The sequence below is a fragment of the Triticum urartu genome, chromosome 2 (genome assembly GCF_003073215.2).
Source record: "Triticum urartu cultivar G1812 chromosome 2, Tu2.1, whole genome shotgun sequence".
In the NCBI taxonomy this organism is placed as follows: Eukaryota; Viridiplantae; Streptophyta; class Magnoliopsida; order Poales; family Poaceae; genus Triticum; species Triticum urartu.
This window is the reverse complement of record NC_053023.1, coordinates 339,197,218-339,269,306: the sequence shown is the minus strand read 5'-3', so window position 1 is coordinate 339,269,306 and position 72,089 is coordinate 339,197,218. Positions and strand designations below refer to the sequence as shown.

General features: G+C 44.7%; 1 protein-coding gene and 2 long non-coding RNA genes across 5 annotated transcripts; 1 reads left to right on the top strand and 2 right to left on the bottom strand.

The window, feature by feature from the left end:
- The first annotated feature begins 3,236 nt into the window (after positions 1-3,236).
- On the top strand, positions 3,237-14,669 carry LOC125537237 (ADP-ribosylation factor 1). 3 transcript variants are annotated; one of them, XM_048700542.1, is made up of 7 exons: positions 3,237-3,391; positions 3,723-3,895; positions 12,821-12,891; positions 13,005-13,124; positions 13,505-13,623; positions 14,264-14,345; positions 14,446-14,669. In XM_048700542.1, the coding sequence occupies exons 2-7, from the start codon at positions 3,748-3,750 to the stop codon at positions 14,449-14,451; spliced, it is 546 nt and encodes a 181-aa protein (XP_048556499.1). In that variant the 5' UTR covers positions 3,237-3,391; positions 3,723-3,747; the 3' UTR covers positions 14,452-14,669. The 3 variants fall into 3 exon arrangements, with proteins under 3 accessions (XP_048556499.1, XP_048556498.1, XP_048556500.1); XM_048700541.1 differs by having other exon boundaries at positions 3,335-3,626; XM_048700543.1 differs by having other exon boundaries at positions 3,381-3,564.
- A 39,734-nt stretch (positions 14,670-54,403) lies between these two features.
- On the bottom strand, positions 54,404-55,129 carry LOC125541528. The gene is made up of 2 exons (XR_007297568.1): positions 54,854-55,129; positions 54,404-54,756 (listed from the first exon to the last, which is right to left on the bottom strand). It is a non-coding gene; the product is annotated as an uncharacterized LOC125541528 (long non-coding RNA).
- A 13,446-nt stretch (positions 55,130-68,575) lies between these two features.
- On the bottom strand, positions 68,576-70,513 carry LOC125537235. Its single transcript, XR_007295710.1, has 4 exons — positions 70,244-70,513; positions 69,944-70,003; positions 69,650-69,733; positions 68,576-68,967 (listed from the first exon to the last, which is right to left on the bottom strand). It is a non-coding gene; the product is annotated as an uncharacterized LOC125537235 (long non-coding RNA).
- Positions 70,514-72,089: the final 1,576 nt, after the last annotated feature.

The window sequence follows — 72,089 nt, the reverse complement described above, 5'->3', positions numbered from 1 at the left end:
CACGGGAGGGTAGGACAAAAGATGTCATGCAAGTTCTTTTCCATAAGCACGTATGACTATATTCGGAATACATGCCTACATTATATTGATGATCTGGAACTAGTTCTGTGTCACCTTATGTTATAACTGTTGCATGAGGAATCACATCCGACATAATTATTCATCACTAATCCAATGCCTACGAGCTTTTCACGTATTGATCTGCTTAGTTACTTTTCCGTTGCCACTGTTACAATCACTACAAAACTACTACTGTTACTTTTGCCACCGTTACCGTTACTTCCATATTACTTTGCTACTAAATACTTTGCTGCAGATATTAAGTTTTTCAGGTGCGGTTGAATTGACAACTCAACTGTTAATACTTGAGAATATTCTTTGGTTCCCCTTGTGTCGAATCAATAAATTTGGGTTGAATACTCTACCCTCGAAAACTGTTGCAATCACCTATACTTGTGGGTTATCACTTATGTTTTTGGGCCATCGAGACCCTGGCTTGTAATATAAAGTTTTATGTTTATCCTTTGTGTCGTAGAGTTGTGTTGTGATATTAACGTGAGTCACCGTTCGTGATCGTGCTTGATACATGTATGATTAGTGCATGATTATAAACGGAGGTGTCACAACACCACTCTTCTTCGGTCTCGGGGTCGTGGCAGGGTCTGGTCACATCGCCCATCCCCTCAATCATCGTGAAGATGGCCTCTCGTCATTGGCTTGCACCAGGTTTGGTCAGATAGTCTGACAAGATATTAAATGCCCTGTCAATGGAGTGCTCCGCAAGGGCCGCCCGCCCTTGTGACGCGTGTCCTGGATGCTTAGGACTCCAACCCCTGATTTCATCACCGCTGGCTGGCGTCATCTGCGGATCTGCCTCCTTGGTGATTTCTTGTGGCCTATGTGGTCATGGTAGCCATGTATCTGTGTGTATCTCGGTGTGTCAAACTGCAGTTAGTGGTAAATAAATCTTTTTCAAGTTTTAGGCTGATAAGGTATTTCCAACGAGACCCATTTACTGAGGATTTTTTTTAATGTTGACAGAAGAACTGCCAAATTCATTGATCAGAAGAAGGTGTAACAAGATTCCTTAGAGGAGGAAAGCACCGCAAAGGCAGCGCAAAAAGAAAAGAAAGAAAAGGACCCGTCGGCAACACCACAAACCCAAGCTCTACCATCAAACGCGAACACCATCAGAACCCCTCGGCGGGATCACCAAGGTGACACCTCCAAAGAGGAAAACGAAGCTGAGGACTCCATCGTCACCCGATCTGGCACTACCTGATCTTAGGTTTTCACCCGGAGATCTCACGCTATTGGGAAGGAAGGGAACGGCTCCACAACGATACCTCCAAGGAGGAAGACGACATCCGTACACGCCATTACCGTCGGCAAAGACAGAGTCGATGCATGATTTTCATCCGGAGCCGAGTCTTCCACCAACAATCCAAGGATCCGAGGCCACCAGCGCCACAGTGCAACATGAGCCCAAAGCAAACACTACTAGAGACGAATTGGTCAAGCCGCTCGCAGGAACTCGGCGAGCACACGCCAACCCCGACCGACCCGCACCGCCGCTCGCAGGCCCTCGGCGATCCAAGCCAGATCTGGCCATCCTCTACCTCCGTGCGTAGACCTAGGCGATCCTTCGCACCGCAGCGCCCAGGAAAGGTCAAGGGAGAAACCAAACATAGCCGATCCGCACCACCGCGCGCAGGACTTGGCAGGATCCAGGCCAGACTGTGTGGCTCGCACCGCCGCGCGCAAGAACAGGACTATCCATGCTAGATCTGGCCTGCCCGAACCTTCTGTAGCACAAGACAAACTGAATGGCGCCACAGCTCCAGGAGCCAGGCGTGGACGCGCTTGAAGGAGAGACAACCACCAGCCATTCCCGACACCACCGCTGCAGCCACCACACATCGCCGGACTAGGCGAAATGCAGCCACTCTCCAACGACGCCTGGTGCCTCCTCGAGCCAGCCCTCCAGCCATAGGTTGCTAGAGGCCAGATCTGGCCAAAGCCGACCGCAACGCCCCCGCACCCCCACGGCACCCGAGCGGGCGGCGCCCGCCCGCCGCGCACGCCACCGCCTGCACTCCACGCCCGCCGTGCGCATCGCAGCCTGCTCGCTGCGCCTGCCTAGCGTCCCGACGCCGCGCGCGCCGCGCCGACCACGCCTGCTCCTCGCGTGCGCCACGCCCCCGCGCCTCTCCTTGGCCAAGCGGCCCCGCACCGCCATAGCCTCGCGAGAGGGAAGAAAAGGAAGGCCCCCCGCCGCCGACGTCGCGCGAGCTTTGCCCGACGGCGCTTGCCGGCGGCGGCGAGGGGAGGTGGGCGGATCTGGAGGAGGCTGGTGCGGCGGCTAGGTTTCGCCCGGATCGCCCGCGGGGTGGGGCGACACGAGCGACTTAATAGCACCACATACTAATTAACATTTACTGAGGATTAGAGTACCTCATTTCGAGTACTCCGTCAACGACGCTACTCATCGTCTTTAAGCCCGTTAATAGCAGATCATCATCAACAACATCGCTCTCAACGAACATTACGTCCTTCCTAATCTGTTCATTCTCTATTTATAATTGTTGTTACATGCATGATGCCGCTGTGCATATTTTTCTGTTCATCTAATATGCTTCTTGCATGTTAGTTTTTGTTCTAGTTATGAATTATTTACTGAAATTAATCATGAATTTACCTAATATTCTAATAATATCGTATTGTTTTTATCGTCCGTGGCAACGCACATATATTTTTTGAACATCAGTACAGACACAAACACTCATATACATGCGCATACACTCATTCATATGAACGCACACACGCATACCCTACCCTTATGAGCATCTTCGAAAGACTGAGCCGACATATTTTTTTAAAATTTACGAAGTTACCGAAGGCATCTCATCATCGACGGGAACGTCTTCTCCCACTGAATGCGCATCGCCGGAAATCCTGAAATAAATCCAAAAATAAATGCGAGCACCAGAATTTAAACCCTGATGAACCGAGGATACCACAGTCCCCTAATCATCCAACCACAGATTGGTTCGCGCAACGCACATATATTTGTGTGACTTATGAGTAAATAAAGTTAGACGTGACCTTTCAATTTGGAAAAATAATGTCGTGGGGATGAAGGAGCCTCACTAATCCGGATCCGACTTGCCTGCTCTCTTCTTGTGTTCCCATCTGTGCTCCCACTTCATCCTACGGCTATTTTTTTTTCTTTCTGATCTAATTATCTCCCTTCTGATTTTAAAAGAATGGGGCCGGGTCTTATTTTGTTTTAATCAAATCAAGACACCTAGACGGGAGCAGGCAAGTCTCGTCCCACTAACCCACCCCATTCCATTCCTCTGTCTCCCCACCATTCGAAATTTCTTCGCAGGTGAACCCCCTCATGATCTCTCTGTCTGCTCCCGTCGTCGCAGAGGAATCGATCATCGGTTTTCTGCCGATACCACCGATCCAAAGATTGAATCTGACGTTCGAATTGCGTGGTCCTCGGCGGCGCTAGATCTGCGACCGTTCCGTCACGTCGCGGATCTCGAATTTATTTGGGCGCGTGTAGTTTGTGATTCTACTATCCATACGACTTTCGTGTGATATATCCGATTCGTGGGGTTAGATTTGTGCATGAGGATGTGTATTGAGCCGTTTGTTTTTTTGGGTTGGATCCCGTAATGGAGATCTGAGCGAGTAATGGTCGCGAATTGCAGGCGTTCGGAAGAGGGGTAGGGCGAGATGGGGCTCGCGTTCGGGAAGCTCTTCAGCCGGCTTTTCGCCAAGAAGGAGATGCGGATCCTCATGGTCGGTCTTGATGCTGCCGGAAAGACCACCATCCTCTACAAGCTGAAGCTCGGCGAGATCGTTACCACTATCCCAACCATAGGTAAGATGTGCTTCTGTCTTGTTTACATGCTAATCTTTCAGAACTATTTTTGGTGCAAAATTTTGGCCAATAAGGTCAAGGTATCTCTAGCCAATATTTTGGCTAACCAATAGCTGGGAAAAAACGAAAAAAATGTTAGGGCATGCCATGTAATTAATCAACCAACCAAAGAAAAGAGTTGATGTACCCCCTAAACTTTCACGCTTTGATTGCATCACCACCTTAACTCTAAAATTGGTTATATAATCACCTCAAGTTTCCAAAACCGGGCAACACACCTGATCGCAGACCTCCAAGTTCGTTTTGAAGATGCTTTTTTGTGTGTGGAAGTTTTATGGTTTGACCCGCATAGCATGCGGACTAGGATTTATTGTTTAACTTATATTGGCACATCATCCTGGGAACCATATGGAGCTTGCTCTGCCTCATCCATTATAGCAGTGCCTTCCTGGAAAAGCTGCCTCACAGTCCCCGCACATGTCAGGCGCAACATCTCTGCGGTGTAGTCTAGACGCTAAAGCTGGCACCCACACCATGCTGTTGGGAAGAGGATCTCGGTTGTTGAGTAGGAGCAGTCTGTGCTATGAGGAGGAGAAGATGCTATGCAGGGGAGGAGCGTTATGAGATGATCCACTCGAAGAACGCGTACGTCAGCACCAGTGTGACCCGTTTGCTCTTCATCATTCTGTTGGTGTGCACCCACTTCTTGTTGTCCTTGTTTGCAATTGTGCACCTACCTGCTTGCATCGGAGCAAGCTATGCTGCGCTAAGATCTCTTGCAGACAACGACACCACTACAAAGGGCTCACCTCCTGCGGACCACGACACCGCTACTCGTAGCACCGGCTTGCCCTTCGTCGACTCAAACCCCTTCTCCCGCGTTGTTTTGGTGCCAGCGTGATTTGACTTACCTAGACTGGTACAATGATTTGAGTGTGTGTGCTGGTGGCTCCTCTCACTTGCGTGCTTCGTTGACATTATTCAGCTTGATAGGGTGTCAGCTGATATGGGAGTTGGGGTACTGGGTTTTGCCGAGCGCGGTGGCTGGCGGCTGTGTGATGAAGGGAAATGTCTTGGCAGTGTCAAGATGTAGTGGTTTGTCTTGGCAGTGAGCGATGCCGAAGGGCCTCTTGCCTCCTCTTCATATGTTTGGTTAGCAACGTTGGCCGCTAGTATTGTGACACATAACTAGCTTAGCTAAGTAGCCATGGCTTCTCATCGTGAGGACGCATAAGAAGCCAACACTGACATTGGGGGCCATGATGCTCTTGCCATACCCGAGCCAGTGCCACGTCCACCCAATGTTGTTTCTCGTCGCAAGTATGCATAAGAAGTCGGTTGCGTTGTTTCTCAATGCAAGGATGCATAAGGAGTCATTGTCGGCAGCAGGGCACATTCTGCTCCTGCCATACCTGAGCCAGTGCCATGTCCACCAAATGTTGCAGTTCGCCAAGGGCTTTGTGTACCACTGCGATGGCCCCACGTCGCCGTTCGCCTCAATGTACGTAAAGAGCTTGAGCGGAGCTTTGTTAGTGCTGATGGCGCGGCGGGTGCGCCTCGACCGTGGTGGATGCTATGCTATGGTCAGCAAGGTCATGGTGCAGCACGATGGTGGTGTGACACCAAGATCGACAAGAGCATCTCTAGACAATCCCCTATTTTTTAATTCCCCATCCTTTAATTCCTCATTTTTTAGGGAATTGAACTTTTGTCTGTCTAGCCCCACCCTCAAGACTTGACCCCGCAAATGCATGCGAATTTTTCAAACACAAATTTGAACTACTTCATTGCATAGTTAAACAACAGTACCACATCAACATCATGCATAGCATAGTTAAACAGTCATTACCTACTACACCACTACGTTGACATCAAACTAACCAACTAACTAACTAACTAACTAACTAACGGTGGCGCTAAACTAAGTGGGAGCGTAAAACGCTTATTCTGCGCTCCGCCTGTGTCGCACGCACCGTTCGGCTTAATCGGCATTATTCTTCCACCTGCTAGTAAAATCTGTGGAACATATAGTAATAGAATTAATTCGGTTACCATCTGCATGCATCGGTCCCGCCACCATTTCTTTTTTTATATGCATGGCTGTAACAACACATCGTAAACAACCATAAGAAATATAGTAACCCAATAAATTCAGTTACTATCTGCACCCACTAGTTCACGCACTGCCACCATTTGTCTTTTTTACATCCATGCTCATAATGATACACAATAATCAACCATGAAAAAAGTAGTAACATATTTAACAGGTGCATGGTCCCATCGCCATTTTTTCTTTCTATATGCCTGCTTGGAATGGCATATAGTAATCAACCATGAGAATTATAGTAACTTAGTAATCGTTCATGAAAAACTTGGTAATAGAACAAATTGGGTTACTGCATGTCTGCATCCTACATCTTATGGACTCTTGTTTCACATGGTAGTAAAAAGCATGGTAGGAATGGTAACCGAATTAAAACAGTTATCATCCGCATGCATTGGTCCCGTCCTTTATTCTTGTTTCCCATGCTAGTAAAAAACCATGCTAAATATAGTAACAGGATTAAATGAATTACAGCCAACCTGCAATGTACTCCGTCTGGCATCCTCGACTCGCATGCTAGTAAAACGCCGGCCAAACATAGTAAATGAATTAAGTTATTTACCATATGCATGCATGTGGCTGCGCTAATTAAAGAATGACGTAACTGATTAGCAGACAAGGTGCGCTCCATGGGTCGGAGCGTAGAATAAGCACAATGCGCTCGGGCTCACTTTAGCGCACCTATATATATATATATAATTTTATCTACCACCGGTGGTAATTACCACCACTTGAGTTCTAAGTAGTATTTATCAAATCAGAGAGTATGTACGCGTAGTATGTAGTATATAAGAATATTTAGGTAGTATACTAGCACATATGCCCATGCGTTGCAACGGGAGAGATATTTCTTTGCCGGAAGCAATGGGAGAGATAATTGATGTGTCCACCAAAAAGATCACCATAACATGTCAAAGAAAAACGATCAGCATAGCGATGTGATAGAGAGAGGTGTTGTGGACTTCTCGCGGGTCATGTTTGTCCTGTGAGATCTTGATAGTGGTGGGATTAGTCGGTGTGCCGGCAACCATCTAACTTGTGCCTTTTTTTCTCCGGGTCCGCCTCTGTGTCGGGGTTGTGTCTACCTCATTTGGTAGCTACGCGGCGACCTTTGGGGCACGGTAGTTTCGACCATTCTCTCTTATGATTGCGTAACAGGATGAATTACTAATTGTAGCGCATAAATCATGTTTCATTAGCATATTTAGCACATCACCAGACACCAATGTCCCTTCTATGTGAAAACATGAACCTTTTAAAATAACTTGAAAACTTTTTGAATTTGTGATTGGTTTTTAAAAAGGAAACCCATTTTGAACATTCAGATTTTTTTAAATGTATTTCTTTAAACTCGGTCATTATTCTGAATTTGCGAACATTGCACCAAAACAAGAATATTTTTCATATTTCAAACATTTTTAAAATGATTTTTTTGGAAAATCTCAAATAACTTTGGAAAACACAAGAAAAAAATGGAACGTGTATAAAAATATATACCAATTTTGGAATGAGAACATTTTTTGTATTTCAAACATTTTTCAAAACATAATATATTTTCAAATTTTCGACATTTTTAAAAAAATTCCAATTTTCCTAATAATCTTAACTTTTTTGAAAATTTTGAATTTATGAGAAAAGGAGAAAGAAAAACAAATTTGAAAGGAAAAAGACAAAAGAAACGGAAAAAAAAGAAAAATACAAACATAACACAGACCAAAAGGAAGAAAACGGTTCACGCAAGCTTGGGCGCCCTATGCGGATTTGTGACTATTTTAGAATGAGAGCAAAGATTTAATGTTCCGAATTTTTTTCAAAATGAAATATATTTCAGAATTTTCAAATCGGAATATATTTCAAAATTCGAATTTTTTTGGTATTATGAACTTTTTTGAAAATTTTAAATTTACAAAAAAAGGGAGAAAGAAAAATAAGCTTGAAAGAAAGAAAGAGAAAAGAAACAGGAAAGAAAAAGATATAGAAACGGAAAAAAGTTTTTAAATATATACAACAAAATTTGAATCGTTCGAAATTCACAATTTAATTTAAAAACATGAACCTTTTAAAATAACAAGAACATTTTTCGAATTTGTGATTGCTTTTGAAAAAGGAAAAACATTTTGAACACTCAGAACAATTTTTTAAAATGTTTTTCTTTAACCTCGGACATTATCCTGAATTTGTGAATATTTCACCAAAAAGAGAATATTGTTCATATTTGGAACATTTTTTAAATGCTTTTTTTTGGAAAACCCGAAAAACTTTGGAAAGACAAAGAAAAATGGAACATTTAAAAAACATCTGTACCACTTTTGGAATGAGAACAAAATTTTAATATTTTGAACATTTTTCAAAAAAAATATTTTGAAACTTTGGATCTTTTTAAAAAATCAAGTTTTTCTAATAATATGAACTGTTCCGATTTTTTTTTGAATTTATGAAAAAGGGAGAAAGAAAAATAAACTTGAAAGGAAATAAGACAAAAGAAACGGGAAAGAAAGAAAAGAAAGAAATGGAAAAAGAAAAATAGAAACATAACACGGAACCAGAAAAAACAGTTCAGCCCAGCTAGGGGGCCCTGTGCGAATTTGTAAATATTTGACGCTCAGTGCGATTAATAGGAGTTTTCCAGTTGCATGGGCACAAAATTAATAGAGTTTGCTGCTATTTGATGCTCACTGCAATATAACAAAGAAAAAGAGAACGGGTCAGCCCAGCTTGGTGGCCATGTGCGAATTTGCTGCTATTTGACGCTCATTACAATAAATAGAGTTTTGCTACTTACGTGGGCACGAAAATAAACGGGCTGGCTTTGCTGGGCCACACTATTGGCGGCCCATGTATGAAATTCGGGCGTTTTTCCTTTTCTAATAGAGAACGAACAAAAAATTAGTACCACCTCGAATAGAAAAAACTTTTCGATGGTGAACGGATGAAAAAATTGGAGAAACGCACCTTGCTTTATTAGTAGGTATATAGATATAGATATACTACTTTTTAGGTAGCATGCATTGTATTTTGAGTATGCTCCTTTTTACGTACAAATATATACGTATTTCACAAATATAATAAAACTATGAGCCAACTTACAATTTTTTCATGTAACTCACTTTGAAATATGTTGTATATAATATATGAACATACTTGATAAAGTAGTATATATAATACCACATGGTAGTATATAAGACATGTGGGGGTAGGATGTATTTTCCCTATGTATATATATATATGTATATATATGCATATGTACACACACACACACTAGCAAAAGTGCCTGTGGGTTGCAACGGGTGATAAATCTTCATATGCCTCTAGCCCATAATACCTTAACCACATTTGGTGATTAGTTCTCTTCCGGGCATGTGCGAGGAAGGCTTCTGCACTTGGCGAGTGTTTCTACGAGCTAACACGCCCTCACGTCCAATGAAATGCACAAGATATGCCGATGTTTTCAATTTAATTATGGTAACACATATGTTTAATAATTAGCCCAGGTGCCCTTCTTTGAATATTTCTGTATGTGGGTGTAGAGAGGCCACCGATTATAACCTTTTAATAATTAGCCCAAGTCCTGCCGATTTATTCAAAACCCATCAACATGTCTCTTTGCATTTTTTCTGGATCAAACATATTTAAATGAGTCCACGAAAATATGCACACTTAAAATATTCTGTGCAAGCCCTTTGTGCTTTTCTGTTTGTTTTGTCAAATGGAAAAAGAAGAGAATAACAGAGGAAGAGAGGGCCACCAGCAGGCCGGCCCATTTGCACAAAAGGCCAAGCATCTTCTTCATCCCCTTTTGCCAGGGCGACGCGCCTCCAGATCCGGCGACATGCGCCATCGGCCGCTGCCTCCGGCGCCCCTCAGCCTCGCCTCCTCTCCTTCCCTTCCTCTACCGCTGGCGCCTCCTTCCTTGTTTCACCGATTTATTTGCCATTGATTCTCGCGTACGTTCCTTATTATCTCCTCAACCAAGCGTATATAAATTACAAGAATTTGATGTAATGAGGCAAGATGAGACTTTTTGGCTGATTTATCATATTTTGTACCAAGGACTTTAACTGATTTATTGAATGTGTACGCACGTTCGGACTCAGCTGAATCAGGAATGCAAGGCCCTGGCTGCATGCATGGGCGGCGGTCCAGGCTATGCAAGCCCCGTGCAATGATTAAATAAATATTGCGTTTTTCACTTTGGCACGAACAAGGCATGGTTAAGTTGGCTAGCCGGTCAAGCTTTGTTGGGCTCTTTTTTCTGTCGACATGAGTTCGAATCTGGGCAGGCACGAAACGTTTTTATTTGTTTGCTTACATGAAACGCAAACGACCGAGTGAAAAAAAAGTTGAAATACGTCTACCTTCTGGAGCGTGAGTGCAGGCCTAGGTTGAGGCCCAATCGAGCTATGTACATAGGCGGACTCAGCCCAACTGAGCGGAAGAAGCCAAAAATAGGTCCTCAAATTAGTACCACCTCGCATATATAGATTAAATATAAAATCACCTAAATGGGACGAAACTAAGCATATCACTTGCTTTATTAGTAGGTAAATAGATATAGATATAGATATAACGTAAACTAAATAGAACTAGATACTAGATATATAAAGAGGAGCTCTACTCGGAGAATTCCAAGAAGTCGGACTTAGAGTAGATAGGGATCATCCCCGAGCTCTACTCGGAGAATTCCAAGAAGTCGGACTTAGAGTAGATAGGGATCATCCCCTCCCCCCGTCGCAGTGGTTGGCCCCGTGGTCGCTGGCAGTGGGCTGACTCCACCACATCTAGTCGTCTTCGTTGGCGAGGCAGGTGATCTCGCGACACTCGTGCTCGATCGTGCATGTGGTTTCCATGGACACAAAGAACACATGATTCTCATCGACGATTCGTGGGTCCTTGAGTAGTGTGGCCACCAAGGCGGCATCAACATGCTAGGTAGCGTGGTGCTCCTTGGCCCAAGAGGTGTACCTAACAGGAGGTGTGATGGTGGCCATGGCGTTATCGAGGAAGTTAAGCTTCACGCGGCTCTTGAATAACTGGAGCACGAAGGCGTCGTAGGCGCATGCCAGGCCACACCAGCGTTGCCGTGACCATGGTATGGATCTCCGTCACCCACTTGCCCTACATCTGGAGCCTAATGACGCGGTCCTTTGGTGGCAGCTGCTGCGACAGGGATAGGAGAACGAGGTAGGAATCGGCAAGCTGTGCGGGGGCTCGGCGATTGGGAAGACGGCTCGGGATGGCACCGGCAGATCGAGGGACGTTGGCAACACTTGGGAGGCGGCGTGGGGAGATCGAGGCGGTTCATTAATTGGTGTCGTGCTATTGGCCGCCATGCCATGAATGCAAGAGTGGAGTGGCCTCCCCATTTTTAATGAGAAGTGCTCTTCTCATAGCAAAAATGGGCTAGAGGGAAATGTTTTGGGGATGAAAAGCTAATTCTTGGGGAGCTAAAGGAAATCGGGGATGGGCAAGATGGCTGTTAATTCCCCAAAATGGAAGTTTCTGCCCATATATAACTCTTGGGGAATGGGCTAGAGATGCTCTAATATTGGCATGGCGCACTTGGTGGAAAGCTTGTTAGCATCAATGATCATGTGCAGTCTGTCCACATCAGCAAAACCGGCTTCCAAAACAGCTTATTTTGGTCTAGGCGGTGTTCTGTTTGATACTTTGATATTGGGAACTTGAGGGATTATATAACGGTTTTATATTCGGAGGGGGTGATGCAGCCGAAATTTGTGACAGTTTAGGTGGGCATATACACTTCATTCTTAACTGAACATATTTGTTTTTTTTTCATTGTATATAGAAGGTTATTAGTTGAACTATGAGGATCTGATGGATCAGTAGTGTGGAAACCTGAATTCTAAGCGGTAGAGCCTATTTTACTTGATGTTTAAAAATATGCAACTGTTTTTCGAGGCATCCCTACCTGAAAAGGTTGTACGATTGAGGTGGCCAATTGTTGGAACAGCCTATCGCTGCTCTACTTCAAGCGCATGCTATAAAAGTTACTCCCTCCGTCCCAAAATAAGTGTCCTGGCATTAGTTCAAGTTATAACAAATTTGAACTAAAGCCATGGCACTTATTTTGGGAAGGAGGGAGTACATCTCAATCTCAAATTCTTAATTGATAACGAAGTTGCAAACTCGTAGTACTTCGTCTGTATTCTTCCTGCTTGAACTATTGTTATGCCCATCAGAATTGTTGCCTCTTCTTCAAGTCTTGATGCGGTTGATGAATTCAGTGGTATGTGTTGTCTCTTGATAACTATGGCAGTTTATGTAATGGAAGTTAATTTAGAAAGCAAAATCATTAAATGCTTGCTTGAATAATACTCCCTCCTTTCCGGTTTATAAGGCTCAAGTCTCAAATCTCATCAACCAAGGCATTTTGTGAGTGGAGGAATGTATCTCGTACTTTACAAAACTACCCCAATTAAACTCATGCATTAATTTGGATTAATTGCAGTGCATGCATGCTTGGCCATTCCTCTTTAATTCTTGCATGCAAAGATTTAATGCGCATTGGAAACTAAAAATGAGATGGAGATGAGCCCTGTAAATTGGAAAAACAAAAAAGTTGAAATAAGCCTTATAAACCGGAAAGGAGGGAGTAGGATGTAGGAAAAGATTGCCTATAATGGGCCCTGAAGCCATCATTACTTGTGGCCTCTGCAATGATATAACTGACAGAACATATAGTTACACAGGCTGATATCAACAAAAAGTGGACAAAATGCTTTGAACACTTGGTTCTTATTGAACAGCCTCTACTTAAGCTTGAACCATGACATGGTAACAATGTTTCCTTTAAAATGCAGGGTTCAATGTTGAAACTGTCGAGTACAAGAACATTAGCTTCACTGTTTGGGATGTTGGGGGTCAGGACAAGGTATGACCTGTTGCAGTGTTCTGTGTATTGTAAATTCAGTGTTTTCCTTACCTTAATCTTCCTGCAAATTGTTACATTTCATTTAAGCTGATGCTTTGTGCTTGTAAGAACAGATCAGACCTCTCTGGAGGCATTACTTCCAGAACACGCAGGGTCTTATCTTTGTTGTGGACAGCAATGATAGGGACCGTGTTGTTGAAGCCAGAGATGAGCTCCACAGGATGCTGAATGAGGTACATTTGTGCTGGATTACTCTTATCATGCTATCCATTCAATATAGCAACCAATTGGTGAGCTTGATTAACATAATCATTGTTTGAACTATCATAATTTATAACACACTAATGTGAGAAGAAGCAATTATTTTGACAGGACGTTCATATGAGACCACTTACTGTTTATTACGTTTAACCCCTTTTTTGGGAAAAATTATCTCTAGGAAGTGGCCTGTTAATGCAGTTTTTGTTGTCTATTAGCTAGTACAGAGTTACTATAGTATATGGTTTTGCTGCACCTGTTCTAGCATACATACATCTAAGTAACTTTTAATTTGTGTAGTTGGGAAGCGATATTTTGTTCAACTGCATTATATGATAGTCATTATTGATGACAGGATGAGTTGCGCGATGCTGTGTTGCTTGTCTTTGCCAACAAGCAAGATCTTCCAAATGCTATGAATGCTGCTGAAATTACTGATAAGCTTGGATTACATTCCCTTCGTCAACGTCACTGGTAAGCAAGGCCTACTTGTTTTTCTTGCTTATCTTTTGCAGTGGAATAAGTTTTGGAATCCACCCACATCCGTACCAGATCCTGTAAAGCACCATCTGTAGAAAACAGTATACAGGCCCCTAAAACAAATTTACGGTACCGCGAGGCATCGGGTGGAACAGATCCTGTAAACCCGTACCATAAATGTTTATTTTTTTTGTTTTTTCTCCTCGCGCTTCTTCCCCAGGACGGAAGCATGCACAAACTCAAACTCCGGCCGGCCAGAACGGCGCTGATCCGGCCTGCCGCCTGATGTGGCCTGCTGCCTGCTCTTGCACGCTCCGGCGACGTTCCGGTGCGCCGCGTGTTCCGGTAATGCTTCGGCCGGCTGCCGACAAGCTCCTCCGCCTGCTCGCTGCTCATGCATGGTGTCGCGAGGCCCCAGCTCCGGCGTTGACCGGCTTTACAGGATCCTCCAAAAATGGCTGAAATCCTCCATATATGACGGATAGGAGCTTGAATATACGGGAGCCTGCAATTTTTTTTACGTGATATGCTATTTTACGTTTTTTTCAGCTTGTACTGTAAAAACGAAGGTTTGACCGCTTTTACAGGATCTGCTAGAGATGCTCTAAGCCACTCATGCTCTTCATTTCAACAGGTACATCCAGAGCACATGTGCTACATCCGGTGAGGGTCTGTATGAGGGCCTGGACTGGCTATCCAGTAACATTGCCAGCAAGGTATTTATCACTCTATACTCAGTTCTACAAATCTCTTCGTTCTGCTACAAAATTGTAGTTCACACCCTGATTTGATTGACATGTGTTTTGGTGCCTGTAGGCTTGAGGCTTGGAATTTTGACTGCGGAGCTGGCTATTAGCTGTGGATCTGTTATGTGCCATTCGCAAGCTCAGTGTTTTTGTAATGATGTCCCAGTTAAATGCCTCCTGGATGCTCTTTCTACTTGTTGATACTTTGCACAATGATTTCAAATATCATACGTTTTTGACTAGTTATCATGTCCACTTAGTTATATAAATAAGGCCAAAATATTATTTCTTTGATATGATGAGCAGCAATTTATTGTATTGACGTTAGGCTTGGTTTCTTGGAAAATACGGGTGACTTCTACCCCTTTGTTTTTTGACATCCGTGACTTGAATCCTTTCACTCCTTTTCATGTCATTTAACACTGGTAGCCTGGATGATTGGTAGGACCTTTCACACGTCGTTATTTGTGGTGCGCAAAATAAAAAATGTGGCTGAGGCTCTGAATTATATGGACATGCACTTATATGTGGTTGCCCAATCTAACCTCCCAATCTTCTTAAGGCCTTGTTCGGTTAGCACCTCCCCCGCCGGGATTGGGGCCCAATCCCCGCCGAACCCTGTGGTTTCGGCCCGATCGGGATTAGACCTCGGCTTGCTTTATAAGTGTGTTCGGTTAAACCCGGTCAGGGCTACACCCCTGCCCAATCCCTCCCAAACCAGGTGGAACTACCTGGGATATAATCCTTGCCCCTCTACTCATGGAACCAATCCCTCTTGCGACGGACGAAACGCTACGCGAGAAGAAAAGGTTCAAGCCCTTTCTTCCCGAGTCCTGAGATTCGGTGGCGGCGGCAGCGGCAGCGGCGATGCAGCCATCTAGAGGCGACGATGGTGGCATACTTCCCCACCCTTCCCTTCTCTCCCATCCGGTAAGCCTCTTCTCCTTCTCCTCTCCCACTCTTCTTTCCCATCTCCTCCCGATTTGACCTGATGTGCCGCCAAGAGAATATAGGAAGGGAGTAACGGAACAGGTTATGGTCATAGGGATTCATGTGGATGAGGAACAGCAGGGGTTGGGTGACAAGTAGGGGATCACCTAATTCCTAGGAGGTTAGAAACCACTCGTGGAATCTAACCACGGCAACTGAACAAGGCCTAATAGAGGATCTGCTTGATGAATGAATACGCCACGTGAAGAAAACCCTCATCCCAGCTAACGGGGTTGGCTACTTGACGAACAAATCAACGCCACTTAAACAGTATGAAGCAAACCCTTGATCCGGGAGCAACTACAATAGAATCTAGCATTGTGATGCAAAAATAGAAAAATCTATCTGGGCCATCAAATCAATCATGGATGGTACAGATTGCTAGTGATCGACTAGAGGGGGGTGAATAGGCGATTTTTACGAAAGTCTTCAAAACATGGAAGTTTCGAAGACAGACGATAGAAATGAACATATTAACATGCAGCGGAAGGTAGACTACACTAGGCAAGCCATAGTCAAGTATTTAATGAAGTGAAAGCACAAAGACTAATAGCAGCTAGGCAGTATGGATCAGGATGGAAGATAATATGAAGCCAATCAGAACAAACAGTCACACAGTGAAGACAAATAGATAATGCAAATAGGCAATGACTTCACAATGACTAATCTGCAAATAAAGAGATGGGAAGGATAGAACCAGTGGCTCGTTGAAGACAATGATTTGTTGGACCAGTTCCAGTTGCTGTGACAACTGTACATCTGGTTAGGGAGGTTGAGATTCAACTTAGAAGACTGCATCTTCACCTTATTCCCCTTGAGCTAAGGACACCCAGTCCTCGCCCAATTACTCTGGTAAGTCTTCAAGGTAGACTTCCAAACCTTCACAGACTTCGTTCACCGGCGATCCACAATGACTCTTGGATGCGCAGAACGCGACGCCTAACCGGCTAAAGGATTCACAGTCCTCAAGTGTAATAAGTCTTCAGATCACACAGACAGGAAGACTTCAGTGATGCCTAACACTCTTTGGCTCTGGGTGTTTAGGGCTTTGTCCTCGCAAGGATTTCTCTCTCAAAGGCTTCGAGGTGGGTTGCTCTCAAACGACAAAAGCCGTGCACTAACTCTGAGCAGCCAACCAATTTATGGTGTAGGGGGTGGGCTATTTATAGCCACTAGGCAACCCGACCTGATTTATCCGAAATGACCCTGGGTCACTAAGGAACTGACACGTGTTCCAACGGTCAGATTTCAAACATACACGGCAACTTTACTTGAGCTACGAGCAAAGCTGACTTATCCAACTCTGGATAAGATTTGCTCTCATTGTCTTCGTTCGAAGACATAGGATTTTGGTTAAGCATCACTTCAGTCATTCTGACTGGTTCACTTGGACCCCACTTAATAGTACGGTGGTTTCTATGACTCAACAAAGAAGAAAAAGAACGACGAAACAAGTAAGTCTTCGCGCTCCATAGTCTTCACGCGATGTCTTCTCTTGTCATAGTCTTCAATGTGAATGTCTTCACATACCACCTTTGACTTCAATGTCTTCATTCATTTTTAGGGGTCATCTCCGGTAGGAAAAACGAATCAATGAGGGACTTCTACCTGTGTTATCCTGCAATTCTCACAAACACATTAGTCCCTCAACCAGGTTTGTCGTCAATACTCCAAAACCAACAAGGGGTGGCACTAGATGCACTTACAATCTCCCCCTTTTTGGTGATTGATGACAAACTGGTTGAAGTTTTCAACGGGGATAAAAGTATGTGAAATTGTAAAGGATTTAAGTATTGTCTTCGTAAGTAGCAGGAAAAGGCTCCCCCTGAAGATGTGCATATAAGTATTTGCTTTTGAATGCAAATGCACATGGCAGGTTGTACTTGCGGAGCTCCTCTTTTACTTATGAAGACAATTCATCATGCATGAAAGGTTATATCGAAGATAATGACATGCATAATGGAAAATGGACGTCTGCCAAATGACTTCGTGCGGAATTTATCGTCGCACATGCGGAATTTATCATCGCATCACATAGTGTCGAAAAAGGTAGCAGACGACCATCAAGTTTAAGTGTTACAACTCAAAATGAACCAAATGTTTCAAAAGCGAGAGTTGTAAGCACTTGGCAAAAGTAGCAAAAAGTAAAGCAACCACCCATATGGACCCGCTTGAAGACTATCAACTCATATGCTTCTCCCCCTTTTGTCAGTAATGACCAAAAAGGTTTGAAGACATAGAGCTTCTACTCGTTCCCATGAGGAGTAGGCGAAGCAGCAGGGTCGTCGTTGAGGTCCGGTGGTGCAGAAGAACTTGGTGCAGTGTCGAGACGCGCTGAAGGTGGAGGTGGTGAAGTGGCATCATCTTGATCATCGATAACTCTGGCATTCACCGTTGCAGCTCAGGAAGAATATTCAGAGTCTTCAAGGGAGGGAGTCCGACGCAAGTGAGCATTCCTTGGAGGAGTGGAGTCAAACTTGAATCTTTCTGTGAAGCCATCGTCGTGAAGATCTTGTTCAGCAGTGAGCAAAGTCAAACTCTTCCAAGACCTCCGACAGGTTTCATGTGTAACAAAGGCATTCTTGGTGGCAAGATTGCGAATGCGATTGACGTCCACCAAGAGGCTTTGCATCTGACGCTTAAGCCAGTCATGATGCTTATCCTGTTTCTGATTTAGCGCGACGAGAAGCTCTCGGTCATTAAGAACACGAGATCGCTTCCGAGGCCTTTGGGCAATGGTGCTTCCAGTTGCGTCAGTTTGGGCGCGAGGGGCACGTGTGTTACCAGCCAAGGGATAAACACGAGAGACTGCCTGAACTCCTTCAATGGGCTGGGTGAAGCTTTGACGATCAACGTTGTGAAGATAGATTGGATCCTTAGCAGGCTCTGGGTAAATAGCTTCAACAGATAGATCAACCTCTGGCAAGAATACAAGATGATTGCGCGCAGACGGCTGATAGTTGAAGGCAGAGTCAAGCTTGATAAGGCGCATGACCCGTGGAGCATAGAATTTTAGACCAAAAATGTCGGAGCCAGCTGCAGCCAACTGCCTGATGAAGAAGTCTTGAGCATTGAAGCTTATGCCATTGAAGATATAGAAAACCAAAGTCTTCATTGCTCCTTCAAGCTTCGTTGCAAATGTCCTTTGACATGCCATAGAGTTTTTCTGATGATGTGGTAAATGGTGCGGGGCAGATACTCTAGGTCTTCAACAAAGAATTTGGTTGGGTATTCAGCGTCGTGAGGCAAAGGCTTCATCATGCTCAGCAATTGGCTCATGTTGGGTTCTGGCTTCTGGAAAATGCTCTCCAAAGCATTCTGGTGTTGTTGACAACCTGGTTCATAATATTCGCCAGGAGTGGGCAGGGCTGTGAGCTCAATGATGTCTTGGGCTTTAGCTTCATGATGAAGATCGCCTGTCATCCACTCAAGGATCCAAGTCTTCGGATCCCTGTTGTATCCACGAATGTGGAGGGTAGCATAGAATTGAAGCAGAAGTTCTTCATTCCAGTGTTCCTTTGCAGTCACAAAGTTGAGCAGACCCGCATCACGGAAGCAGTCAAGGGCTTCTTCAAGGCATGGCAGTCCAGCAATGGCTTCACAATCAAGATGCATATGAGGGAAGATGCGTCTCTGATTGTACAAGATGCATGAATAATAGCTTCGCTGCTGATAACTCCAGAATCGGTCCGAAGAGATTCTTGGCCTTGTGTAGGGGTTCTTGTCACTATCGAAGAATGTGTTGTGTGCCTTGAATCCATTCAGATTAAATGGATCCTGGTGAAGTTGCAGTACCTGGAAATCGTGGTAGCCTTGGCTTTGGCTTCTGGACCTGAGGCTTGTGCTCCACATGATAGGCAAACTGAGGTCCGGGAGCAGGCGGAGGAACCAGGATTGGCCAGCGGACGGTAACAAGCTGTCCACGATCATATGCTTGCTCGATGGTGTGTGGCCTTGGAGGAGGTACAAGAGCAGAGGCATTGGCTTCAGGCAGCGGATTTGCTTCTGGTGCTGCATTGGCTTCAGGTGCATTCACTTCTGGCACCACATTAGCTTCAGGCGCCACATTAGCTTCAGCCATGACAACGTCATTGGCTTCAGTGTTGATGTTAGTGGCCGCCTCAGTATTGGTAACCTCCACTTCAGGAGCTGGAGGGTCGGACACGTTCTCCTCGAGAACAACTTCAGGGTTGGACGGGGCTGTAGCAACTCTTTCTTCATCACGTGGTTCTTCTTCTTCATCGGCTGATGTAGCCGGAATATCTTCAGCCGCTTTGGCTTCAGATTCAGGGATGTTCATAGTAGGAGAGGCTTCAGGAAAGACTTCGCGTGAAACGGATTGACGCTCTTCTCCTTCTGGAACACTTGACAATGTGACCTGTGGCCTTGGTCCTTTGCGAAGCCTGCGAAATGCTGGCGACGCCTGTGGAGATGGAGTTGGTTGGGCCTCAAAGTCTTCACTGTCAATCACCGGAGTGGTGACCTGTGGTGGGGGAGTGACTGGTGTTTCTTCAGCACGAGGGGATTCTTGAGGGTGATCAACCCATGAGTCATCCTGAGCAATTGGCGTCAATGGATGACCAATGCTGATGAGTTCGCTGTTCGTGAGAACAGGCGATGATACCAAATTGTGCTCGATCTGAGGAAGGACTTCATCATCTTCAATATTGTCGTGAGGACCAATGTCTTCAGCTATGGTGGGGTCAACAGCTGGATTCTCTTTAGATTCAGGAGCCTCTGTGGAAGCAGGCTCATGAACTACCAGACGACGTTCACGATGTTCAGACGCAGGACGAGCAACATAAATTGGCTCGACAACAAGGGGCTCTATGGAAGCAGCCCGATCTCTCTTCTTTGTTTTTCTTTTCTTGGTTGGTGGAGCATCTGAAGGAAATATGCCCTAGAGGCAATAATAAAGTTATTATTTATTTCCTTATATCATGATAAATGTTTATTATTCATGCTAGAATTGTATTAACCGGAAACATAATACATGTGTGAATACATAGACAAAAACAGAGAGTCACTAGTATGCCTCTACTTGACTAGCTCGTTAATCAAAGATGGTTATGTTTCCTAACCATAGACATGACTTGTCATTTGATTAACGGGATCACATCATTAGGAGAATGATGCGATTGACTTGACCCATTCCGTTAGCTTAGCACTTGATCGTTTAGTTTGTTGCTATTGCTTTCTTCATAACTTATACATGTTCCTATGACTATGAGATTATGCAACTCCCGTTTACCGGAGGAACACTTTGTGTGCTACCAAACGTCACAACGTAACTGGGTGATTATAAAGGTGCTCTACAGGTGCCTCCAAAGATACTTGTTGGGTTGGCGTATTTCGAGATTAGGATTTGTCACTCCGATTGTCGGAGAGGTATCTCTAGGCCCTCTCGGTAATGCACATCACTCAAGCCTTGCAAGCATTGCAACTAATAAGTTAGTTGCATGATGATGTATTACGGAATGAGTAAAGAGACTTGCCGGTAACGAGATTGAACTAGGTATTGAGATACCGACGATCGAATCTCGGGCAAGTAACATACCGATGACAAAGGGAACAACGTATGTTGTTATGCGGTCTGACCGATAAAGATCTTCGTAGAATATGTAGGAGCCAATATGAGCATCCAGGTTCCGCTATTGGTTATTGACCGGAGACGTGTCTCGGTCATGTCTACATAGTTCTCGAACCCGTAGGGTCCGCACGCTTAAAGTTCGATGACGATCGTAATTAGAGTTTTTGTGTTTTGATGCACCGAAGGTTGTTCGGAGTACCGGATGTGATCACAGACATGACGAGGAGTCTCGAAATGGTTGAGACATAAAGATTGATATATTGGAAGCCTATATTTGAATATCGGAAACATTCCGGGTGAAATCGGGATTTTACCGGAGTACCGGGGGGTTACCGGAACCCCCCGGGGGGTTATTGGGCCTACATGGGCCATAAGGGAGAAGAGGAGGGCCGGCCAGGGCAGGCCGCGTGCCCCCTTCCCCCTAGTCCGAATAGGACAAGGAAGGAGGGGGGGGGGGGGCGGCGCCCCCCTTTCGTCTTTCTCCCTTCCTCCTTCCTTTTCCAACAAGGCAAGAGGGGGGAGTCCTACTCCTGGTTGGAGTAGGACTCCTCCAGGCGCACCCATAGGGCCAGCCGCACCTTCCCCTCTCCCTCCTTTATATACTGAGGCAAGGGGGCACCCCATGACACACAAGTTGATCCTCGTGATCGTTCCTTAGCTGTGTGCGGTGCCCCCTTCCACCATATTCCACCTCGGTCATATCATAGCGGTGCTTAGGCCAAGCCCTGCGTCGGTAGAACATCATCACCGTCATCACACAGTCGTGCTGACGAAACTCTCCCTCAAAGTTTTGCTGGATCAGAACTCGAGGGACGTCACCGAGTTGAACATGTGCAGAAGTCGGAGGTGCCGTACGTTCGGTACTTGGATCGGTCGGATCAGGAAGACGTACGACTACTTCCTCTACGTTGTGTCAACACTTCCGTTGCCGGTCTACGAGGGTACGTAGAAAACACTCTCCCCTCTCGTTGCTGTGCATCACCATGATCTTGTGTGTGCGTAGGCAATTTTTTGAAATTACTGCGTTCCCCGACAGTGGCATCCGAGCCTAGGTTTTATGCGTTGATGTTGTGCACGAGTAGAACACAAGTGAGTTGTGGGCGATATAAGTCATACTGCTTACCAGCATGTCATACTTTGGTTCGGCGGTATTGTTGGATGAAGCGGCCCGGACCGACATTACGCGTACGCTTACGCGAGACTGGTTCTACCGACGTGCTTTGCACACAGGTGGCTGGCGGGTGTCAGTTTCTCCAACTTTAGTTGAACCAAGTGTGGCTATGCCCGGTCCTTGCGAAGGTTAAAACAGCACCAACTTGACAAACTATCGTTTTGGTTTTGATGCGTAGGTTAGAACGGTTCTTGCTAAGCCCGTAGCAGCCACGTAAAACTTGCAACAACAAAGTAGAGGACGTCTAACTTGTTTTTGCAGGGCATGTTGTGATGTGATATGGTCAAGACATGATGCTAAATTTTATTGTATGAGATGATCATGTTTTGTAACCGAGTTATCGGCAACTGGCAGGAGCCATATGGTTGTCGCTTTATTGTATGCAATGCAATTGCGTTGTTATATCATGAAGGTGCTTCGGAGATGGAGATCACAAGCACAAGATGATGATGGCCATATCATATCACTTATATTGATTGCATGTGATCTTTATCTTTTATGCATCTTATCTTGCTTTGATTGACGGTAGCATTATAAGATGATCCCCACTAAATTATCAAATTATAAGTGTTCTCCCTGAGTATGCACCGTTGCGAAAGTTCTTCGTGCTGAGACACCATGTGATGATCGGGTGTGATAGGCTCTACGTTCAAATACAATAGGTGCAAAACAGTTGCACATGCGGAATACTCAGGTTTAACTTGACGAGCCTAGCATATAACAGATATGGCCTCGAAACACGGAGACCGAAAGGTCGAGCGTGAATCATATAGTAGATATGATCAACATATTGATGTTCACCATTGATACTACTCCATATCATGTGATGATCGGACATGGTTTAGTTGATTTGGATCACGTGATCACTTAGAGGATTAGAGGGATATCTTTCTAAGTGGGAGTTCTTTAGTAATATGATTAATTGAACTTAAATTTATCATGAACTTAGTACCTGATAGTATCTTGCTTGTCCATGTTTGATTGTAGATAGATGGCTCATGCTGTTGTTCCGTTGAATTTTAATGCGTTCCTTGAGAAAGCAAAGTTGAAAGATGATGGTAGCAATTACACGGACTGGGTCCGTAACTTGAGGATTATCCTCATTGCTGCACAGAAGAATTACGTCCCGGAAGCACCGCTAAGTGCCAAGCCTGCTGCAGGAGCGACACCAGATGTTATGAACGTCTGGCAGAGCAAAGCTGATGACTACTTGATAGTTCAGTGTGCCATGCTTTACGGCTTAGAACCGGGTCTTCAACGACGTTTTGAACGTCATGGAGCATATGAGATGTTCCAGGAGTTGAAGTTAATATTTCAAGCAAATGCCCGGATTGAGAGATATGAAGTCTCCAATAAGTTCTATAGCTGCAAGATGGAGGAGAATAGTTCTGTCAGTGAACATATACTCAAAATGTCTGGGTATCATAATCACTTGACTCAACTGGGGGTTAATCTTCCTATTGATAGTGTCATTGACAGAGTTCTTCAATCACTGCCACCAAGCTACAAAAGCTTCGTGATGAACTATAATATGTAAGGGATGAATAAAACTATTCTTGAGCTCTTCGCGATGCTAAAAGCCGCGGAGGTAGAAATCAAGAAGGAGCATCAAGTGTTGATGGTCAATAAGACCACCAGTTTCAAGAAAAAGGGCAAAGGGAAGAAGAAAGGGAACTTCAAGAAGAACAGCAAACAAGTTGCTGCTCCGGAGAAGAAACCCAAGTCTGGACCTAAGCCTGAGACTGAGTGCTTCTACTGCAAGCAGACTGGTCACTGGAAGCGGAACTGCCCCAAGTATTTGGCGGATAAGAAGGATGGCAAAGTGAACAAAGGTATATGTGATATACATGTTATTGATGTGTACCTTACTAATGCTCGCAGTAGTACCTGGGTATTTGATACTGGTTCTGTTGCTAACATTTGCAACTCGAAACAGGGGCTACGGATTAAGCGAAGATTGGCTAAGGACGAGGTGACGATGCGCGTGGGAAATGGTTCCAAAGTCGATGTGATCGCGGTCGGCACGCTACCTCTACATCTACCTTCGGGATTAGTATTAGACCTAAATAGTTGTTATTTGGTGCCAGCGTTGAGCATGAACATTATATCTGGATCTTGTTTAATGCGAGACGGTTATTCATTTAAATCATAGAATAATGGTTGTTCTATTTATATGAGTAATATCTTTTATGGCCATGCACCCTTGAAGAGTGGTCTATTTTTGATGAATCTCGATAGTAGTGATACACATATTCATAATGTTGAAGTCAAAAGATGCAGAGTTGATAATGATAGTGCAACTTATTTGTGGCACTGCCGTTTCGGTCATATTGGTGTAAAGCGCATGAAGAAACTCCATACTGATGGACTTTTGGAACTACTTGATTATGAATCACTTGGTACTTGCGAACCGTGCCTCATGGGTAAGATGACCAAAACGCCGTTCTCCGGTACTATGGAGAGAGCAACGTATTTGTTGGAAATCATACATACAGATGTATGTGGTCCAATGAATGTTGAGGCTCGTGGCGGATATCGTTATTTTCTCACCTTCACAGATGATTTAAGCAGATATGGGTATATCTACTTAATGAAACATAAGTCTGAAACATTTGAAAAGTTCAAAGAATTTCAGAGTGAAGTTGAAAATCATCGTAACAAGAAAATAAAGTTTCTACGATCTGATCGTGGAGGTGAATATTTGAGTTACGAGTTTGGTCTACATTTTGAAACAATGCGGAATAGTTTCGCAACTCACGCCACCCGGAACGCCCCCGGAACATCGTTTTGGGGTTATGCTTTAGAGACGGCTGCATTCACGTTAAATAGGACACCATCGAAATCCGTTGAGACGACGCCTTATGAACTGTGGTTTGGCAAGAAACCAAAGTTGTCGTTTTTGAAAGTTTGGGGCTGCGATACTTATGTGAAAAAGCTTCAACCTAATAAGCTCGAACCCAAATCGGAGAAATGTGTCTTCATAGGATACCCAAAGGAGACTGTTGGGTACACCTTCTATCACAGATCCGAAGGCAAAACTTCTGTTGCTAAATTCAGAGTTTTTCTAGAGAAGGAGTTTCTCTCGAAAGAAGTGAGTGGGAGAAAAGTAGAACTTGATGAGGTAACTGTACCTGCTCCCTTATTGGAAAGTGGTACATCACAGAAACCGGCTTCTGTGACACCTACACCAATTAGTGATGAAGCTAATGATAATGATCATGAAACTTCAGATCAAGTTACTACCGAACCTCGTAGATCAACCAGAGTAAGATCCGCACCAGAGTGGTACGGTAATCCTGTTCTGGAAGTCATGCTACTAGATCATGATGAACCTACGAACTATGAAGAAGCGATGGTGAGCCCAGATTCCGCAAAATGGCTAGAAGCCATGAAATCTGAGATGGGATCCATGTATGAGAACAAAGTGTGGACTTTGGTTGACTTGCCCGTTGATCGGCAAGAAATTGAGAATAAATGGATCTTCAAGAAGAAGACTGACGCTGACGGTAATATTACTGTCTACAAAGCTCGACTTGTTGCAAAAGGTTTTCGACAAGTTCAAGGGATTGACTACGATGAGACCTTCTCACCCGTAGCGATGCTTATGTCTGTCCGAATCATGTTAGCAATTGCCGCATTTTATGATTATGAAATTTGGCAAATGGATGTCAAAACTGCATTCCTGAATGGATTTCTGGAAGAAGAGTTGTATATGATGCAACCAGAAGGTTTTGTCGATCCAAAGGGAGCTAACAAAGTGTGCAAGCTCCAGCGATCCATTTATGGACTGGTGCAAGCCTCTCGGAGTTGGAATAAACACTTTGATAGTGTGATCAAAGCATTTGGTTTTGTACAGACTTTTGGAGAAGCCTGTATTTACAAGAAAGTGAGTGGGAGCTGTGTAGCATTTCTGATATTATATGTGGATGACATATTATTGATTGGAAATGATATAGAATTTCTGGATAGCATAAAGGGATACTTGAATAAGAGTTTTTCAATGAAAGACCTCGGTGAAGCTGCTTATATATTGGGCATTAAGATCTATAGAGATAGATCAAGACGCTTAATTGGAATTTCACAAAGCACATACCTTGACAAGGTTTTGAAGAAGTTCAAAATGGATCAAGCAAAGAAAGGGTTCTTGCCTGTGTTACAAGGTGTGAAGTTGAGTAAGACTCAATGTCCGACCACCGCAGAAGATAGAGAGAAAATGAAAGATGTTCCCTATGCTTCAGCCATAGGCTCTATCATGTATGCAATGCTGTGTACCAGACCTGATGTGTGCCTTGCTATAAGTCTAGCAGGGAGGTACCAAAGTAATCCAGGAGTGTATCACTGGACAACAGTCAAGAACATCCTGAAATACCTGAAAAGGACTAAGGATATGTTTCTCGTATATGGAGGTGACAAAGAGCTCACCGTAAATGGTTACGTTGATGCAAGCTTTGACACTGATCCGGATGATTCTAAATCGCAAACCGGATACGTGTTTTTACTGAACGATGGAGCTGTCAGTTGGTGTAGTTCTAAACAAAGCGTCGTGGCGGGATCTACATGTGAAGCGGAGTACATAGCTGCTTCAGAAGCAGCAAATGAAGGAGTCTGGATGAAGGAGTTCATATCCGATCTAGGTGTCATACCTAGTGCATCGGGTCCAATGAAAATCTTTTGTGACAATACTGGTGCAATTGCCTTGGCGAAGGAATCCAGATTTCACAAGAGAACCAAACACATCAAGAGACGCTTCAATTCCATTCGGGATTTAGTCCAAGTGGGAGACATAGAAATTTGCAAGATACATACGGATCTGAATGTTGCAGACCCGCTGACTAAGCCTCTTCCACGAGCAAAACATGATCAGCACCAAGGCTCCATGGGTGTTAGAATCATTACTGTGTAATCTAGATTATTAACTCTAGTGCAAGTGGGAGACTGAAGGAAATATGCCCTAGAGGCAATAATAAAGTTATTATTTATTTCCTTATATCATGATAAATGTTTATTATTCATGCTAGAATTGTATTAACCGGAAAAATAATACATGTGTGAATACATAGACAAAAACAGAGAGTCACTAGTATGCCTCTACTTGACTAGCTCGTTAATCAAAGATGGTTATGTTTCCTAACCATAGACATGAGTTGTCATTTGATTAACGGGATCACATCATTAGGAGAATGATGTGATTGACTTGACCCATTCCGTTAGCTTAGCACTTGATCGTTTAGTTTGTTGCTATTGCTTTCTTCATAACTTATACATGTTCCTATGACTATGAGATTATGCAACTTCCGTTTACCGGAGGAACACTTTGTGTGCTACCAAACGTCACAACGTAACTGGGTGATTATAAAGGTGCTCTACAGGTGTCTCCGAAGTAGGGGTGGGCGTTCGGTATAAACCGAATTTTCGGTTTCTACCATTCGGTTTTTCTTTAAATTCGGTTTGCAAAACTAGAAACCGAAAATGCCAACATAAAATACAAAACCGAAATTTCGGTTAACCGACTGATTCGGTGCGGTGTCCGGTTTATGCCGAATGGACCTTGCGTGTAATGACAGTGGCCAGAGCACCCTCTTGTATAGCCGCAAGTCTCCACCATTTCTCATAAGCCAGGCGATGTGGGACTAAACAGTCCCTGGTAGGACGCTCGCTCGCCCACTTCTTTCTTTAGCGAAGAGTGACATGGCCCACATGGGCTGGGAGATGCCATTCACAAAAAATTGGGCCTTCATGGTACCACGTACGTGTGGTCAGCCCAAGCGAGTAGCTACCACATACTTGTGGTCCTTCATAGTACCACGTACGTGCACTTTTTGCCACTGACTCACGTGCGGCCACCCATCGCAACCTGGCTACGTCGTTAGCTACCTGGGCACTGTTGTTCGTTGCGATTACTTCGGTTTCTGTTTCGGTGATCGGTGTTAAACCAAACCTGCCGAATTTAATTCGGTTAATAGAGTAGAAAACCGAAATTTCCTGTAGCAGCAAAAAACCGAAAATTCGGTTTTTTCGGTATCGGCTTCGGTTCGGTCTTCGGTTTGTCAGTTTTTATGCCCACCCCTACTCCGAAGGTACTTATTGGGTTGGCGTATTTCGAGATTAGGATTTGTCACTCCGATTGTCGGAGAGGTATCTCTAGGCCCTCTCGGTAATGCACATCACTCAAGCCTTGCAAGCATTGCAACTAATAAGTTAGTTGCAAGATGATGTATTACGGAACGAGTAAAGAGACTTGCCGATAACGAGATTGAACTAGGTATTGAGATACCGACGATCGAATCTCGGGCAAGTAACATACCGATGACAAAGGGAACAACGTATGTTGTTATGCGGTCTGACCGATAAAGATCTTCGTAGAATATGTAGGAGCCAATATGAGCATCCAGGTTCCGCTATTGGTTATTGACCGGAGACGTGTCTCGGTCATGTCTACATAGTTCTCGAACCCGTAGGGTCCGCACGCTTAAAGTTCGATGACGATCGTAATTAGGGTTTTTGTGTTTTGATGTACCGAAGGTTGTTCGGAGTCCCGGATGTGATCACAGACATGACGAGGAGTCTCGAAATGGTTGAGACATAAATATTGATATATTGGAAGCCTATATTTGGATATCGGAAACGTTCCGGGTGAGATCGGGATTTTACGGGAGTACCGGGGGGTTACCGGAACCCCGCCGGGGGTTATTGGGCCTACATGGGCCATAAGGGAGAAGAGGAGGGCCGGCCAGGGCAGGCCGCGCGCCCCCTCCCCCCTAGTCCGAATAGGACAAGGAAGGGGGGGGGCGCCCCCCTTTCCTCTTTCTCCCTTCCTCCTTCCTTTTCCAACGAGGCAAGAGGGGGGAGTCCTACTCCCGGTTGGAGTAGGACTCCTCCAGGCGCACCCATAGGGCCGGCCACACCTCCCCCTCTCCCTCCTTTATATACTGAGGCAAGGGGGCACCCCATGACACACAAGTTGATCCTCATGATCGTTCCTTAGCCGTGTGCGGTGCCCCCTTCCACCATATTCCACCTCGGTCATATCGTAGCGGTGCTTAGGTGAAGCCCTGCGTCGGTAGAACATCATCACCGTCATCACACCGTCGTGCTGACAAAACTCTCCCTCACCGTTTTGCTGGATCAGAACTCGAGGGACATCACCGAGTTGAACGTGTGCAGAACTCGGAGGTGCCGTACATTCGGTACTTGGATCGGTCGGATCGGGAAGGCGTATGACTACTTCCTCTACGTTGTATCAACACTTCCATTGCCGGTCTACGAGGGTACGTAGACAACACTCTCCCCTCTCGTTGCTATGCATCACCATGATCTTGCATGTGCATAGGAATTTTTTTGAAATTACTGCGTTCCCCGACAGCATCATTAGTGGTGGCTTTGGTCTTGCGCTTTCTGGCTTCGGCTTTAGCTGCTCTAGTTTTCTTGAACTTCGAAGCCACTATGGGGACCTTAGGCTTCGAGCCTGTCATACTGGCCGGGAAGACAATGCGAGGTTCTTCCTGCCTTGATGCTTCTGGTTCGACCACAGCTGGTTTCTTCTTCTTCTTGGCAGCCATTCTGGGGTCGATGCCTGGTCGCCCCAAAGCCTTGCACTTTTCAGCTTCATTGTAGCCTTGAACACATTTGGCAGCAAGATTCTTCATGCGCTCACGAGAACCTTTTGCTTCTTCTCATTTCTTGTGGAATGCCTCCTTGAGCTCATGCATCATGACCTTGAAATTTTGAATGGCTTCAACATTGAGCTTGGCCATGTGCTTCTTGAACTGAGACTTTTCATAATCAATCTTGTGCTTCAGCTCAACAATCTTCTGTGCAAGAGCTAGCTCAGGAGCAATGGCTCCATGGAAGAAGACGTTGAGGACAATTGGGAGCTGAAGATCATCAAAACTGAGGTCTGGGCTGTCAAACCACTCATCAATAAACTTGTACAGAATCTCCACATCAAAGAGAGGAAGATCATTGAACATTTCCGCCTCTTGCTTGCTCTTTATCAATTGCTCTAGAGCGTCATCGCCAAGATCATCGTCGCTGGACATATCAATGGCGTCATTCTCGTTTCTCAAACCAACAGCAGGAGTCAGTGCTTGACCAGTGGGTTGCATGGGCTTTTTCATCTTGTCAGACTTGGAGATGCGTGAGAGATCTTCAGATTGCACACTGACTTCAGGAGGTGCAGTGGCCAGAGGCTTCTCCCATGAGACCTTTGGTGCAGAAGAGGGCTTTGAAGCCTTTGGTTTCTTTTGCTTCACAGGCTTCGGTGGTGCAGGTGCTTCATTAGAATCAGTGTCATCCGCAGAGTGGTCCATGACTGCCCCTTGAACCTGAATGTGAGTGATGAGACCTTCTAAGTTGTAGAAGGTCCCAATAAGATTGGGTTCAGATTCGCGTGTGCCGTCAGCTCGTGGTGCAGAGGGGCCTGGGTTGAAGTCTAATCCCAAAGACTTCTTGTTTTCCTTGGCCGAGTTCTTTGCAGCCTGATAGTTGCGCTTGAACAGATTATCTTCACGACACCATAACAGAGAGGATGGGTCGGCATTAGCAGGCTGAGGTCCACGAATCATGCAGGGGTAGAAGCCTTGAGCAATAGCTTCGGACTTTGACTTGGGCTGAAGACCTTTGTAAATTATGTCTCCCCAGGGGCCCTTTAAGGCATTCTTCTCAGCATAATCCTTGGTGACGAATCTGTACTTGAACCATTCCTCTGCCCAATGTCTTCGAATCCATTGGATTCGGTTCTTGCGTTCTCCATAGGTTTCTTCTGGATTTGACTTGTATAACTCATAGAGATCCGGTCGCAGGTCCTTAGTAGTGTTTCCACGGCGTTGTCTGCCGCCCTTCCTGACTGATTTTTGAGTTGTCATGAAGTTTAGACTGAAAGGCTTCGACATTGTCGAAGTCTTCCGTCTACTGGTCAGACAGGAACTGGTTTCAGGAGAATTTGTGTGACGCTGTAAGAACTTTGCAAATGAACGCAAACTATGAGAACCAAGGGATTCTCCCACGGACATGTACCTGTGACAGTATTAGAGATGCGAGGGAAGGGGAAGAGGTCATATGCATTCTTAGAAGATTTTGAAGATAAATCAGTTTAGAAGACATTGACCTCATAGTGCGAAGACATTCACTCATATGTAGTGAGTTAGTTCCAGATTTGCACGAATCCACGAATAAGTACAAGTGAGGAATCTAACTACTTTGTGAAACATAAGTGAACATACTAGGCATGCTATGAGATGCAGAACATGATAGATCCAATTTTGTAGCAACAGAAACCACTTGTGGTTGGAAAGGATGAATCTATCGGATCAAAAAGACTGTAAAAAGAGGTTTTATTTACCACACGGGGAACTGCTAGACGGAGTGGGAGAGGAGGCCGAGCAGTTCGATCTTCCATGCCCTAACTTGGCGACGGAGGACACCTACGGCGACGACAGAGAAGAAGATGTCCGCGGCCGGCGTGATGACGGCGTCGGTGAGGTCGCGGTAGCTAAGCGCTTCGTTGCCGGTGTCGTCGAGGGCTAGCGGTGGCGCTAGGGTTTGTGCGAGAGTGGAAGAAGAGATAATGACTGGGGTAAGACGTGTATTTATAGGGACAGGGACGGCACAATATTATTACACAGGTGCCCCTGGAGGTTCACATCTGAAGGACACGTGGCGATCATGCAACACATAGGAGGTTGTTCCATGTTCCCACACACGCCTGGATTGTCGGGTGGTCGTTCCCGCTTCTCTGGGTTTCAGGTAAAAAGGATTGAACATTTAAAACAGATTTAATGTTTGTCTCTGTATCTTCTGCTGACAAAGACGCAACGAAGACATTCGACAGTTTCAATAGAATGCATATGATTTGGATAGATAGACTTAAGACGGGAGCATAGAAAGGTCAGGGTCTGATCACATTCACTTAGTTCAAAAGATTCAACTAGAAGACATAGCTATAAGTGAATGTTGTAGAGGACAAAAACCAAATTAGTACATTGAAAATAAACATGAAGCCATGTTAACAATGAAGACAAACCAAATGCGAAGACTTTGCAAATGTAACGCCAACAGAAATTATTCCAAACACAAGTTTGGTGGTGGCGTTACCCACCGTATAGGAAGTATTAGACCCAGACACGACGCACAATTATCGTGGCGCTCCGAAGTCAAATTCCGCGTTAATGTATTCACACTTAGAGTGTAAGTCTTCATTAGTTGAAGATATACGTTACTTCGTGTGTTTGCACATCTAAGTCATCAACTTGCATAAGTGTTAGGATGTGTGCATGATCACATGACATTTGAGGATTCCAAGATATTTAGCTCACACCGCAACTTGCAAAACCTTTTCTCATCCAATGGCTTTGTGAAGATATCTGCCAGTTGCTCTTCAGTGCTGACGTGAATGATATCAATATCTTCCTTCATGACATGATCTCTGAGAAAGTGATGACGAATCTGAATATGCTTTGTCTTCGAGTGCTGAACTGGGTTGTTGGCGATCTTGATGGTGCTTTCGTTGTCGCAGTAGAGTGGCACTTGCTTCAGATGAATGCCATAGTCTTTGAGTGTTTGCTTCATCCATAGAAGCTGAGCGCAGCAAGATCCAGCAGCAATGTATTCAGATTCAGCAGTGGAGAGAGATACACAGTTCTGCTTCTTTGAAGACCAACATACAAGTGATCATCCCAGAAAGTTACATGTGCCTGATGTAGACTTGCGATCCACCTTGTCACCAGCATAATCAGCATCCGAGAATCCAACTAGAGCAAACTCTGAGCCCTTTGGATACCATAATCCTAGCGTTGGGGTGTGAGCCAAATATCGAAGAATTCGCTTCACAGCTAAGTGATGCGATTCCTTTGGTGCCGCTTGGAATCGGGCACATATGCAAACACTAAGCATGATATCTGGCCTAGATGCACATAAGTAAAGCAAGGAACCAATCATGGAGCGGTATACCTTTTGATCGAACTCTTTACCATTGACGTCAGAATCTAGATGACTCTTGGTAGGTGTTACGACATATCTCTCTCAAGGTAGTTTTGGTGATTGATGACAACATGTTTGCGGACTAATCTTGTGCTTTGAATAATTCATAGATTCTCCCCTCGCACGAGACGCTTTCTTCCCCTCGGAGTGTATTTCAAGACGGTGTAGCTCTTTCGTCTCTTTCTCGGTGGACTAGTTGCATAGAGGGCACCATACTATCAAGAGGGGGTCCGCTGGGGTATTGCATGGGTGGAATCATCACGTACACATCAGCTTCTCACCCTCCGAGCTTTTCCATTCCATTGTAGAGTTCTCTCCTCTCTTCCTTGTCCTGTCTGGGTCCAAGCGGTAGTACCGCGCAACCCAGCGGTAGTACCGCTGAGGAGCCACAAGCGGCAGTACCGCTCCACAGCGGTAGTACCGCCCGTGGCTCCACAGCATTAGTACCGCTGGGGTGCCTGGCACCTCCGTCTCGTCCTTAGCATCTTTGGAGAGATTCTCTCTCTCTCTCTCTCTCTCTTGTGCCCCAGCGGTAGTACCGCACTACCAGCGATAGTACGGCCGAAGGGTCACAAGCGGCAGTACCGCTCCACAGCGGTAGTACCGCCCGTGACCCCACTGCCGTAGTACCGCTGGGCAGTCTGGCTCCTACCGCCTCGATTTGAGAGGTCTTTTTCTCGTGTCGGGTTTTGCGGCACTAGTCGCGGTTGTAGAGGCGGTAGTACCGCCCCTACCACCGCGGTAGTACCGCGGTTGGGTCCTTTCCTACTAGTCTCCTCTGCGCGGCAGTGCCGCTGGCTGGCACGGCAGTACCGCTGTCCTGGCGGTAGTACCGCCCCCTCTCAGCGGTAGTACCGCCCTGTGCGGGGCTGGTTGGTGGGGGCAACGGTTGGATTGTTGCCCCCACTATAAAAGGGAGTCCCCTTCTTCTCTTTGACCTACCTCTTCCTCCCCCAAGCTCCATTTATTGCTCAAGCTCCATTAAATGCTCCAAGCTCCATTTTCGCCCGACCTATCTCTCTAGCCAATCAAACTTGTTGATTTGCTCGGGAGTGGTTGAGAAGGCCCCGATCTACACTTCCACCAAGGGATTTTCGATTCCCCCTCTCATCCCTAGCGGATCTTGTTACTCTTGGGTGTTTGAGCACCCTAGACGGTTGAGATCACCGCGGAGCCATAGTCCATTGTGGTGAAGCTTCGTGGTTGTGTTGGGAGCCTCGGATTAAGTTTTGGAGATTGCCCCAACCTTTTTTGTAAAGGTTCGGTCGCCGCCTTCAAGGGCACCAATAGTGGAATCACGGCATCTCGCATTGTGTGAGGGCGTGAGGAGAATACGATGGCCCTAGTGGCTTCTTGGGGAGCATTGTGCCTCCACACCGCTCTAACGGAGACGTACTTCCCCTCAAATGGAAGGAACTTCGGTAACACATCCTCGTCTTCACCGGATCCACTCTTGGTTATCTCTTACCTTTACTTGTGCAAGCCTTGTAGTGTTACTTCTCTTGCTTGCTTGTATGCTTGTTGGTATTGCATCATATAGGTTGTTCACCTAGTTGCACATCTAGATAACCTACTTTGATGCAAAGTTTAATTTGGTAAAGAAAAGCTAAAAATTGGTAGCTGCCTATTCACCCCCCCTCTAGTCAACCATATCGATCCTTTCAATTGGTATCAGAGCCTCGTCTCTTTATTAAGGACTTTACCGTCCAAAGAGTATGGTTGATACCGTAGACGGTGTGGAGGAACACTCCGGTGTGAATCCTATCTCGTCTACGGGCGATGGGGGAACCTCGGTCTCACGTGAGGAGTTCAATGTGGCCTTGAAGACATTGAAAACCTCCATGACGACCGAAGTTGAAAGCATGTTTACTAAATTTCTTGAGGGGCTTAAACTATCCATCGCACTGTTGAAAGTGGGTGATCCCGCCAACAAGGTGACGGATGCTATCCCCGACAAGGGGGAAGCTAGTAGTGAAAAGGCTCCTTCTTCTAGTGGTAAGAATGGCACCGGCATCTTTGCCCATGTGGAACCACCACTTGGTTATGGTGGACCAGTTCCTTCCACTCATTTGAATCATGCCGATCCTCCCCCTAAGATTGTGAAAAATGAGGATTTTGATTCTTGGGTCTATCTCTTTAAACGTCATTTAAATCATGTGAACACTAACCTTTGGAGAATCATTGAAGAAGGTTTCTATCCACATGATCCAAGCAACTTCACTCCTCGTGAAGCCGCGGACAATCAATTCAATGAGAATGCTCTCTTCATCATTCAAGATGCAATTCCACCCGAAGACCTACCTCATCTTCGTCCCTTCGCCTTGGCCAAAGATGCTTGGCATTGTGTCGTCTCTCTCTACCAGGGAAGCGCAAGCATTCAACGCTCCAACTATGAAGTGGTACAAGATGAGGCCGATGAGTTTGCAATGAAAGAAGATGAAGAACCTCGTGAGCTTTATCGGAGAGTAACCAAACTCGCGGTCTCACTACGAGATCACGGGAGCAAGGACACGGATGACAATTGGATCAAGCGCAAATTCCCCAAGGCAATGATGCCCTATCACAAGGCCATGTCCTCCGTCATTCGTCAAAGACCGGACTTCCACACTTTGACCTCTAGCAAAGTGTTGGATGAGTTTGTGGCCACGAACATTTTGGACAAGACCGCTGACAATGCGGTGCTCCGTTCTCAACGGGCAAAGAAGCCTAACCTTGCATTGAAGGCCAAGCTCACCGTTGAAGAAGAAGAAGAGGAAGAAGAGGAGAGCAACCCCGAAGATACGAAGTATGCTTATCATGAATACATGGCACTTGCTTCAAGGCAATTTTGGAGTAAGAAAAACTCGAGGCCAAACTTTAGCAAAAACAACTCGAGTGGCACAGGGGCAAGCAACGTGTAAGGACTTGCTACAATTGCGGCAACGTGAGTCATTTTGTTGCGGAATGCCCGTATGAGAAGAGGGAAGACAATGGTGGCAAGCTCATCCGAAAGGACAAGGCCAAGTCGTTCCCCAACAAGAACAACTTCACCAAGAAGACTCCTCCCAAGGCATTGGTTGTACAAGAAGAGTACAATGAGGATGATAACGATGATGAAGATGATGAGTCGGTTGCCATGGCCTCCGTTGCCATTGCAACGACTTCACGGGTGTCTCTCTTCGACTCACCCAATGAGAGCATCACCGCCAAGTGCCTCATGGCTAAAGCCACCAACAAGGTAACCTCCAACATCAAAACTACCATCATTAATCATCCTTCTCCGACGGATAGCATTAATGAACTTGAGGGAGCTAATGTGGAGGCTAACGAGTTTGAGGCCTTTATGGGCAAACTCAAGGGAAAATCCAAGAAGCACTTTGTTGCTCTCTTGGAACAACTTGGTGAAGCCAATGACATGATCGAGGCTCACGAAGACACCATCACTAAGATGGAAGGGCATAGTCGTGACTATGCCGATGAGATTTCGGATCTTTCCAATGCTCTTGAGGAAGAGCATGGTCTTCGTTTGTCTCTTGAGGAGTCACACAACGTTGATCATGCTAAGTTAAAGAAAGATTATGATCATGTCCTCATAGTTTCTCATGTGCTAAACTCCGAGAAGGCCGAACTTGAGGTTGATCTTGCTAGACTCAAAGAGGAGTTTGATCTACTTGACAAGGCTCACAAGGTCTTGAAGGGTACTCATGCTAGCCTCAAAGAGTCTCATGATCAACTTCAAGTAGAGCTAACCAAGGAAAAAGCCACTTTCCCTCGCATGATGTTAATTGATAATGCAAATGCTACTAACCCGTGTTGTGAGCATGTGCATCTCGTTGAGGAGAACGCTAAGCTAAAGGGGAAACTTGAGAGAGGTCTTGCAACTTGCATACAAGGCAAGAAGAACCTCAACGATCTCTTGATCAACCAAACGGGAGTTGTGGCCAAGGAAGGGGTTGGGTACGTGCCCGACTCCAAGAACAAGAAGAAGAATGACAAGACCAAAAGACCTCCTCCTCTCATGCAAACCTTTGTGTGGGAGGGAGAGAGTGCCTCTGAGGAGAAGAAGAAGAACAATGTCAAGAAGGGCAATGTCACCCCTCCCAACAAAGCCGGCGATTTTAATCCTTCTTATGTGTTATGCCGTGCTAGTGATGGGCATGTTTATGCCAAATTTGTTGGTTCTCTTCATGAGTACATTGAATGGTCTATTTGGGTTCCAAAGACCCTTGTTACTAACATCAAAGGACCCATCACAAAATGGGTACCTAAAACCAAACATTGATCTCTTGTAGGTGTTTGCTTCCGGTGGTGGATCATGGTTGCTCGATAGCGGAGCTACAAATCATATGACCGGAAGCAAGGACTTGGTGGTGGACGTGCACAAAGTTCCATCTATGCCCACCAATGTCGAGTGGGGTGACGCCTCATCTTCTAAGGTATTGGGACTTGGCAAGGTGGTCATCTCTCATGATCTCACGATCGAGAAGGTCATGCTTGTTGAGTCCCTTGCATACAATTTACTTTCCGTTCGTCAACTTGCAATCATGGGCTTTGCCACTTTCTTTGATATCGATACCGTGGCCCTCTTGTGGAGCAAGACTCTTAAAGTAGCTTTTGTTGGGCATGTCGAGAACGGTCTATATGTGATTAACTTTTCGGAGCGACCCACTAAGACCGCGACATGCCTAATGGCTAAAGTTGATGTGGGATGGCTTTGGCATCGCCGTTTAGCCCATGTCAATATGAGATCTTTGCAAAGTCTCCTCATGGGGGACCATGTTCGTGGACTAACGAATGTTAGTTTTGCTAAAGATCGTGCTTGTTGTGCCTGTATCGAAGGAAAGCTACATGAGAAGGCTCACCCTCCCACGACTATCATTTATTCAAAGAAGCCCTTGGAGCTCCTTCACATGGATCTCTTTGGGCCTCCATCCTTCGATAGTCTTGGAGGTAGGAAGTATTGCTTGGTGATTGTGGATGACTACTCAAGGTACACGTGGGTGTATTTCTTCAAGAGGAAGAGCGAGACCCAACAAACCGTCATTGACTTTGCAAATGAAGCTCAACGTCAACACAATGCAAAGATCTTGACAATAAGAAGTGACAACGGCACCAAGTTCAAGAACTACACCTTGGATGAATTTCTTAGTGATGAGGGAATCAAGCATCAATATTCCGCACCCTACACCCCTCAACAAAACGGTGTTGCGGAGAGGAAGAACTGGACGTTAATGGATGCGGCAAGGACCATGATGGCGGAGTTCAAGTCTCCGTACAACTTTTGGGCCGAAGCCATCAACACCGCGTGTCATGCATCCAATCGGCCCTACTTCCGCAAGGGCTTGAACAAGACTCCATACGAGATACTCATCGGTAACAAGCCCAACCTCAAGTACTTCCGGGTATTCGGGTGTAAGTGTTTCATTCTCAAGAAAGGTGTTCGGTTGTCTAAATTTGAGGCTAGAGCTTATGAGGGCATATTTGTTGGCTATGCTACAAACTCTCATGCTTACTGTGTCCTCAATAAATCCACGGGACTTATTGAGGAGACGTGTAACATGGAGTTTGATGAGAATAACGGCTCCCAAGTGGAGCAAAGTGGCACTTGTGATGTAGGTGATGAAATTCCTCCCCAAGCCATAAGAAGAATGGGTGTTGGCTTTATCCTACCCATTGAGGAACCCCTTGTGGCCGAAGGAGAAGGACAATGCTCCACTCAAGTGGAGCCATCATCAACCCAAGGCCCACATGCTTCCGAAGAACAACATGAAGGCCCTCATCCTCAAGAACATGACCAAGGGCAAGATCACGCTCAAGACGGTGTTGACACTCCAAGTGATGCCCAAGGTCAAGTTCTCTCCTCTGAGCAAGTTCAAGAACAAGAACAAGCCCAAGACGACGCTCAAGATGATCAAGTGACCACTCCTCGTCTCACCCCCGAGGAGGAATTAGAGCGTCGTTCTGCCAAGGTTGCTTCCAAGCTCTCCACCAAGGATCATCTCATGACGAATGTGCTTGGAAGCTTAAGAAAGGGGGTAAGCACTCGTAGACAATTAGCAAATTATTGTGAGCATAACGCGTTTGTCTCTTGTGTGGAACCCCACAAGGTCTATGAAGCGCTAGAAGATCCGGATTGGCTCAACGCCATGCATGAAGAACTCAACAACTTCGAGCGCAACAAAGTGTGGAGATTAGTGCCAAGACCAACCGGGAATCACAATGTCATAGGAACCAAGTGGATATTCAAGAACAAGCAAGATGCCCATGGGATTATCATTCGCAACAAGGCTCGTTTGGTAGCACAAGGCTACTCCCAACTCGAGGGTATCGACTACGGTGAAACCTTTGCTCCCGTTGCTCGTCTTGAATCCATTCGCATGTTGATTGCATATGCTTCTCATCATAACTTTAAGTTACAACAAATGGATGTGAAGAGTGCTTTTCTTAATGGTCCAATTAATGAATTGGTTTACGTCAAGCAACCCCCCGGGTTCGAGGATCCCTACTTTCCCGACCATGTGTATCAACTCGATAAGGCACTCTATGGCCTTAAACAAGCCCCACGTGTGTGGTATGACCACCTTACCGAGTTGTTACAAGACCGTGGTTTTGAAGTTGGGCTAATCGACCCCACTCTTTTTACTAAGAAGGTCAAAGGGGAGTTGTTTGTGTGCCAATTATATGTTGATGATATTATCTTTGGTTCTCCTAACAAAGCTTTCAATGAGGAATTTGCCGCTCTCATGACCTCAAAGTTCAAGATGTCCTCCATGGGAGAGTTGAAGTTCTTTCTAGGGTTCGAAGTGAAGCAAAGAAGAGAAGGAACCTTCATCAATCAATCCAAATACACTCAAGACATGCTCAAGAGATTCAAGCTGGGTGACGTCAAGCCGGCTTCCACTCCAATGCCCACCAAGTGCCAACTTGACTTAGATCCCAATGGTAAAGTGGTGGATCAAAAGGTATATCGTTCCATGATTGGATCCTTGCTTTACCTTTGTGCATCTAGACCGGACATCATGTTGAGTGTGGGAATTTGTGCACGGTTTCAAGCCGCACCTAAGGAGAGTCACTATGTGGCGGTCAAGCGAATCTTTCGATATTTGGCTCATACCCCAAACTTTGGCTTGTGGTACCCAAGAGGATCAAACTTCAAGCTTGTAGGGTACTCGGATTCTGATTGGGTGGGAGACAAAGTGGATAGGAAGTCCACTTCTGGAGGGTGCCAATTCCTTGGTTGCTCTTTGGTAAGTTGGTCTTCCAAAAAGCAAAGTTGTGTGTCTCTCTCGTCCACTGAGGCGGAGTATGTTGCCGCCGGCAGTTGTTGTGCTCAACTCCTATGGATGAGGCAAACTTTAAAGGATTACGGTGTCACTTGTGACAAAGTGCCTCTTTGGTGTGACAATGAAAGTGCCATCCAGATCTCTCTCAACCCGGTGCAACACTTCAAGATGAAGCATATTGAGATTCGGTATCACTTCATCCGGGATCACATTAGGCGAGGAGAGATCGAGCTCAACTATGTCAATACTCATGACAACCTTGCAGATATTTTCACGAAGCCCTTGGATGAAGCAAGATTTCACGAGTTAAGGCATGAGCTAAATATCATTGATTCGAGCAATGTGGCTTGAACCCTTGCACACCCCACCACGCTCATTTTGTTGTCTAGTTTAGGTGTAGGCATGGACATAGGGGGAGTGTTGTTCTCTCAATGAACTCTCCCTCCCCTCATTATGCATAAATTGATCAAGTCTTTCACTTTAGCCATAGTTGATGGTACTTGTGCTTCAAAGACGAGTTTTGGTCATGGGCCCAAGGTTAAAATCTTCGCGGCGCCATACCTTTTGACTCAAACATAGGTGGCCTCGGCCACCGCCCTCTTTTGAAGAGGTGTGTCTTGGTCGTCTTGCTGGCATGCTATTTTTCTTGCCGTTTTTGTCGTTCCTTCGAGCAAAAGGCGTGTTGGTTTGGTTGCCATGGCGTGCTGGGCGGTACTACCGCTCATGAGCGGTACTACCGCCCCCTAGCACGGTACTACCGCTCATGAGCGGTACTACCGCCCCTAGCACGGTACTACCGTTGAGGGACGGGACCAGGGGGGATAAGTCAGGGGCAGGGGGAGGTTTCTTCTCCCCCATACCGATTCACTTCGCCCCCTCTTTCCTCTTTCCTCTTCCTCTCCCCAGCCTCCACTCGCCGCGGGAGGGCTCCGGCGGATCTCCGTCTCCGGGGCGTCCCTCTCCATTTCCTTTGGTGGAGTCGATCCCCACCCTGTTCTCTTGCCATGGATGCCGGTATTGCCCCCGTTCCTTCTTTCCTTTTGTCTCATTTTCAGATCTTGTTTCTTAGGGGCAATGGTGGTTGCATCTCTAGATTTTTGGCTAAATCTAGGCTTGAGTTGGTTGGAGAAGGCAACTAGACTATCTCGATTAGAGTTTGGTAGGAATATTTTTCAATTTGGCAGGCCGGTAGTGCCGGATCTGACCACGGTAGTAGGAAACCGCTGTTTCTCCGCCTCGTGCTATAGGAAACTGCTGTTTCTCCATCTCAAGCAGTAGTGGTACTACCGCTTGACCTCGAGCGGTACTACCGCTCTCCTTGGGGCGGTACTACCGCGGGCATGCCACGGTACTACCGCTGCATGCCAGATTCCATCATATTCCTGCCTTACCTTGATCTTTTTGTTGTGTCTGTTGGCTTATGCTCGTTCTTTCTGGTTGTTTTGCATGTTCTTGTGTTTGGCTCCAGGTGATGACCAGTCCGAGCAGCAAGGTCGCCGTATCAACCCCGGGCGTGCTTCATCAAAACGCTACCGCACCTCAGAGCCAGCCGGTGGTTCCTCGAGTACCCAACCGCCTCCAGCAAGTGCATCTGCAAGTGTTCCTCCACCTCCTCAGCAATCGAAGCGATCCGCCAACAAGCCAAAAGGGAAGACTGTGACTGAGATGACCAACAAGGAGTTTTCGGAGAAGCGTCGCCGCAACCCCTATGCGGTGGACCAAGAACCCACTTTGGTCAACCGCCCGTTCTGGAACCGTTTTCAGTTTGCCATCTACTTTGATGTGATCAAGGCCAAGAAGAATATGTTTGTTGATGTTCGCTCCATTGACACTGATGCTATGGAGAAGGACCCGGAGTATTTTGGCGAAGCCCTTCAGATGTGCACTCAGCTGAACATTCTCAGGATCATGCAATTCAACAAGGATTTCGATGCGGATTTGGTGGCTCAATTCTATGCCACTGTCCATCTTGGTACGGATGGCGACAGGACTCTGACATGGATGACCAATGGCAAGATGCTTTCCGTCAAATGGAAGGCTTTCATGGAGTTACTTGATGTGGTGGATACCGGGCTTGAGACTCCTGTCGGTTTCCGCCCTCATCGCAATGCTACGTCCGCCCACAAGCAAGCCCTTTGGCCCTACTACACTGTGAAAGTTCACCTAGTAACTGAGAAGAAGACCTATGAGCTGTCTCCATATCTGGACATTCTTCATCGCATCTTCCGTGAGACTCTCTTCCCTCGGATCGGGAATCTGGATATGGTCCACTCTTACCTCGTGGACATGCTCCTTTTCTGTCAGCATGAGAAGGAAGCAAGCACTGGACAGAGCCTGGATATTTCTCATGTCATGTGGTCTGAACTTCTCTCTGCCGTGTCTGAGCGCAAGTGCCCTATATATGGCCCTTTCATCATGAGGCTCATTGAGAGGGCCTGGGCACAGACTTATCCCAGAGTGTTGCCAGAAACTGGAGACTTGGTTTCTCATGAGATCAACCGCCTGAGGAAGAAGGACAATTGGTCCACCCGTATGCTGCTGCTGCCACAGCGGGTCCGTCTGCTGCTGCTGCCATGGGAGATCCGTCTGCTACTGCTACTGCCATGGAGACCGAGGGTGGGGCAGCGACTGATGATCACGAGGAGGATATTGGCCCCTCTAGTGCTGAACCCTCATGGGCGAAGAAGCTTAAAAACAAGTTGAAGAAGCTTTTTTGCATGGAGTCTCATGGTCAGTACATGACTCATGTGGCGGAGAAGCATGCCAGGATGCGCCACAAGGAGCTCATGCGTCAGTTGGGAGCGACAGTTGCCAGTGGTTCTGAGGGACAAATCACTGAAGAGGAGGAGTGGATTCATCAGCACTGCCCTTGGACCGACTCCGATGCCGAGCAGTTTTCAACCCACGATGAAGATGCAGAGATGTGATGTTCGAGATCTTCTTCTTCCCATCACCTGGATTCGTAGCGTCACTCTTTGCCCTTTTTGGTGTCTCGCTGCCAAAGGGGGAGAGAGTGTAGGGATTTGTGTTGTTGCCGTGCTTTGAGTCGTCTTGTGGTTTCTTGTGTGTTCTCTCGGTGTCTTTATTTGGTTTGCTTTGGTCTGACCTAAGTTCTAGACATATGGTGTGAGACATATGCTCCCTATCGCTACCTTTTTACTTATGTCTATTCAGAGTACTGTAGTTTATTATGAGATGCATGCTTGTCCTGTTTATTCTCTTCTCTCATATATCTTGTGCTTAGTATTGTTGGACTATAAAATATAGGGGGAGTGTTGATCCGAATGTGTGTGTCTTGCCATATCTAGGTGCACACATTCTGGGGGAGCCCATCTATATTTTGTAGTTCTTAGTTTTCTTCGTTTTATTTCTTTTCCTTGCGCAAATCCCTAGTTGTCATCAATCCACCAAAAAGGGGGAGATTGTTACGGCATATCTCTCTCAAGGTAGTTTTGGTGATTAATGACAACATGTTTGCGGACTAATCTTGTGCTTTGAATAATTCATAGATTCTCCCCTGGCACGAGACGCTTTCTTCCCCTTGGAGTGTATTTCAAGACGGTGTAGCTCTTTCGTCTCTTTCTCGGTGGACTAGTTGCGTAGAGGGCACCGTACTATCAAGAGGGGGTCCGCTGGGGTATTGCATGGGTGGAATCATCACGTACACATCAGCTTCTCACCCTTCGAGCTTTTCCATTCCATTGTAGAGTTCTCTCCTCTCTTCCTTGTCCTGTCTGGGTCCAAGCGGTAGTACCGCGCAACCCAGCGGTAGTACCGCTGAGGAGCCACAAGCGGCAGTACCGCTCCACAGCGGTAGTACCGCCTGTGGCTCCACAGCAGTAGTACCGCTGGGGTGCCTGGCACCTCTGCCTCGTCCTTAGCATCTTTGGAGAGATTCTCTCTCTCTCTTGCACCCCAGCGGTAGTACCGCACTACCAGCGGTAGTACGGCCGAAGGGTCACAAGCGGCAGTACCGCTCCACAGCGATAGTACCGCTCGTGACCCCGCTGTCGTAGTACCGCTGGGCAGTCTGGCTCCTACCACCTCGATTCGACAGGTCTTTTTCTCGTGTCGGGTTTTGCGGCACTAGTCGCGGTTGTAGAGGCGGTAGTACCGCCCCTACCACCGCGGTAGTACCGCAGTTGGGTCCTTTCCTACTAGTCTCCTCAGCGCGGCAGTGCCGCTGGCTAGCGCGGCAGTACCGCTGTCCTGGCGGTAGTACCGCCTCCTCTCAGCGGTAGTACCGCCCTGTGCGGGGCTGGTTGGTGGGGGGCAACGGTTGGATTGTTGCCCCCACTATAAAAGGGAGTCCCCTTCTTCTCTTTGACCTACCTCTTCCTCCCCCAAGCTCCATTTATTGCTCAAGCTCCATTAAATGCTCCAAGCTCCATTTTCGCCCGATCTATCTCTCTAGCCAATCAAACTTGTTGATTTGCTCGGGAGTGGTTGAGAAGGCCCCGATATAAACTTCCACCAAGGGATTTTCGATTCCCCCACTCATCCCTAGCGGATCTTGTTACTCTTGGGTGTTTGAGCACCCTAGACGGTTGAGGTCACCGCGGAGCCATAGTCCATTGTGGTGAAGCTTCGTGGTTGTGTTGGGAGCCTCCGATTAAGTTGTGGAGATTGCCCCAACCTTGTTTGTAAAGGTTCGGTCGCCGCCTTCAAGGGCACCAATAGTGGAATCACGGCATCTCGCATTGTGTGAGGGCGTGAGGAGAATACGGTGGCCCTAGTGGCTTCTTGGGGAGCATTGTGCCTCCACACCGCTCTAACGGAGACGTACTTCCCCTCAAAAGGAAGGAACTTCGGTAACACATCCTTGTCTTCACAGGATCCACTCTTGGTTATCTCTTACCTTTACTTGTGCAAGCCTTGTAGTGTTATTTCTCTCGCTTGCTTGTATGCTTGTTGGTATTGCATCATATAGGTTGTTCACCTAGTTGCACATCTAGTCAACCTACTTTGATGCAAAGTTTAATTTGGTAAAGAAAAGCTAAAAATTGGTAGTTGCCTATTCACCCCCCCTCTAGTCAACCATATCGATCCTTTCAGTAGGCATTGGCATCGTGTAACCTTTGCAGTCTTGCATTCCAAACTTCTTCAGGCAATCCTTGAGGTATTTCTCTTGAGATATGAAAATGTCGTTGCGTTGCTGTCGTATTTTAAGACCAAGGAAGAACTTCAGCTCTCCCATCATGGACATCTGATATTGCTCTTGCATCATATATCCAAACTCATCACTGTATTTCTGATTAGTGCAGCCGAAGATAATGTCATCCACATATATTTGGCACACAAACAGGTCACCATCATATGTCTTCGTGAAGAGCCTGGGATTTTGGGAACCAGGTTTGAAGCCTTTGCTCTTCAGGAAGTCCTTGAGTGTGTCATACCAAGCATGAGGGGCTTGTTTGAGGCCATACAGTGCCTTGTTGAGCTTGTAGACCATGTCAGGATGTTTTGGATCTTCAATCCATTTGATACAGAAGAATGTTATGATGATTTGCATAGGCCAGCAGTATGCGTATAGCTTCAAGCCTAGCCACGGGAGCAAATGTTTCATCGAAGTCAATTCCTTCAACTTGAGTGTATCCTTGAGCAATGAGACGAGCCTTGTTTCTGACAACTTGTCCATGCTCATCTTGCTTGTTGCGATATATCCATTTAGTGCCTATGATATTGTGTTTATGATGATAAGGACGCTTGACCAGTTCCCATACATTATTCAGCTCAAACTGTTGAAGCTCTTCTTGCATAGCTTGAATCCATTCAGGTTCCACGAAGGCTTCATCAACTTTCTTGGGTTCAGATATTGAGACGAATGCGAAGTGCCCACAGAAATTTGCTAGTTGTGTTGCCCTTGAACGAGTGAGTGGACCAGGTGTATTGATGCTATCAATTATTTTCTCAATCTGTACTTCATTTGCAACACGAGGATGAACAGGACGAAGATTTTTCTCTTGCTGATCATTGTCATCGTTAGAAGGATTGTCTTCAGGTTGATCAGGTGCAGAGATGATGAGTTCCTCTTCAGGCTGTTCTTCAGATGATATGATTTCTCCAGTTCCCATAAGCTTGATGGATTCACTGGATGGAACTTCATCTAGCACATTTGGCAGGTGCTCTCTTTGCGAGCCGTTAGTCTCATCGAACCGCACATCCATAGTTTCAACCACTTTATAGTGAAAGAGGTTGAAGACTCTGTAGGAGTGCGAATCCTTTCCGTAACCAAGCATAAAACCTTTATGTGCTTTCGGTGCAAATTTTGAAGTGTGATGTGGATCCTTGATCCACCACCTGACACCAAATACTCTGAAGTAACTGACATTTGGCTTCTTACTAGTGAGGAGTTCATAGGATGTTTTGTTCAGAAGCTTGTGAAGATAAACATGGTTGATGACATGGCATGCAGTATCAATGGCTTCAGGCCAGAACTTCCTTGGAGTCTTGTATTCATCGAGCATCGTCTGGGCCATCTCAATGAGTGTTCTGTTCTTGCGTTCCACGATGCCATTCTGCTGCGGTGTGTACGGAGCTGAGAACTCATGGGTGATGCCCAAGGTATCAAGATAAGTGTCGAGGCCGGTGTTCTTGAATTCAGTGCCATTGTCACTTCTGATGTGCTTGATCTTGACACCATAGTTGTTCATGGCTCGATTGGCGAAGCGTCTGAAGACATCCTGCACCCATGTATATCTTGAATAATCATCAACAATGATGAAGCCATAGAGACAAGCAGTAGTAGTAAGAGTTGAGTAGTGAGTGGGACCGAAGAGGTCCATGTGTAGCAGTTCGAAGGGTTGAGTCGTTGTCATGACTGTCTTCGAGGGATGCTTGGCCCTCGTCATCTTTCCTGCTTCGCAGGCACCGCATAAGTGATCCTTCTTGAACTTGACGCCCTCAATGCCTATGTCATGCTTCTTCTTTGCAAGAGTATGCAAGTTCCTCATGCCCGCATGCCCTAGCCTCCGATGCCAGAGCCAACATTCTGAAGCTTTTGCAAGAATACATACGGCAAGCTATGGCCCTGTTGAGAAATCTACCATGTACAAATCATCTTTCCGATACCCTTCAAAGACTAGAGACTTGTCAGATTCCATTAGAACAAGACAACGATATTTTCCAAACATCACAATCATATTCAAATCGCATAGCATTGAGACAAACATTAAGTTGAAACCAAGGGATTCAACAAGCATCACTTCATCCATGTGCTGATCCCTTAAGATTGCAACTCTACCTAGACCCAATACCTTGCTTTTGCCAGTATCAGCAAATGTGATGTGACTTTTGTCAGATGGACATAAGGTTGAGTCCATGAGAAGACTTCGCTTGCCAGTCATGTGATTAGTACATCCACTATCAATAATCCATTCTGAAGCAGCTGGTGTCATACCCTATAGTGTAGTTAGGGGGATAGGCTTCACGAAGAGAATTGTGAAGCATAAACATTTGACGAGCAAGTGGATTATGAAAGCTTAGATCGAGGATAGGACTGATAGGGCGAGTAGCAAGCGACTCAGGAACAAAAAACATAATAAGACCATTTGGGCATTTGATCTTGCGCCCTACAAGATGTTTAAGGTCCCCAGCAATAGCTTCAGACGCATTTGATTTTCGGCTGGAGACCCTTCCCTGCAAAAGAGAGTTAAGCTTTCTTAGCCACCCACATCTTCAAGGGTGGCTTCGAAGCAATGAGTCTAAGTGCAGCATCTGAGAACTTTGGCTTTCGAGCCCTAGCAAATAGTCTTGCAGGTGGACAATAGTACTCATAAGAATAAGCAGAGTAGTTCTTGGTCTTATGAACATGGCGGTTTGATGAAACACGCTCATATTCATAGGCCTGAGTATGGTTTCCCTGCAAAACATTTGCATTAGTGCGACTCAGGTGAGTCCTCTGTCTGTATGAAGCCTTTGGACCATATGAAGCATCTGGTCTGGGGTTTGTCTTCTTCACTTGTGGTGTCATGACGACATTCACAGGAAGATTTTCCAAACACTTTTTTGGCACCCAGACTTTCTTCATAGGTGGCCCATTCCTGTAGTTAGTACCAATATACCTGACAAACACTTCACCATTCTGATTCTTAAACAGTTTATAGTTTGCATCAAAGGATTCATCAATAACAATGGGATTAGCACAAGTGAAGCTAGATAGGGTGGATGGATCTGCTGAAGGTTCCTTTGCAGCAACCCATGTGGTTTTGGGGTACTGCTCGGGTTTCCAGTAAGAGCCATCAACATTCATTTTCCTTTCGAACCCAACACCCTCTTTCCTAGGGTTTCGGTTCAGGATCTGCCTTTTGAGGACATCACATAGTGTCTGATGCCCTTTGAGACTTTTGTACATCCCTGTTTCAAGCAATGTCTTCAACCTAGCATTTTCATCAGCAATAGCAGTGGCATCCTCAGCAGCGGGGTTAGTTACCACATCAACAGTTGAAGATATTGCAACAGTAGCGGCAGTAGAACATCCAGCAACAGAAGTAGCATTGTCACGCTCAATGCATTTAAGACATGGTGGTTCAAATCCTTCCTGAGCGGAACTGATCTGTTTGGCGCGAAGTGACTCGTTTTCCTTTTGAAGATCTTCATGAGACGCTCTCAATTTCTCAAGATCTTTCTTCCTTTGAAGATAATCATAGGAAAGCTTTTCATGAGTTGTTGAGAGTGTTTCATGACGACTTTCAAGTTCCTCATACTTAACATGAAGATTTTTTATGTCTTCAATTAAGGACTGAGATCGAGTCATTTCAGCGTCTAACAGGTCATCGCTTTTGTCTAACAGTTTTTGAATATGTTCTATAGCTTTCTGTTGTTCAGTTGCAATTTTAGCAAGTGTTTTGTAGCTGGGTTTGGAACCACAATCAGAGTCATCTTCACTGGATGTTTGATAGTGAGTAGTGCGTGAGTTTACCTTGGCACCGCGTGCCATGAAGCAGTAGGTGGGAGCGGAGTTGTCCTTGTCATTAGCATCGGCATCGGTGATGAAGTCATTGTCTTCAGTGTTGAAGATGGACTTGGCAACATAGGATGTAGCTAGACTTGCAACGCCAGAATCGGACTCCTCCTCAGACTCCACCTCCGCCTCCTCAGAAATAGACTCCTCCTCTGAATCCATTTCCTTGCCAACAAACGCACAAGCCTTGCCAGATGAGCTCTTCTTGTGTGATGAAGACTTTGAGGAAGACTTGGAAGAAGACTTTGAGTGTTTCTTCTTCTTCTTGTCGTCAGAATCATATTCCTTGCTCTTATTCTTCTTCTTCTTCTTGTTCTCATTGTCCCACTGCGGACACTCAGAGATGTAGTGACCAGGTTTCTTGCACTTGTGGCATGTTCTCTTCTTGTAGTCATGAGCAGAAGCTTCATCATTCCTTGAGCTGGATCATGAGGACTTTCTGAAGCCTTTCTTTTTGGTGAATTTTTGGAACTTCTTTACAAGCATAGCAAGCTCCTTTCCAATGTCTTCAGGATCATCAGAACTGCTGTCAGATTCTTCTTCAAATGAGGAGACAACTTTTGCCTTCAAGGCATGGGTTCGCCCATAGTTGGGACCGTAGATGTCTCTTTTCTCAGAAAGCTGAAACTCATGCGTGTTGAGCCTTTCAAGTATGTCAGACGGGTCGAGTTTCTTGAAGTCAGGGCGTTCTTGAATCATTAGGGCTAGGGTGTCAAACGAGCTGTCAAGTGATCTCAGGAGTGTCTTGACGACTTCATGCTTGGTAATCTCAGTAGCGGCCGAGAGCTTGAAGCTCATTTGTGATGTCAGTGAGTCGATCAAACGTGAGCTGAACATTCTCATTGTCGTTTCTCTTGAAGAGGTTGAAGAGGACACTGATTCTTTGTTCTCTCTGGGTTGAGACGCCTTCGTTGACCTTGGAGAGCCAGTCCCATACTAGCTTGGACATTTCCAGAGCACTCACACGGCCATAGTGTCCTTTGGTCAGATGACCACAGATGATATTCTTGGCAGTAGAATCTAGTTGAACGAACTTCTTGACATCAGCAGCGGTGACACCTTCACTAGCCTTGGGGACGCCATTCTTGATGACATAACAGAGGTCAACATCAATGGCTTCAAGATGCATGCGCATCTTATTCTTCCAGTAGGGATATTCAGTTCCATCGAAGACTGGGCACGTAGCGGGAACTTTGATTATCCCTGCAGTCGACATAGCTAAAACTCTAGGTGGTTAAACCGAATCACACAGAATAAGGGAGTACCTTGCTCTGATACCAATTGTGCTAGTGATCGACTAGAGGGGGGGGTGAATAGGCGATTTTTATGAAAGTCTTCAAAACATGGAAGTTTCGAAGACAAACGATAGAAATGAACCTATTAACATGCAGCGGAAGGTAGACTACACTAGCCAAGCCATAGTCAAGTATTCAATGAAGTGAAAGCACAAAGACTAATAGCAGCTAGGCAGTATGGATCAGGATGGAAGATAGTATGAAGCCAATCAGAATAAGCAGTCACACAGTGAAGACAAATAGATAATGCAAACAGGCAATGACTTCACAAGGACTAATATGCAAATAAAGAGATGTGAAGGATAGAACCAGTGGCTCGTTGAAGACAATGATTTGTTGGACCAGTTCCAGTTGCTGTGACAACTGTACGTTTGGTTAGGGAGGCTGAGATTCAACTCAGAGGACCGCGTCTTCACCTTATTCCCCTTGAGCTAAGGACACCCAGTCCTCGCCTAATTACTCTGGTAAGTCTTCAAGGTAGACTTCCAAACCTTCACAGACTTTGTTCATCGGCGATCCACAATGACTCTTGGATGCTCAGAACACGACGCCTGACCGGCTGGAGGATTCACAGTCCTCAAGTGTAATAAGTCTTCAGATCACACAGAGAGGAAGACTTCAGTGATGCCTAACACTCTTTGGCTCTGGGTGTTTAGGGCTTTGTCCTCGCAAGGATTTCTCTCTTAAAGGCTTCGAGGTGGGTTGCTCTCAAACGACAAAAGCCATGCACTAACTCTGAGCAGCCAACCAATTTATGGTATAGGGGTGGGCTATTTATATCCACTAGGCAACCCGACCTGATTTGTCCGAAATGACCCTGGGTCACTAAGGAACTGACACGTGTTCCAACGGTCAGATTTCAAACACACACGGCAACATTACTTGAGCTACAAGCAAAGCTGACTTATCCAGCTCTAGATAAGATTTGCTCTCATTGTCTTCGCTCGAAGACATAGGATTTTGGTTAAGCGTCACTTCAGTCATTATGACTAGTTCACTTGGACCCCACTTAATAGTACGGTGGTTCCTATGACTCAACAAAGAAGAAAAAGAACGACGAAACAACTAAGTCTTTGCGCTCCATAGTCTTCACGCGATGTCTTCTCTTGGCATAGTCTTCAATGTGAATGTCTTCACATACCACCTTTGACTTCAATGTCTTCATACATTTTTAGGGGTCATCTCCGGTAGGAAAACCGAATCAATGAGGGACTTCTACCTGTGTTATCCTGCAATTCTCACAAACACATTAGTCCCTCAACCAGGTTTGTCGTCAATACTCCAAAACCAACTAGGGGTGGCACTAGATGCACTTACAAGTGGAGGACCCCAGACCACTCAATGTACATATTGACAGAAACCCCTGCTACTAGTTGGATATGAAATAGGACTATTGCACTTACCACCTCAGCTTTCTTCATATCCAAACATTTTTACCCAGTAAATAAGCCTACCTCCAAATCTTCACAGCTCCTATAAAAACTAGTAGACCGCCCATGCGTTGCTACGGGCTACAATACAATGCATGTAAATGAATTAAACAAATGACTAAAGTTGTCTTCAAGGTCGAAGCTCATTTCTTCCTAGTATATTTGGGCATGTTTGGACATCAAATGGACAGCTGGTAGGCTCTCCAAATTCAGCTGTGTGGACAATAGCTGCAACATAGCTAACACTTTATTTGCAATCAACCACTCTCTTCCCATAACATCCTTTCTTCCTGTCATTGTAGACTAATTGTTGAGCTCCCTCCATAGTCACACATTTCCTCACACCGCCAACCCATCAACCACGTTGGGGGACACCCGAAGACAACCGTCCTTATTGTCTCCCTCTCGCTAGGAGGGACAAAGAGTGAGGCATAAACATACACATATGTAAGTTAATTCATTGTTTCATTAATTGATTACTTAATATGATGTCTTGTATCCTCTACATGGACAAAAAATACAACAAAAATATTATCTTCATTCTACAGAATGAAATTGAAAACTTGTGAACAACATCACAAATAAGTGTTGAAAAGTAAGAAAACATGAGGATCCTTAAATTGGTGATATGATTTACATGATACTAACTCCTTCCATATACATAGGTCCCCTATCAAAATACTGACAAAAAAGAGAAGTAATGCCCGTCTCATGGGCCTCGCATACTTGGACAGACGATGTAAATGAAATCCATATATTAGCTAAATTATAAGGTGCTTCCAATCAAAACAATACATTTATAAGGGAAGGGGCTACTACAACTTGTACAGTCCTGAGCCACCACGCTGCTAACACACTCATTCTCCAGTGTATGCAAGTCATCTCTTCCTCTCCCCATCACAAGTGACATGTTCAAACTCCAAAGTTGATGGATTGGATCCTTCAATGTGAAGACATCAAATTTTGAGCTCGAAGGTGCAACCTTGCATCCTTCACATGATGCAGTATATTGGCCAAGGTAGCATACTATCAAATTTAGATCCGATTATATTTATATAGCTCTCATAACATAGAGATTGACAAGATATGATGATTATCACTTGAGAATATATACCAGCAACAAAAACATCCACAAAATATAAACACATATCACTTTTAAAAAGGTAAAACTTTGAGACACAGCAAAACACTATATGCTTAAATGTAAAAAATGACAAAAGGAGAATAGGAATAAATATGAAGACGTGGAGTATTTGAACCCGAGCTCACATGCTCCTTGATGAACAGTAAAATCCGAAAACACGGTAAAAAATATAAAAAAATTGATTTTTTTTATAAAAAATTGTGTAAGTTTTAACTTCTTGCAAATGCTTTTGATGAAATGACATTCGTGTAGGTGTGGGAAAAAAATCAACGCTCCAAAAGATTTGTTCTCGGAAACATTTTGGAGCATCGATTTTTTTCTTTTTGTCCATACCTCCACCAATGTTATTTCATCACCAATATTTGCAGGAAGTTAAAACTTTCATAGATGTTTAAATCCAGATTTTTTTTGAATTCTTTAACTAATTTTTTGGATTTTACTGTTCATCAGGGAGATTGTGAACTCGGGATCAAAAGTGCACTTTCGTAAATATGAGTGGAATTAAATAGAGGTAAGAGCTAATAGCTTATGTACATCTGGAGAAGCCAATATTGTAAGTTTAGTGCAAGGAAGTTTCTGCGGAAAATGAAGTTATTTAGTAAAAATGATATCTTTTTACGTCGTGTCATCCAACCCCCTAACACTCATTATCATGGCTCATCCATATCTTTCAGTTTCAACAGAATAAAGTTACCGCTAATTAGAAGCTCGCCATCTTCCCTGAACATTGAATTGTAATTTCTAGATTGAAATACCTATGAGTTTGCCATTTCTTATGATAAATGTAAATTATTAATACTGAATGATAATTTTGTTCATAATTCTGCATTACGTTTCTAAACCAGAATTTTGCATACATACACAAAATAGTTATGTAAATTTTGTTAAGTGACAAAACATGGTAAATATGGAAGATGGTAGAACCTGAAGTACATGATTAGAGATAATTCAAGTGCTGAACTGATAGGAAGCAAAACTCACTGGTGGTCTAAGACTTCTCGTCACCAGGCACATCTCCTCTTCGCATGAACGGCCTCCGGCGTTGCCAAAGCAATAACCTCCAACTCATTGGCATCAAGCTCAACCACCTTGCCCATAACCTTCCCGCGGTGTGGTGCGAGTACGAATCAGTAGCGGAGCCATAAAATATCTATAAGGGAGGCCAAGTTCTACTAAAACAGGTTGGGGAGGGCCGAAGTGTTGAAAATTAGATTTTTAGCAGCAAATTAGTACTAATTTTGCCACTGTTCATAGCAAATTACATGCAAAATCATGGTGTTAGGGGGGGCCAGGGCCCCTGCTGGTCCCCCTGTCTCCGCCACTGGGTACGACCTAGTGAGACCAGCTTAGGACTTTGTACAACTAAAATCATTAAGTGGACAGTTGATCAAGCACAAACATAGACATGGAGAGAGAAGAATAAAAATTCTAATATATTCACCTCATTGTACCAATCATCGTCTTTGTATTGTCCGCAATGAACATTTGTTTCACCGGGAAGTGGACCCCCAAATCTATTGGCTTGTCTGTCATGAACCCTCGCCACAGATGGATTGCAAGCTATAAATTTAAATTTTCAGAAAGGAAATGTCATGAGACCATTGCCCATCAGATATTCATTGGACCACAGTGAACACATGAGAAACATCAAACTCACAATGGACTTGTGTGGTTGGTCCATGCATCCGTGGTGGGCTGCTTCTTGGGTCCTCTGATGATAACATTCCCAAACAACTCCTCTGCGTCCTCCGGCATGGTTGACCACATGCCCCTCTCAAGGTCCAGTATTAAGGTTGGCCTTCGGGTTGTGGGTACAAAAATCTATATTAATTGTTAAAAATGCAAAGAAATCATAAATATGATTCATGCATAGACACCTTGCTGGAGAGGACAATCTGACAGAGATGGAAAAGAGGTGTGAAGGAGGGATTCTCCTGGCCGTCATTTTCATTGCCAAGGGTGCTAGTATAGGGAGGATATGGAGGAGGTACTCGTGCTCACCGCAGTTGACCATCCCTGACCGGCCATGAATCATCTCCTCGTAGTGTGATGGAACTAACCATCCCCAACCGGCCATGAATCGTCCTCGTAGGTGATCGTCCGCGACCAGCCATGGATCATCCTCGTAGTGCGATGGAACTAACCATATACAAATGAATTGAAGTAGCTAAAAAATAAAACTAAATATATTTTTAAATAAATAATAATAAGTAAGAAGAATGGTGTCAAGGGAGGGAGGCTGGATCTAATGTGCAGCGGAGGACTGATCATTATGTATATACTTTGGCTGTGTTAAACAATAGAAATGTTTAAATGTGTGCAGCGGAGGACTGATATGTTGGGGAACGTAGTAATTTCAAAAAATTTCCTATGCACACGCAAGATCATGGTGATGCATAGCAACGAGGGGAGAGTGTGATCTACATACCTTGTAAATCGATCACGGAAGCGTTTGGTTGATGTAGTCGTACGTCTCCACGGCCCGACCGATCAAGCACCGAAACTACAGCACCTCCGAGTTCTAGCACACGTTCAGCTTGATGGCGATCCCCGGACTCTGATCCAGCAAAGTGTCGGGGAAGAGTTCCGTCAGCACGACAGCGTGGTGACGATCTTGATGCACTACTGTCGCAGGGCTTTGCCTAAGCACCGCTACAATATTATCGAGGACTATGGTGGAAGGGGGCGCCGCACACGGCTAAGAATATGATCACGTGGATCAACTTGTGTCTTTCTGGGGTGCCCCTGCCTCCGTATATAAAGGACTAAAGGGGGGGTGCGGCCGGCCTAGGAGAGGCGCGCCAGGAGAGTCCTACTCCCTCTGGGAGTAGGATTCCCCCCCCCCCAATCCTAGTTGGAATAGGATTCGCGGAGGGGGAAAAGAGAGAGGGTGGCCGGCCCCCTCTCCTTGTCCTATTCGGACCAAGGGAGGGGAGGGGCGCGCGGCCCACTTTGGGCAGCCCCTTCTCTTTTCCACTAAGGCCCACTATGGCCCATATAGCTCCCGGGGGGTTCCGGTAACCTCCCGGTTCTCCGGTAAAATCCCGATTTCACCCGGAACACTTCCGATATCCAAACATAGGCTTCCAATATATCAATCTTTATGTCTCGACCATTTCGAGACTCCTCGTCATGTCCGTGATCACATCCGGGACTCCGAACAAACTTCGGTACATCAACATGCATAAACTCATAATATAACTGTCATCGTAACCTTAAGCGTGCGGACCCTACGGGTTCGAGAACCATGTAGACATGACCGAGACAGGTCTCCGGTCAATAACCAATAGCGGGACCTGGATGCCCATATTGGCTCCTACATATTCTACGGAGATCTTTATCGGTCAGACCGCATAACAACATACGTTGTTCCCTTTGTCATCGGTATGTTACTTGCTCGAGATTCGATCGTCGATATCTCAATACCTAGTTCAATCTCGTTACCGGCAAGTCTCTTTACTCGTTCCGTAATACATCATCTCGCAACTAACTCATTAGTTGCAATGCTTGCAAGGCTTATGTGATGTACATTACCGAGAGGGCCCAGAGATACCTCTCCGACAATCGGAGTGACAAATCCTAATCTCGAAATACGCCAACCCAACATGTACCTTTGGAGACACTTGTAGAGCTCCTTTATAATCACCCAGTTATGTTGTGACGTTTGGTAGCACACAAAGTGTTCCTCCAGCAAACGGGAGTTGCATAATCTCATAGTCATAGGAACATGTATAAGTCATGAAGAAAGCAATAGCAACATACTAAACGATCGGGTGCTAAGCTAATGGAATGGGTCATGTCAATCACATCATTCTCCTAATGATGTGATCCCGTTAATCAAATAACAACTCTTTTGTTTATGGTTAGGAAACATAACCATCTTTGATTAACGAGCTAGTCAAGTAGAGGCATACTAGTGACACTTTGTTTGTCTATGTATTCACACAAGTATTATGTTTCCGGTTAATACAATTCTAGCATGAATAATAAACATTTATCATGATATAAGGAAATAAATAATAACTGAATTATTGCCTCTAGGGAATATTTCCTTCAGTCTCCCACTTGCACTAGAGTCAATAATCTAGTTCACATCGCCATGTGATTTAACAGCAATAGTTCACATCACCATGTGATTAACACCCATAGTTCACATCGATATGTGATCAACACCCAAAGGGTTTACTAGAGTCAGTAATCTAGTTCACATCGCTATGTGATTAACACCCAAAGAGTACTAAGGTGTGATTATGTTTTGCTTGTGAGATAATTTTAGTCAACGGGTCTGTCACATTCAGATCCGGAAGTATTTTGCAAATATTTATGTCAACAATGCTCTGCACGGAGCTACTCTAGATAATTGCTCCCACTTTCAATATGTATCTAGATTGAGATTTAGATTCATCTAGATTAGTGTCAAAACTTGCATCGGCGTAACCCTTTACGACGAACCTTTTTTCACTTCCATAATCGAGAAACATATCCTTATTCCACTAAGGATAATTTTGACCGCTGTCCAGTGATCTACTCCTAGATCACTATTGTACTCCCTTGCCAAACTCAGTGGTAGGGTATACAATAGATCTGGTACACAGCATGGCATACTTTATAGAACCTATGACCAAGGCATAGGGAATGACATTCATTCTCTTTCTATCTTCTGCCGTGGTCGGGCTTTGAGTCTTACTCAATTTCACACCTTGTAACATAGGCAAGAAACTCTTTCTTTGTCTGTTCCATTTTGAACTACTTCAAAATCTTGTTAAGGTATGTATTTATTGAAAAACCTTATCAAGCGTCTTGATCTATCTCTATAGATCTTGATGCTCAATATATAAGTAACTTCACCGAGGTCTTTCTTTGAAAAACTCCTTTCAAACACTCCTTTATGCTTTGCAGAATAATTCTACATTATTTTCGATCAACAATATGTCATTCACATATACTTATCAGAAATGTTGTAGTGCTCCCACTCACTTTCTTGTAAATACAGGCTTCACCGCAAGCCTGTATAAAACTATATGCTTTGATCAACTTATCAAAGCGTATATTCCAACTGCGAGATGCTTACACCAGTCCATAGATGGATCACTGGAGTTTGCATTTTTGTTAACACCTTTAGGATTGAAAAAAACTTCTGGTTGCATCATATACAACTCTTCTTTAAGAAATCCATTAAGGATTGCAGTTTTGTTATCCATTTGCCAGATTTCATAAAATGCAGCAATTGCTAACATGATTCGGACAGATTTCAGCATAGATACGAGTGAGAAACTCTCATCGTAGTCAACACCTTGAACTTGTCGAAAACCTTTTGTGACAATTCTAGCTTTGTAGATAGTAACACTACTATCAGCGTTCGTCTTCCTCTTGAAGATCCATTTATTCTCAATTGCTTGCCGATCATCGGGCAAGTCAACCAAAGTCCATACTTTGTTCTCATACATGGATCCCATCTCAGATTTCATGGCCTTAAGCCATTTTGCGGAATCTGGGCTCATCATCGGTTCCTCATAGTTCGCAAGTTCGTCATGGTCAAGTAACATGACCTCCAGAACAGGATCACCGAAACACTCTGGTGCGGATCTCACTCTGGTTTACCTGCGAGATTCGGTAATAACTTGATCTGAAGTTACATGATCATCATCATTAGCTTCCTCACTAATTGGTGTAGTAGTCACAGGAACAGATTTCTGTGATGAACTACTTTCCAATAAGGGAGAAGGTACAATTACCTTATCAAGTTTTTTTTTTACTTTCCTCCCATTCACTTCTTTCGAGAGAAACTCCTTTTCTAGTAAGTTTCCGAATTTAGCAACAAAAGTCTTGCCTTCGGATCTGTGATAGAAGGTGTATCCAATAGTTTCCTTTGGATATCCTATGAAGATTTACTTCTCCGATTTGGGTTCGAGCTTATCATGTTGAAACTTTTTCACATAAGCATCGCAGTCCCTAACTTTAAGAAATGACAGCTTAGGTTTCTTGCCAAACCATAGTTCATATGGTGTCGTCTCAACGGATTTAGATGGTGCCCTATTTAACGTGAATGCAACTGTCTCTAATACATAACCCCAAAACAATAGTGGTAGATCGGTAAGAGACATCATAGATTGCACTATATCCAATAAAGTACGGTTATGACGTTTGGACACACCATTATGCTGTGGTGTTCCATGTGGCATGAGTTTGTGAAATTATTCCACATTGTTTTAATTGAAGACCAAACTCGTAACTCAAATATTTGTCTCCGCGATCAGATCGTGGAAACTTTATTTTCTTGTCACAATGATTTTCCACTTCACTCTGAAATTCTTTGAACTTTTCAAATGTTTCAGACTTATGTTTCATCAAGTAGATATACCCATATCTGCTCAAATCATCTGTGAAGTTCAGAAAATAACGATACTTGCCGTGAGCCTTAACACTCATCGGACCGCATACATCAGTATGTATTATTTCCAATAAGTCAGTTGCTCGCTCCGGAGAACGGAGTCTTAGTCATCTTGCCCATGAGGCATGGTTCGCAAGCATCAAGTGATTCATAATCAAGTGATTCCAAAATCCCATCAGCATGGAGTTTCTTCATGCGCTTTACACCAATATGACCTAAACGGCAGTGCTACAAATAAGTTGCACTATCATTATTAACTTTGCATCTTTTGGTTTCAATATTATGATTATGTGTATCACTACGATCGAGATCCAACGAACTATTTTCATTGGGTGTGTAACCATATAAGGTTTTATTCATGTAAACAGAACAATAATTTATTCTCTTACTTAAATGAATAACCGTATTACAATAAACATGATCAAATCATATTCATGCTTAACGCAAACACCAAATAACACTTATTCAGGTTCAACACTAATCCCGAAAGTATAGGGAGTGTGCGATGATGATCATATCAATCTTGGAACCACTTCCAACACACATCGTCACTTTACCCTTAACTAGTCTCTGTTTATTCTGCAACTCCCGTTTCGAGTTACTACTCTTAGCAACTGAACCAGTATCAAATACCGAGGGGTTGCTACGAACACTAGTAAAATACACATCAATACATGTATATCAAATATACTTATGTTCACTTTGCCATCCTTCTTATCTGCCAATCACTTGGGGTAGTTCCGCTTCCAGTGACCAGTCCCTTTGCAGTAGAAACACTTAGTCTCAGGCTTAGGACCAGACTTGGGCTTCTTCACTTGAGCAGCAACTTGCTTGCTGTTCTTCTTGAAGTTCCCCTTCTTCCCTCTGCCCTTTTCTTGAAACTAGTGGTCTTGTCTACCATCAACACTTGATGTTTTTCTCGATTTCTACCTTCGTCAATTTCCGCATTACGAAGAGCTTGGGAATCGTTTTCGTTATCCCTTGCATATCATAGTTCATCACAAGTTCTACTAACTTGGTGATGGTGACTAGAGAATTCTGTCAATCACTATCTTATCTGGAAGATTAACTCCCACTTGATTCAAGCGATTGTTGTATTCAGACAATCTGGGCACATGCTCACTAGTTGAGCGATTCTCCTCCATCTTTTAGCTATAGAACTTGTTGGAGACTTTCATATCTCTCAACTCGGGTATTTGCTTGAAATATTAACTTCAACTCCTGGAACATCTCATATGCTCCATGACGTTCAAAACGTCTTTGAAGTCCCGATTCTAAGCCATTAAGCATGGTGCACTAAACTATCAAGTAGTCATCATATTGAGCTAGCCAAACGTTCATAACGTCTGCATCTGCTCCTGCAATAGGTCCGTCACCTAGCGGTGCATCAAGGACATAATTCTTCTGTGCAGCAATGAGGATAAACCTCAGATCACGGATCCAATCCGCATCATTGCTACTAACATATTTCAACACAATTTTCTCTAGGAACATATCAAAATAAACACAGGGAGGCAACAACGCGAGCTATTGATCTATAACATAATTTGCAAAATACTACCAGGACTAAGTTCATGATAAATTTAAGTTCAATTTAATCATATTACTTAAGAATTCCCACTTAGATAGACATCCCTCTAATCCTCTAAGTGATTACGTGATCCAAATCAACTAAACCATGTCCGATCATCACGTGAGATGGAGTAGTTTCATTGGTGAACATCGCTATGTTGATCATATCTACTATCTGATTCACGCTTGACCTTTCGGTCTCCGTGTTCCGAGGCCATATCTGTATATGCTTGGCTCGTCAAGTATAACCTGAGTATTCCGCGTGTGCAACTGTTTTGCACCCATTGTATTTGAACATAGAGCCTATCACACCCGATCATCACGTGGTGTCTCAGCACGAAGAACTTTCGCAACGGTGCATACTCAGGGAGAACACTTCTTGATAATTAGTGAGAGATCATCTTATAATGCTACCGTCAATCAAAGCAAGATAAGATGCATAAAAGATAAACATCACATGCAATCAATATAAGTGATATGATATGGCCATCATCATCTTGTGCTTGTGATCTCCATCTCCGAAGCACCGTCGTGATCACCATCATCACCGGCGCGACACCTTGATCTCCATCGTAGCATCATTGTCGTCTCGCCAAGCTTGTGCTTCCACGACTATCGCTACCGCTTAGTGATAAAGTAAAGCATTACAGCGCGATTGCATTGCATACAATAAAGCGACAACCATATGGCTCCTGCCAGTTGCCGATAACTCGGTTACAAAACATGATCATCTCATACAATAAAATTCAGCATCATGTCTTGACCATATCACATCACAACATGCCCTGCAAAAACAAGTTAGACGTCCTCTACTTTGTTGTTGCAAGTTTTACGTGGCTGCTACGGGCTTAAGCAAGAACCAATCTTACCTACGCATCAAAACCACAACGATAGTTTGTCAAGTTGGTGCTGTTTTAACCTTCGCAAGGACCGGGCGTAGTCACACTTGGTTCAACTAAAGTTGGAGAAACTATCACCCGCAAGCCACCTATGTGCAGAGCACGTCGGGAGAACCGGTCTCGCATAAGCGTACGCGCAATGTCGGTCTGGGCCGCTTCGTCCAACAATACCGCCGAACCAAAGTATGACATGCTGGTAAGCAGTATGACCTATATCGCCCACAACTCACTTGTGTTCTACTCGTGCATATAACATCAACATATAAAACCTAGGCTCGGATGCCACTGTTGGGGAACGTAGTAATTTCAAAAAAATTCCTACGCACACGCAAGATCATGGTGATGCATAGCAATGAGGGGAGAGTGTGATCTACATACCTTGTAGATCGACAACGGAAGCGTTTGGTTGATGTAGTCGTACGTCTCCACGGCCCGACCGATCAAGCACCGAAACTACGGCACCTCCGAGTTCTAGCACACGTTCAGCTTGATGACGATCCCCGGACTCCGATCCAGCAAAGTGTCGGGGAAGAGTTCCGTCAGCACGACGGCGTGGTGACAATCTTGATGCACTACTGTCGCAGGGCTTCGCCTAAGCACCGCTACAATATTATCGAGGACTATGGTGGAAGGGGGCGCCGCACACAGCTAAGAATATGATCACGTGGATCAACTTGTGTCTTTCTGGGGTGCCCCTGCCTCCGTATATAAAGGACTAAAGGGGGGGTGCGGCCGGCCTAGGAGAGGCGCGCCAGGAGAGTCCTACTCCCTCTGGGAGTAGGATTCCCCCCCAATCCTAGTTGGAATAGGATTCGCGGAGGGGGGAAAAGAGAGAGGGTGGCCGGCCCCCTCTCCTTGTCCTATTCGGACCAAGGGAGGGGAGGGGCGCGCGGCCCACTTTGGGCAGCCCCTTCTCTTTTCCACTAAGGCCCACTATGGCCCATATAGCTCCCGGGGGGTTCCGGTAACCTCCCGGTTCTCCGGTAAAATCCCGATTTCACCCGGAACACTTCCGATATCCAAACATAGGCTTCCAATATATCAATCTTTATGTCTCGACCATTTCGAGACTCCTCGTCATGTCCGTGATCACATCCGGGACTCCGAACAAACTTCGGTACATCAAAATGCATAAACTCATAATATAACTGTCATCGTAACCTTAAGCATGCGGACCCTACGGGTTCGAGAACCATGTAGACATGACCGAGACAGGTCTCCGGTCATTAACCAATAGCGGGACCTGGATGCCCATATTGGCTCCTACATATTCTACGAAGATCTTTATCGGTCAGACCGCATAACAACATATGTTGTTCCCTTTGTCATCGGTATGTTACTTGCCCGAGATTCGATCGTCGGTATCTCAATACCTAGTTCAATCTCGTTATCGGCAAGTCTCTTTACTCGTTCCGTAATACATCATCTCGCAACTAACTCATTAGTTGCAATGCTTGCAAGGCTTATGTGATGTACATTACCAAGAGGGCCCAGAGATACCTCTCCGATAATCGGAGTGACAAATCCTAATCTCGAAATACGCCAACCCAACATGTACCTTTGGAGACACCTGTAGAGCTCCTTTATAATCACCCAGTTACGTTGTGACGTTTGGTAGCACACGAAGTGTTCCTCCGGCAAACGGGAGTTGCATAATCTCATAGTCATAGGAACATGTATAAGTCATGAAGAAAGCAATAGCAACATACTAAACGATCGGGTGCTAAGCTAATGGAATGGGTCATGTAAATCACATCATTCTCCTAATGATGTGATCCCGTTAATCAAATAACAACTCTTTTGTTTATGGTTAGGAAACATAACCATCTTTGATTAACGAGCTAGTCAAGTAGAGGCATACTAGTGACACTTTGTTTGTCTATGTATTCACACAAGTATTATGTTTCCGGTTAATACAATTCTAGCATGAATAATAAACATTTATCATGATATAAGGAAATAAATAATAACTTTATTATTGCCTCTAGGGCATATTTCCTTCATGATCATTATGTATATACTTTGGTTGTGTTAAACAGTAGAAATGTTTAAATGTTTGACCAATTTTTGCCGTGTTAAACAGTACATAAATATGACGTATGAGCATGTGCGGCGGACTGCTCACTATGTATATATTTTGGCTGTTCAACATTGAGAAGATGACACTGATCCAAAATAATTATATCAATTTAGCATCATTTGTTCAGATGATGCGGAAATATTGTGAGTATAGATATAAGGCAAATATGACATATAGTACACTAAATGACGCCTTGAATTTCCTAAAAGTCTGTTGGCCAACTAATCAACAACAAAATTCTAAAATCAACCAAGAATTCTACCCTGCACGCAAATCTTCAATTGACCAAATGATATATATCAAGATGATAATAATGTACCATGATGCAAAAAAAGATGGAACCAATATGCTACAGGAAGTTACTGAAACAACAAAGCAAACATGAATTATATCACCTAGAGTGGTCATCAATAGTGGCAGCAGCTTTTCCTTCAGCGCACTTGGTAATATAGCTGGCAATCTAGACACTCCATGATTAGTTTCCAAATCCATAATTTCAATGAGAGAAAACAAGAATGGAAGCTACAAAATGTATCCATATCTACCTATGGGCAGGCTCACGGGTACTGCAGATTGTGTCAAAAAATCATACTCTCTCCCTGTATTAATTAGTATGTTATTTCTATAAGCAAATTAGGCAGCGGTAGTGCCTCAATAAGAATAATTATGCCACTCAAAAATAATAAGAAGAATCACTATACAGGACACAATGGCATACATGGCAACATGAAAATCACGGCTCACAAGATTGAGAGATATACATACCAAGAAAAAGACAAAGAAAAGCTGAAGAACCGCACCTGCATTAGTGCATGGTCCCGAGCACGACACAGATAGATGAATGCCCTTGAGGTCGGTGTAGAGCGAGAATCCTACCAGGCTAGAGGCATGCTCCAAATCAGGGATGCATGCGTGCATACTGACACCTCCACAAGCTTGTCCGTGCAACCGCAGCTTCATTCGCTCTCGCAACTGCTCGGGTCGACGCAGGTAGGAACATAGTACCACTTGCAACTCTAAGAGCATATCAGATCAATAGTTAGTTTCATCTTATCGCAAAATTCTAAACTAATAAGTGCCTACACATCTCTCCATCTCCATAAACAAATCACATCATAGGAACATATCATCTAGTATGAAACTTCAGACAGGGAAATAGATTGAAATTAAATTCCAATCTGGGTGGCTGCCGCCTCTGAGATATCCACCCTTACAAACGACCAATCCTCTGATTTTTGTTGTTGCAAACTGCACTAAAGAGCTTTTTGAATCACATGGTCGATCAAAAGGCCCTGGAAAAAATCCCAAACAATATCAATAGATTGATGTGCAGACGTGAACATAGTTGAAGGGGCGGGGGAAGACGAACCAGCGGTAGTCTTCTCTTTTTGATCATTTGCGTAGCCACCTTCTTGACTTCATCTTCTGTGAGCATCCCATCAATGTTCATGTTCCACCTGTTAATGTGAGACACCCAAAGGAAAATTTTCATCAGTATGTTAGATTGACTTAAACTGAACATAGCTTAGTCCAAGATGTGATCAGTAATCTCCGGCTCAATGTTCCTCTGCCTCGACATATCCCAAACAACTTGTCAGCAAACTCCTTGGAGTTCTCCATGCCTTGGATCTGAGAAGCATGCCCATTAGAAAGTTTAACAATTAAATGGCACTGCAAAAGTAATTAGAAAGTCTAACACATTTGCACAATTATTGTATCATGAAACCTGTAAAAACTCAGTTACTGGACGAGCATACAAACTGAAAATCCTACTGTTTTATACAATCTTCACATTCCATTCATCAAGCAGATTGATAGAGGCTAAGGTGTCCCGATGTTTCAATGAGATGGTGGCTATCATTTTCTGTGGGAGTCGACCTTGACGATCCGACTACGAACGTGCGAGACGTCGCGCCTTAGCAATCGCTAAACCAACTTCCGAGGGTTATTGACCACGCCGGAGCACGATCAACCTGACCACGAGGGTCTGTTTCCTGCGAGCAAACGAAGAACAAGCAAGAAACTGAGATTGCAATCGGGATATTGCGAATATAAGATGAAAGCTTTATTGATCAAGGTGGGGTTCTGTGACGTCTTGGTCTGGTCGTTGGACACAAACGAAGTACGCGAAGTTGCAGCTATGGAGAACTTTTAATCTAAACAAAACCCAAAGTCTAAACGACGCCCTAAGGGCTGTATATATGGAGGAAGAGGGGGGAATTTCGTGGACCTTGAGGGTGGGGTCCGAAACTAACCCTAACTCTTGTTTCCCCACACATACGGACTCTAAAAATAGCCTATACTTAAGTATTTCGAAATTACATGGGCCTGGCCCATTAATAAGGTGACGCAGCACCTAGAATAGCCTATGGACGAATATTATGAAGTGGCATCTTGTATATTTCGTCCAAGGCTTCATGCACTCCTTATGGCGGCTTCAAAGTCCTGAAATCATCACTTGTAACTCCGTTCTTGATCCCCTTGCGCATGCCATCAACTCCATGCGTGTTCTTGCTCCAATGTTCATCCTTCTCCAAGCTAGGCCCTTCATTTGTAAGCAAAACAAATGTATCCAATTTAGGCAGCATCATAATCTCATGAACATTAGAATCATTACTAAGAAACGAAAGTACCTGGTAATTTAATTGGCGTGCGCGAGCTCTAGTAATTGGTCCAGTATATGTAACAGTAGGGGCTGTGGGTGTAACAATGGTATTGATGTCCTCATCACAGATAGTAGCAATCATTCTAATAAATGAAATCAAAACTTGGAGACTCCCAATTACAAAAAGCACAAGCGTTGAACAAAATGAGATGGAACATACATGGCGTAATTTGTTCTGCCCAATTCACCCAAAGTAACCGTCCGGTGATACAATCAGTTGTAGCAGTTAAGCAGCTAACAGATCTATTTAATTAACTACAAAGAGGAGAGAGCATTCGAACCAGCGGTAGTCTTCTCTTTGTGATCATTTGCGTAGCTACCAGCTAACAGATCTATTTAATTAACTGCAAAGAGGAGGATCGGTATCTATCATGCACTGCGATTGACCCAGAAATACTTGGAGATGGTGCAGCCTTATGGCTGATGCATCTATTCACATAAACAGAGAATACTCACCGTGTGCCCCGGATGAACATCAACATGTCCTCGCCGGCTACCACCCGCACGCACCTGGCCGCTGCCTGTGCCATGCTCACGCCCACCATTGTCGTGAGCATCGACCACGCGCCCTGCTACGAGCGGCCTTGCGCTGTCTCCTGCCGTGCCCTCTGGTAGGCCCACAACCCGTCGGTCGCCGTCACCATCGGATATACGTGTGGAGCACCAGCAAGGACGAGGACGGGACTGCAAGAGGAAGAGGAGGCGTCATCGTCGGAGATAGAGGTGGCTAGGGTTAGCCACGGGGCCGCACATGGGGCCAGAACAGCAAGGCGGCTGCATATGTTGGAAATAGGAGATCTCATCGGAGTCGGTAGCGCCATGGGGGCACCAATCGACGGCGGAGGCGGCCGGTAGTGGACGCCGGCAGCGATGCACACACACAAAAGAGAGATATTGGGAAAAGGGAGAGAGGCCAGCGAACCAGAAATAGAGAGGGATGGCGATCTCAGAGGTCGATGGCGGCGATCTTGGACCTCGACCGCAACGCGATCACGCCCTGCCCTACCCTCGGGTTCCGCGAGGCGGCGGCGGCCCACGAGTAGGGCGCCTCGGAGGTCGGCAGAGGAGGAAGACGGTGCAGCGGCGGCTCCTCCCGGACCTCGGTGGCGGCGGCTCCCCTCGGATCTCGGCGATGGCGAAGGGCTGTCGCCGCTGGGGTGTCCTGAGGATTGACCTGGGAAACAGATCGAGGGAAGCCCCGTCGAACCTGCGTGCGATTCGTTTGTGTTTTTTTTCGCTGATTAATTTTTGTCGGTTTTTTTTCGCTGGTTAATTTTCGTAGGTTTTTTTTCGCTGGTTAATTTTCGTAGATTTTATTTGTTTCGCTTCGTGGATGGTTTTTCACTCATGGTGCGAGGGCGTGGAGGCGGGTGGGGGACTCGGCAGGAGTTTTTTTTGGTTCTACGCGTCTCAGCGTTAGGTGGGAGTAGGTACAAAAAAATCATGATAGGTGGGACGAAAATAAATCCGGAACGGAGACTACCAACTGAGACATTAGGAGTAGAGATATGGTACGCCATTGGCGTACTCTGAAAAAAAAAATCTTCACAGCTGATGCCCCTCTTTGCACAGATGTACTGCATGTATATTTAAGTAGAAAATGCTGGCTTTTATTATATCACTAATTATGCAAGAAAATCTGTTGGTCAGTACATGTCAAGCTGGACAATCCCATGCACAAATATTTCGCGTACATGTCAATGTCAAACTGGACGATCTCAGCACAAATATGAGTACATTTCAAAATGGACCATCACAAGCACAAGTATTGGAGCAACTTGAACATCCTAGGCAGAACTTCTTTTCGTACTTGTCAAACTGGAGCATCCCAGGCATACATATCAAGTTATACATGACATGATCATTTCTAGTCACCCCAAGCACAAATATTTGAGTCAGTGGACCATCCTAGGCACAAAATTCGTAGTGCATGCCAAACTGGAGCATCTCAGGCACACCACAGATATACATACATATCAAGTTTACACATAACATAACATGATAATTTTTAGTCCATGACCAACAAGACCGAGTATGAAGGTGATCACTCCTGAACACACATTGCTGTCAAAATTTGCATCAACTTTTGGTTTCTTGACGTACATGAAAAAAGAGCTCTAGCTTCTACCTCCAGTTGTAGTGCTTCTTGCTGGGAAGGACCACACTGAAGCAAATACAAGTCAGTTTGAGCACAAGATCATGTAAGTGTCATACATTCATACTTCAAATATTTACTTGTGAGCTAATCGACGGAATATGCATCAACAATGCATTTGACTCGCAGGAACAAATCTCTGGTCCAGTTAATCATGAAACTGAGAGGTCACAACAGACAGCCGGCAGGTCAAATGATAATTTCTTTTAAGGCCGAGATGAACTGCTTGTAAGCTCTACTGTCTTCCAGATTAGTCACATCATTTATTATCAGAAATATCACTTGAGAATGACAAAACTATTCTTGGTGCAAATATTTGCAGTTTTGTTTCGATAAATGATAAATTCTTTTAAGGCTGAGATGAACTGCTTGTAAGCTCTACTATCTTTTAGATTAGTCACATCATTTGTTTGAGATACAAGCGGACAAAATAAATAAAAAGGAGAATCACAACTCATTAGTCTTCACATATTCATCGTCGAGATTAGCACCTGGTGACACCTTTTTATGTGTAGAATGAGCACGATTTAGTTGGTTTACAATTCAGTAAGAATTCTGAAACAACTCTCGACCATGGTCACGTAGGATTCACAACAGATTACAAATACATTATGTTCATGTATGTGCCATCACATGCATAATGATGGGGAATAAGAACAATCCCCCATAGATCCAGCAGGAAGATACTTACCCATTGAATGATCTTTTATTCCCAAAAAGGATACTCCGGTCTTTTCATCTATATTCTAACAGGTATGAGGCATCTCCAGAGGTACTGAAAATAACCAAATGCGTTTTTTCTTATTGCAACAACTAGAATGAGTCACTAATAATGCTATCTACAATTTCATATAGTGGTTCATGCTTCTAGAGCTCCAGCTTCTTATATGATGGAACACGAAAAAGGTCATCTGGTTGATTGTAGTGTTTCTCTAATTTCATCCAAATTGATAGATCTAACCTAGAGCATGGCAAACCAGCATACCTGAAGACTCAAGCATGGCAAACCAGCATAAATTAAAATCTTGTATTGTGGGATCTCTAGCTGGCACACAATGAGATAGATTAATTAGTACACCAGCCATCTCCTGCAATTAGTACAGAACGCACAACTAGCTGTTTTTAATTATTGGTTGTGAAATAAATTTAGTGCAGGAATTCTGACAGGCACACTAGAGAGTTGCATATTAGATAGAACACGAACATGGTGAGATTTGTAGCTAGCGGCCATTACATATACAAATTTGGAGGAGAGATTTGGGGGAGGGGAGTGGGAGCAGTGTACCTTGCTGTTGAACTTGAGAGGGGAAGGAGTTTAGGAGCCCGCCACCGGCGAGCTACTGCTGGATCCGGATCATGAGTGGTAGGAGTAAGGGAGTACGGATCTCAAGGGAGTATACCTGCGAGCTGCTCCTAGAGCCAGAGATGGGGAGGAGGCGAGGATGCCAACACCGACTTGCCGCAGTCGAGTTGCTCGAGAGAGGACGCGGATCTGGGCCGCCGCCACCGTCTGCCACTCTCCTTGGGAGTGAGTAGGGATGAAAATGGAACGGAAACGGACGGAACTAAGTGTTATTATATTTGTTTTTACATTTTTTGTAGAAGCGGAAATGAATAGGGAAACCTCATAAATGAATACGGAAATAGATACTACCGGAAACAGACACGGAGCAAATACAAAATGGATACGGAAATAGAAATGGGCATTGATCGAAACTTAAAAAACCCCTTGAATTATAGAAAAATACACAAAAAACAAATAAATTTAATGAGTTATTAACATGGCTACAAAATAATATCATTATGTTAGCAACTTAGCGTAGTATTTTAGTTGTACTGGACAATTGCGTATAGGGTCAAGCTAAGTACATGTGTGGTAGTAGAAGCTAGGCCTCAGATCAATTCTACTAATTGTGTCACTGTGTTCTCTTTGGTGATTGGACTACAAAGTAGTCATAGGTCTATAGTAAAAACAGAAATTTCATATTCACGGAAACGGAAAGTTCCGTTTTCATGCATGTTCCACCGTAAAACACCGTTCCATTTTTGTTTCCGTTTCCGCATAAAAATTTCATTTTCACTTCCGTTTTGCAAATTTCTGTTTTCGTTTTTCACATTTCCTCTCCGTTTCCATCTTTCCTCCGGAAAAACGGAAAGTTTCCACTCCATTTGCATCCCTAGCAGTGAGAGATCAGGTTTGGAGGTTAAGGATATCTGAAGCAAATTAACCATGGGCGAGGGTCCTTTTTGCTAATAGTGCGCACAGGTGGTTTCATCATAACCTGTACCGTCTATTTGCAATCCAATGGTCCAGAACCATTTTTTCTATTTTTCACCACAAGCCCATCTTCTATGCTAGTCGTTCCCCCTTGATCCCAGTCAACAGTGAATAGGTAATGCCTAACTAGTGTAACCTGACAAGACCGAAGCCAACTATTGCATATGCAACACAGCAACAAACAACTATTGCATATGCAACACGACAATAAATATTCGTCCAACCACTCTTAGTTTTTACTCCACGCACGAAATTCGTCCAACCACTCTTAGTTTTTAATCCACGCACAAAGTTGGAAGCACGAACTGGTCGCCGCCTCAACGACTACTATTAAGATTATGGTTGCACTTAGCTAACCTATGCTGAAATAAAATTGCCAAAGAGTTGTGGCTGATGTGAGGGAAGGGGTATTTATATTAGGAACAACCCTCTTAGTTTAGGTGTGAAAACAGTTCAAAGGAGGGGCTAAAAGCATGCTAACCAGCCGGGCAGGGCAACAAACACATGGAGTCTCGCGCAACAATTAATGCTCTCGACAACTTGCATTGGTACTCTCATATCCATTGACTCATGATTTCAAATGATGCACTGTTTGATTTTCCTGAAAGTAGACTTCATATGCTATCCATTTTGTACTCCCACACATGTTGGATACTCATATATTTATGTGGCATGGTGCAACAAGTTCTGGGACGAATTCTGGAAATGTGCATGCAACAATAGATTACCGAAATGGCTTGTTGTTCTTCCTTGGGGTGTAACTAGTTGCCCTTGTCACTAAAACTTGGTTTACATCAGAGTTGAAACTTGTTCTCTTCAAACTTGTTGAGCTTCAAAACTGGTTTCTTCATGA

Coding starts and splice junctions, on each gene's coding strand:
- LOC125537237 (XM_048700542.1), top strand. CDS start 3,748: ATGGGGCTCGCGTTCGGGAAGCTCTTCAGCCGGCTTTTCGCCAAGAAG. Junction 3,896..12,820: donor TACCACTATCCCAACCATAG/GTAAGATGTGCT, acceptor TTTAAAATGCAG/GGTTCAATGTTGAAACTGTC. Junction 13,624..14,263: donor TCCCTTCGTCAACGTCACTG/GTAAGCAAGGCC, acceptor TCATTTCAACAG/GTACATCCAGAGCACATGTG.